At 40.8% G+C, this 72,089-nt stretch overlaps 1 protein-coding gene and 3 long non-coding RNA genes across 5 annotated transcripts; 1 reads left to right on the forward strand and 3 right to left on the reverse strand.

The window, feature by feature from the left end:
- Positions 1-20: 20 nt before the first annotated feature.
- On the reverse strand, positions 21-1,566 carry LOC143136594 (uncharacterized). Of its 2 annotated transcripts, none has more exons than XR_012989360.1 (5): positions 1,278-1,566; positions 822-949; positions 614-694; positions 223-363; positions 21-58 (listed from the first exon to the last, which is right to left on the reverse strand). It is a non-coding gene; the product is annotated as an uncharacterized LOC143136594 (long non-coding RNA). The 2 variants fall into 2 exon arrangements; XR_012989359.1 differs by having other exon boundaries at positions 223-330; positions 1,278-1,564.
- Positions 1,567-27,054: 25,488 nt separating this feature from the next.
- Positions 27,055-29,232, forward strand: LOC143136670 (uncharacterized). The gene is made up of 3 exons (XR_012989394.1): positions 27,055-27,142; positions 29,053-29,119; positions 29,203-29,232. It is a non-coding gene; the product is annotated as an uncharacterized LOC143136670 (long non-coding RNA).
- A 4,054-nt stretch (positions 29,233-33,286) lies between these two features.
- Positions 33,287-43,376, reverse strand: LOC143136843 (N-acetyllactosaminide alpha-1,3-galactosyltransferase-like). The gene is made up of 4 exons (XM_076297517.1): positions 43,328-43,376; positions 42,349-42,441; positions 40,851-40,988; positions 33,287-33,983 (listed from the first exon to the last, which is right to left on the reverse strand). Exons 2-4 carry the CDS (start codon positions 42,417-42,419, stop codon positions 33,287-33,289), a joined length of 906 nt encoding a protein of 301 aa, XP_076153632.1. The 5' UTR covers positions 42,420-42,441; positions 43,328-43,376.
- Positions 43,377-66,561: 23,185 nt separating this feature from the next.
- On the reverse strand, positions 66,562-68,517 carry LOC143136054 (uncharacterized). The gene is made up of 4 exons (XR_012989258.1): positions 68,263-68,517; positions 67,178-67,248; positions 66,964-67,047; positions 66,562-66,647 (listed from the first exon to the last, which is right to left on the reverse strand). It is a non-coding gene; the product is annotated as an uncharacterized LOC143136054 (long non-coding RNA).
- Positions 68,518-72,089: the final 3,572 nt, after the last annotated feature.

The raw sequence follows: 72,089 nt of genomic DNA on the forward strand, positions 1-72,089 counted from the left end.
CGCACACACACACACACGATACCTGAACTACAGTGTTTGCATCCTGGGTAGCAGGTATCTGTGTGAATAGAAAAAAAAAATAAGTGTGGTTTCCCTCACATTGGATTGAGTTTTGTCCTGGAATCAAAGTAAACCTCAACAAGGATCACAGTGAAGTGTAATTCTGAAAGCTTCTGCTTGAGATACAGATGCATTTTGCTTTGTGATGAAAAGGTGACTTGCCTGTGATGAATTTTGCCTTTTCCCATGCTTTGCTCGATGGTATCCAATTTCAGGAAGGCTCAGTGGGATTCTCTCCTTCTTGAATTTGTTTTTAGCATTCCCAACCAACTATAATATGAAAGGTTATATAAACCAATTAGCCTAAAGTAAAATTCAAATGCAACGGCCTGGTTTATACAGGTGTTAAGCAACATACCAACAGAAGTGAAGAGTGTCATAGTAGGCATACATGATTCAATTGCATCTGTAAGTGAGCAGACTACAACAACCTGAATACCCCTGACAGGAATATCCCATCCCATTATCCCTACTTGTTAGGTGCACTAAAAAAGGACCCTCACTACAGCCAGTAGGCCTAACTGTATGTTTATTACTTTAATAATCTACTTACATGCATATCCTGGTCCTGTGCGATCCCGGAGGAAAGGGTGCTTAGATACAGCAGCAGCACAAATGTCATGATACTGGATACCTTTGAAATTAAACATAGAGATGGAGTAGCCTATATTTTAAATGACTGGTTGTTGTTTTGCATGAATGCAAATGAAGAATAGTAAGTAGCAGCTAAAGCTGTAGGCTACCTCATGCTATACACTTACCACATAGAAATTGAATCAAATAGGACCTGTATAATCTGTGTGCAGCAGTATGAACGTCAGGACTTCCTCCATTAATGTTAGCTTTCATTTCAGGAGAGTTGGAAACACGGGAAGTTGAAAAGTCTGTGCTTAAGGAGTAAAATAGACAGAATATTTGGCTAACATTCAGTTTAAGCATAGCATACAAGCCAAGGCATAATGCTAACGGTATCTTATAACTTAACAAACTAACGGTAGGCTAAATAAGGCTAAGCTCTAACGTTATGTTAAACAAAAAGTTAGCTCTAAGGTTAACGTTCACGAACGATGACACGTTGACCTTACCTTTAGTTGTATGCTGGTTAAAACGTCTCGTTTCCATTTAATATGTAGAATATGTATCATTTAAGGTATAGTTTCTGACAAACGTCAACATTAAAAAAGCTTGAGATAGGGCTGTCAAAATGTTGCACTCACCTCCTGTAGTAACGTTGACTCAACTGTCAAATTCTGTTGCCATTTTTAAAGAAGATTCCACACGCGCGTCATCGCCTCGAGCAACACCTGTGCGCCCATCGAGTTATCCGACCGTGTTCTGCTGCTATTTTGGCATAGGCAGTAGGCCTAGCCTATGCTCGTCTAGTTTTTCAAAATAGTTAATTACACACAATTAACAAAACACCACACAAGTAGCTGAATGCTTCAGATCTTTTGCGCAATGAAACACTAGTCAAACTATAGGCGATTACTATTCAAAACTGTTATTTTGTTGTCATAGCCTATCACAGGCCTAGCCATCATATTATCTGATTAGGTTATGTTTTGAATCAGTTAGGCCTAGGCTACACAGCAATATAGGCCTGTAAAAGATAAATTCAAGAAAATTATTCTTTCTCAGCTGGAGATCCTCCAGGAACCTTGATTAAATTTGGTTCTTTGAGGAACCTCCTTTCATACTGAAAAATTGTTAAGGTTCTTGCAGAGACCTCTAATATCTCTTTTCCACCAAGGCAGTTCTGGTGCTGGTTCGGAGTCAGTGCCAAATATCGAACCGGTTCTTTGCTTTTCCACACAAATAAACCTGGTTCTGGGCCAACAAAACAGGTTCCAGCTCAGCACCAACTCTGAACTGGTCTAGAGATAAGAACCGCTTACGTCAGGTGCTGGGGGAGATCGTGACGTACCTAAAACAAAAACTTTGCGACGCCATTTTTTTTAAACACCGGTCAGCTGTTAACGTTTGATCAGCTGTTAACGTACTTTGGGTAGAACTAATGGACGGAAAACAGAAACAACCGTGGTCTGTGGAGGAAACAACTGTCTGCTGGCTTTGTGGTCCTCCACAGAAATTCAAAGTAAATTGGAAGGAGCTGTGCGGACAAAACCAATCTTTGAAAAGCTAGAAAATGAAATGTCTATAGCGGGTTACCAGAGGAGTGTAGACCAGTTGATAAACAAAATTAAAAAATTAAAAAAAGATTATCGGGACCAAAAAAGGGAGCTTGGGCGGTCGTCAACGAAAATCCCCACATTTCGACGTCCTGGACTCCATACTTGGTGACCGGCCGGCATGCCAAACCACCGGGGCACTGAACTCTGCCACAGCCACAGCCTTGTTAGAGGCTATGGTGAATGGAGAGGCAGAAAATTCCAATGCTTCAGGTGGGTCTTATATTTCATATGTTTCAATGTCACTCATGTTTTTTTTTTAAACTGTGTAGCTATGTATTGTTACAATGTTATAGTTAGGTGACAACAAGCAAAATGTAGCAAGCTACCGCTAGCAAACTTAGCCTAGAAGCTACCAAGGTTACCTTGGTTACAGTTGCTAAACGTTAACGTTTTCATAAGGCATTTACTAACGTTATGACTGCATTACAAAAAGCAGAAATTTGAATAAGTGTGTTGGACTTATTTCAGTCTGTGCTTTCAAACTCTGTTCCCTGTTTTGGTTGTTTAGAGTTGTCTGTCACTGGTGAGGAAGGGGATGTTGACGACACGGAGCTACCACCACCACCACCACCACAGGACTGCAGCTCACCGCGTCCGGTACCATCTGCCTCCGTGTCATCACGGCAAGCCAAACGAGGTAAAATATTTTGTGCTATGTATTCCGTGTTTCCTTAATGTTTAGACCTACATTTTATACATTACCTCATTGCGTATATTGTCCAACAAGCATTTAACCTTTACTTACTTACTTAGGCCTACTGCCCTTTATGCCTCCTACCTCCAAGCATTTAACCTAGTTTCTTAAAATGAAGGGTCAGTATGTCCTACTGAAACGGTAGATTATGGTCAACATGCAGGTGCATTGTTTGCAGATTTTGTTAGAAATTGTTCAATTATGGTGGCAGGCAATGTAAAACAAACTGTAGCTTATCTGCAGTAATGTGTGGACTTGTACTAGTAGTGCACAGTACAGTACAAGATGTATTTATATTACAGCAACTATGCTCTGGTGGTAGATAGTTTGACATTGTCATCTAATCACACATTTTGGTTTGGTTTGTTTGTTTTCTACACAGCAAAAAGAAAGCGTGACAATGAGGAGCTGTTGGACTACATGGAGAAGGCTGACGATAAATTATTGCAGCTCAACAAGGACATGGCAGCAAAGATTGAGGCAGACACAAGCGCTCTGCTTGGGCTCATGGGGCGCATGGTGGCAGTGATGGAGGCGCAAGCAAACAAATAGAGAATACTGTTTTTAATTTAATAAATATGTTATGTTATTTATTTATTTGATTGTTAATGCCAATAAACACATGTTTATATATTTACCAACATTCTCACCCTTCCCTATTCCAAAAAACAGTTTTGAATATGTGAATGTGCCGTGCAAACAAACCTCATTTGGCACAACACACACAGGCACAACCGGTTAAAATAATTTCATGAATGTATTCCACATTAACTACCTATCCAAAATTACAGGGATAAATCAACAGATACTGTACATGTACCACAACACAAAACAGGTAACTGGCAGTAATAATGTATGAAAACAATCACTCCTCTATACTGAAATAGTTCATTAAGGCTGCTCTAATATCTGCCCCTTCTTGCTCACCATGCTCAGGTAATACCTGATTTGGAGGTTGAATGTCTAACTGCCTGTCTCTGCGATCCTCAATGTATCTGTCACCATGCTCTTCACAAATATTATGAAGCACACAGCAGGTCAAGGTCATTTTCTTGCTGAGCTCCAGCTTGCAGTCATTTCTCTTGAGGAGACATCTCCAACGTCCCTTTAACCTTCCAAAAGCCATCTCTACAGCCGAACGCGCACTGCTCAATCTGTAATTGTAGGTGCGTTGTTCAGGTGACAGTCTTCCAGTGTCTGAGAAGGGCTTCATAAGCCAATTTTGCAGTGGGTAAGCGGGGTCACCGATGAGGTAGTGTCCAACATTAATGCCAGAGATTATCTTTTTGTTTTGTCCAAGTAATTCCCCATCACTTAGTTGCCCCCACAAATGTGATTGTCTTAGCACTCTTGCATCATGCACACTCCCTGCATAGCCCACACACACATCCCAAAACAGTCCTTTGCCGTCCACAACTCCTTGCAATATAATCGAGTGCCACCCTTTCCTGTTAAAATAGTCACGGGGATACTCCTCGGGTGCAATGATTGGGATGTGGCTTCCATCTATTGCACCAACACACTGTGGCATTCTCCAGCGGTTATTGAAGAAGGTGGCCATTTCAACCAGCTTAGCAGCATCTGGAGTGGTGATGTGTTTAGAGAGCAAGACCCTTATAGCCGAGTCACAGAAATCCTGAACACAGTTAAACACTATGCTTATACCTACCCCAAAAAGGTGGCCAATGGTCCTATACTCGATGCCGGCGGTAGCCAGCTTCCAGAGAGCAATTGCTACACGTTTTCTAACTGGAACAGCCATACGGTAATTGGTGTTCATTTTGACCATGAGATGCCTGACCTTATGGCATATGTATTCAAATGACTCCCGGGACACTCTAAAGTTTCGAATAAACTGTGTAGGGGTGAAAGCCGGCACAACTGTGTCCCACCAGGTTTGTGATAGGGGGTATGCCCAAACAGCATGTGTCCTCCTCCTCGTTGCCCTCAGCCTTAATACAATCTGCAAAGGCAAAATCCTGTATCATTTGGTTTGTTTACAGATAGGTTATGGTATTGTGATGAGAAACGAAAATTGTACAGTATAGTACAGTAACGTTATTACATCCACGACACGACCCCCCCCCCCCACACACACCCACACACCAAGAACATACACACACCCCAAACACTCATACGCATACATTTAATTATTTATAATTCCCTTTATGAGTACATGACAATACACTACTTGAACTAACAGTAAGCTTGACGCTAACGTTAGAGCATTGATATGCTATAGATCTTGCCATCGCATGCCTGCAAAAATGTAATAATAACAGTCAAAACATGCAAAATAAATTACCTTTCTTCTTGAACGTATCCGGTGTCCATAGCGGTCACGAAGAGTTGTCAAAGCGCGTCTCCGAATTCCAGTGTGAATTTGTAAAGCCAGGAGCAAAAGCATTGGTATGTAGTCCTCCATTGTTTATTATGATTGATGACTTCATGACGCGTTGCTAGGACAACGGAGGTGCAAGCAGTGACTTAAAGACGTAGCCCTACGCTGGCTCGCAGTCTGTGGAAAATAAGCCTATTTCACAGTGTCCAGGTGTCCGGCCTCATTGATGTTAATGATGCCTTAATTGGCAGGGTAAAACGTCTTCCTGCTTTTGTCTTTCCTGTGGACTTTTCTTTTGCTGTCTATGGGACTGTGCTGTTCCACAGGAAGTTGATTTACACAGTGGCCCCATCTTGTGAAATGGGCTAATCGACTGGTTCTTAGATAATCTGGCGAGTGGAACCAGCACCGAACTGGTATAAGCACCAGCCCAGAACCAGCACCTGGTTCATATTGGTGGAAAAGAGATATAAGAGCATCAAGGCACGTTTGAGCTCTCAGAAGAGCCCCTGGGTTCTTGGAGTAACATTGAGGTTCTTCAAGGAACTATCCAATTTTTACAGTGTACTTAGTAAGTCCCTTCATGATACTTGCAGTACACTGCCCCCTCCCTCTCCCCTACATACACAGCACATTATTTCATCAGGAAGCTTCTCCAGCACACATCCCCAACATACTTACAGCACACTGACCCCTTCACTGCCTTCAGTAGAATGACCACTCTTGAAACCAGACTGCTTATGGTCTAGCACAGCGGTTCCCAAACTTTTCCCCCCGCGTACCACCGCCTACATTCCGACTCGGCTCGCGTACCCCCACCATCCGACACATAAACACATTAAAACGTAACGCATTCTATAACCACCCCCCCCACCCCCCCCCGGTTTTAGGTGCGTGCATTTGGTCAGTTAAAAAGTTATGAAAATTAGCCTGCATAGTAGCCTAACTACATCCACATACAATATCTTATAATAGGCCTACAACAACGCATGACAAGGATGTATTCGTTTGGACAACATTAGGCTATACAGCCTAGAACTTAGGCTACCTTTAGTTTGTTAAATGTAAAGCCTAGCTTAATGTTACCTTTCTTGCCCATCTGAAATAACTCCTAGCTTTGCTCCTTCCCTCCTTTCTGTTTTTGTTGTTTTAAAAAACCTGTTATATCCGCGAAACTTTCCCCCCACGGACCATCCAACGCATTCAAAAGTAACGCATTCTATTAGCTATTCCAGGCGTCATGTTTAATAAGCTGCCCTTTTTTGATGAACACATACAGAGTTTATAAATTCTATCCTTTAATTTCATGTTTCCATATCGTTATGACCTGATTCGAAATTATGTATTTATTAACGAATTAATAACAAAAGATTTAACATTTTCATTTTATACCTGTCCGCCATAGCCCTTTTCCTCTCGCGTACCCCCTAGAAGCAGCTCGCGTACCACCGGGGGTACGCGTACCACAGTTTGGGAATCCCTGGTCTAGCAGGTTGTTCTGATACAGGAAGTCATAGACTTGCTTGAAGAACACTTCCTCCAAAGCCAACAAGAAAGGAAGAAGGGAGACAGGTCTGTAGTTCTTCATCAATTGTATGAAGTGTACTTTTTTTTTAGCAAAGACACAACCCTTGCCTGTTTAAAAGAAGGAACTATTCCAGAACTGAGTGAAGTATTAAACACATGCATGACTGCTGGCAGATCAGCAGGTGTGATAGACTGCAGAAGAATAGATGGGACAGGATCCAAAGGGCATGTTGTTGGATGACTTTGCTGAAGCAGTAGAGAAACCTCTTCTTCATCAAGAGGAGAGAAAGAGTCCAACAATTCACAGGGCAAAGCTCTCCTAATGGGCTCATCAAACTTTCAGTGAAAATGTTGCAAAGTCATCTGCTGACAGTGAAGTAGCTGATGGCAGTGTTGGAGGATTGAGAAGAGACTTGAAAGTCGAAAAAAGTTTTCTACTGTCAGTTGCGCTCTCAATCTTGCTCTGATAAAATGTCTTTTTTGGGGCAACTGTGGCCTACTGGTTAGCACTTCGGACCTGTAACCGGAGGGTTGCCGGTTCGAACCCCAACCAGTAGGCACGGCTGAAGTGCCCTTGAGCAAGGCACCTAACCCCTCACTGCTCCCCGAGCGCCACTGTTGTTGCAGGCAGCTCACTGTGCCGGGATTATTGTGTGCTTCACCTCACTGTGTGCTGAGTGTGTTTCACTAATTTACGGATTGGGATAAATGCAGAGACCAAATTTCCCTCACGGGATCAAAAGAGTATATATACATACATACATACATACAAGTGTAACAGTGAATGAAAAAGATGATAGCAAAGACTGGTAGTTACTAAGATCATTTCCATCTCTGGATTTATGTCATTTTCTCTCAGCAGCTCTAAGTATTACGATTATTAAAGGATAATTCCGGTATTTAGCACTTTGAGTCCCTTTTCTGGTTTGTTTTGGATGAACTAGAGTGGTGGACACCGAAATTTTGACGATGGGTCCTGTCTCGACTTTCTGACTCGTTTTGAATCGCCTTTGACTGCTTCAGAGTGGCTGGCTATGCACTATGGCTATCCACTAGGTGAGTTGCACAGTTTTGAAAATGAATGAAGTGTTGTTTTAAGGACATGTTTGTGCATGCCCATAGCCAGCCACTCTGAAGCAGTCAAAGGCGATTCAAAACGAGTCAAAAAGTCGAGAGGAAGAATGCATAACTATAAAAGCATATCCTCCTTGAACTACTGCAATGTTGATCATGTCCCTTCCCGGCACAGTCTGTTTACCAACGATCTTACAACGCAGCTGGGAACCTGTTGGTAGCTCTGGGAACCTGTTGGTAGCCTGCTGTTTAACCTACCATCGGCGTTTAATTACATCCAGTCTGCATAAACATAACAATAACGTTATCTTATAAATGCACTTTATGTCTAGCCTACCGGTATTTTCTTAATCGAATAGTTTAGTAGCCTAACTGTAGTGCGAGTCTTAAAACTGCAACAATGAACCTTTTTTTAGTATCCCTTTTTGCACCTACAATATATGGTCAACAACCATATGAAATGTTATTCATCATGAATTCCTCATAAATCTAATTACTCTCTTGCATCCTTAAAGTGACATGCACTCAATTAGACCATCACCAAAACAATGTAATGACATTAAATAATGTTAATATTTACTGAAGCTAAGCAGGCTTAGTTAGTACTTGGATAAGAGACCTCCTTGGAAGAGTACTTTCCTGCTGGAAGTGGTGTTGGTGACTGGCCAGTAGGTGGCACTCTTCTCTGTGGCCAAAAGCCACCAAACAAATATAAATCCCAATGCCCTAATGCAGTGACAGGGACACTGTACTGCAGGAGATGTTTTCCTCTGCATGAATGTTAAATTGAGGTCCTGACTCACCATGGTTGTTAAAGATCCCATGGCACTTATCGCAAAGAGTAGGTGGTTCCCTGATTTGCTTTATTTACGTACACATACATAAAGACATACACACACACACAAAGACACGTAAACACACACACTACACATACACACACACATAAATGCACACACACAACATGCACAAACACATAAACACACATATACACACACACACACATAAAAACATACACACACAAAGACACATAAACACACACACTACACATGCACACACACACAACACGCACAAACACGCACACAAACACATAAACACACATATACACACACACACCCTCACACACATGCACCCACACATACAAACACACACACACAAAAAAAAACTATCTTACAGTGTACATGCAGGCACACACACTCAATGAACACACAGAGAAGCACACATATACACAAAAACAACCACACACTCAATTACAAACACAAAAGTAGAAAATGAACACAATTTGACAAGCGTGACTTATTTTTGTGGAAAAAATGTGCTGGACTGGGCGGCGGTCATATTTTGTACCACTTTGCGGTACATCTAGTTTCCCAACTATTAGCCGCGGTTTAAACATTGATAGTGAGAGTGGTAGTTAGTAGAGGGTAAGTAAGTAGGCTATAGCCAGTTGTGCCACAGCGTCCCCCTGAAAGAATGTTTTAATAGCCATTGTCCTAAGTTGAATGACAAGTGATTTGTGCCTCTGTGTTTTTTTGTTTTTTTCCATATTGTATGAGGACTCTACTAGGGGTGTAACGGTACACAGAAGTCACGGTTCGGTTCATACCTCGGTTCGGACATCACGGTTCGGTACGAGTTCGGTACAATGGAGGGAAAAGCAAACAAAAATGCAGAAAGCATTTTTTTTGTACATGTCTCAGCCTGTACCACCTAGTGTCATACAGTCTCTTCCCTGAGCTATCTGCAACAGCCAAGTGTGTAAGATGTAGACTAAACAGTACAATAAGTACCCAGACTCCATCTGTAACTTGTAAACAAAATAAGACAATCAGCTATAAAAATGAAAATAGGCCTACAGCATCTCTTATTTCTGAAAGTGCAAATTACATAGAAAAATGATTTTTAAAAATCCATTTAAGCAAGACCTTCAACATCTGTGTTTAGTTGTATATGGAAGAGTCTACAATTTGCCTCAATATTTTTAATTGTGTGTAAAGTAATAATCTAGCCTACTAACTGTGAAAATATCACAGTATTTTACCTTTTTTTTTAAAACGAAATTGCTCCTTTCATTTCATAAACAGACTAGCCTACAACTAGGTTAACTCACCGTAGCATGGTTTGTTTATTAGCCTGGTTAGCGTTGTCACTTTATTTTACTGTCTATGCACTTAACACTACCAGCTCCTCATGTGAGAAGTTGCAAGTTACCCCAACATAAAGGTAATTACCACGCGATTTACATAGCTTTCTGTCATTACGAAATGATTTGATTTAAGCCATAGGTTTTGGCCCTATTTGTATGTGTATCCAAACCCAGATAGCAAGCACACGTTGTCACAACGTTGCCATTGGTTGGCAGTGTCGGAGGTGGAATTTCAACGTTGAAACAATGTCACAACAACCGCAGCGCCTCAAGCAATTGTATATAGAATGTTGGTTTATAGAATGTTGGATTGTTCTGCGACAAGCTGCGTCAAACAAAAATATTTAGAGGATCGATCTACAACGTTGAAACACAGTCACGCCAACGGCAGTCCACCGACTGGCTGCAACTGCAGCGAATGTCAACAACGCAAGATTTCGGGTTTTATTATTTATTATTATTATTTATTGCATTTGTGAGATAATTTTAGAAGTTTGTAAGACCTCTTAAAGGCCTCTTAAAACAAGAGGATTTACAACGTTGAAACACAGTCACGCCAACGGCAGTCCACCGACCGGCTGTTTGCAACTGCAGTGATTATCTTAAACGTGCTAATTACGTGATAAATTATAAAACAATCTTTTTTAATACTACAAAATAACATTTGCTAAATGAACCTTAACTTTTTCAGCCATAGGTTTGTAGATTATACATACCTGCTTCTGTTTGTAAGACTAGGATATTTGTTTTCCCACATGCAATCAAGAAAAGCAGTAGCCAACTTATTCCTATGACCAATAAGTAACTAAGTATACCCACAGAAGTCACTGAAAAAGAGTGCATTTCCCAAATAGGTCAAGCTATCGCAACTCCAACAAAAAGCATACTATAGCTCACCCATTAGAAGTTCCACTCTAATGGGTATAACTGTTAAGCAGTTAGGCTATTCATGGTGGAACTGATGTCCAACTTTCTGGTTATAGGCTAGATGAGATCCAAGCACTAATCATGTAACATCAGATATTTCAGTTGGAGTTGCCCGTGACCTCACCATAAAATATGACTGCCATGGTCCAATAAAGTTTTTCTGATAGAAAATTCCTTATGTCTGACTGGGCATTATTTAAATGTGTATCATAATGTGCCACTGCAATTACACCTAATACAAACAAGTAAATCTTTGTATTAGACAAAGTTAATTTGTCAAATGATTTCAGCCTTCCCCCTAATAACTCACAATTTAAGTGAATGTCATCTTACAGTTTCATGTAAAGTATGTTTGTTGCTGAAAACCATGACACAAACCCAATGTTTACAAGCCCATCATTTATTTAATACTGGCATTTCACAGTATACGAGATCACTATTTCACTCATGAGTGAGTAATCACTTTCCCAGTAGCGTGCCATTAAGTCCCAGCCAATCTCATTCTGAGCTGCAGAGAGCACCTGAATGGACCAGATAGAAACAAAAAAATATACATTAGACAGAGAAATAGATAGCATGGATTTTAAAAACAAACAAAAAAGTTGCATTACATGTTTGTCACACTCATTTTACAATGTACAGTGGTGCTATTTAGTCAATCACCCTCTAACACACACACACAGCAACACAGCTGAAGGTGTGTGTATTTGCAAGCATGGATCAAATAGGCCAAAGGCACATTTACAGTGGTTTCTGTACTTACTTGGTGTACTTAAATAAAAATATTCAATGGAAATAACAATTGACCAATTTCAATATATGAATTTATCTTGTCTAGGTTCTTATTGAATTGAATTTCCCCTTGGGGATCAATAAAGTATCTATCTGTGGATCTATATTGAAAACTATATTTTGAACTTTTTTCACTGTTGTGTAATGATTGATTGGAAGCATACTCTGACTTCACCACAAGTTGTGTTGTTTGAAAGAAATATTCATGCTTTTCATGTTTTTAATGTTTATCACTGTTATAAAAAATGCCCAGCAAGAAACAAGTCAGTGATTGGTCAGTGTACATGTGGATAATGCAGAGCGACATACATGGCATGGTGCTGGTAACAACAGGAAATGGATGCTTCTGAAACAGAGAAATGATATTAGATTAGTAAACAGAGTGTGCTTTTAGAACATTGGATAAATGGTTGCTGATAATGGGCAATGTAGATATTGCATTAAAAATAAGCCATTTCTTTCTACAACAGTAGAGAACAGTTTTGCAATTATGTAAGTGCATACTGTGTGTGTAAGGCGGTCATACTGGTTTACTAGAATGACCAACATAACCTGGCATGGCCAGATAAATCAGCAATGTAGACCGGCAACACCAGCTAAAATGACTTGAGATGATACGACAAGCAAAACCAGCTGAATTACCATCGCAAGCTGGGTAAACCAGCCGAAGCTATGTTGTCGCATGAGTTTTGCTGGTCTAGCAGGTCAACCATCATAGGGTGGTCAAACAAGCTGGTCAACCAGCAAACCACCTTAAGCTGGTCAGGCTGTTTTTTTTCAGCAGGGTAGCCCTGACTGTAGCCTATAGCCCTGGTCCCTTGTCGGACCTCATAGTTCAGCAGTTAGCCTACACATCAGATGTATGGAATAATGAACACAGTATGCCAGGCTGTGACAAGTAAATACAAACGTTGTTGACATGTCACGCAGTTTCTAAGCTAAAACATCGCCTCACTATCCGCTAGCTGCCTGTGCCCTGAATACACGGCAGAAAAACAGTCTGTGTTGTGTTACGCTGGTAACAGGAAACAGATGCTACTGAAACAGAGAAATTATATATTAGTAAACAGAATGTGCCTTTGGAACATTGGATGAATGGTTGCTGATAATGGGCAATGTAAATATTGCATTAGAGATAAGACATTTCTTTCTACAATAGTAGAGAACACTTTTGCAATTATGTAAGCGCATACTGTGTAACCTGAAAACTGTTGCACTGATTAAAAAAACAAAAAAACAATGTAATTGATCTCAGCTGGTATTTTGTCTATAATGGAGTGGAATGGAAATTTCTAAGTGATCCCAAACTTTGGTAGCCTAGAAATCTAGACGCACCCTAGCGGCCAAGGTGATGTAATTTGCTGCCAGGGTAGTCTAGCAACTCTCCGTTGGCTTGCGAGTTGGAAAAATTCAACTTCAGTCAGGCCAATCACATCGTGTATAGAATCAGTAAGCGGACTTAACATAATGATGGCATAGTTGCGACTGTTCTGCGTGAATTCCCTGCTACTTGAAAACAAAGAAGATGGATGCTGCTGCTGGCGAACAGCGTGACACGAGTTAAGCTTTGTTTAAATTGGCAAAAGTTTGAACAACTAGCTCCGCTGGTGGGAAAATGCATGGTTGTAGCACTATCCTATTGCGTGCAGAGGGAATTTGAAAGACAACCGTTTATCCCGCCCCTTGGACTGAGCACTGCGAATGGTCCTACATCAAGATGTGAGGTCTGGCTCATCAGGCTAAAACTTTGGTAGTGCATGTTTACAAGAATTCCCCTCACAACTCCAAGCATACAGACAGTGTCTTCATCATCCTCAGCCTCCATTGAAGAACATAAGACAGGTGAGTGTGCCTCCAGTGTCAACACACACAATCTGACATCTCATAGCTCATAGGACTACTGATGTGTGTGTGTCTGGGGGTGTAATATAGTTACCTTCAAGGAAATAAAGCCCTCATAAGTACATTTTTCCAGAGTCTGAAAGCACACACACACACACACACACACAGAGAGAGTAGGAGAAAAAAACTGTAGGCTACACTACACATTACAGGTTAAAAGGTCCACTGTGTTCATCAACAATATAGAACATATAGGTTGCTCTCGTGCTTATGATGTAACACACACACCTGCGCGCGTATGAATAAAAGTTAACTGAAATCAACTGATTTTCAATTCACCTGGGATCGCCAACGACAGACTTTGGTCTAACATTAGACACTGTGGTGTTTTGGTCAACATTCAGGTAAAGTAGTGGTTATAAGGTCACTTTCAAGACCGCAACACCATAAACCAAGAACGATAACTGTGTAAATTAGCGTTAGTCGGATTCGCTCGCTAAAGTTAGCTGAAAACGGTTACGTTAACGTTAGCTATATCGCTAGCTGCTATAGCTTGCTTGATGCTAACAGTTATCTAGTAAACTTTACGCTATTGTCTGTCACAATAATGGCAGAGAGCAACAAATTGCTATCAAAAAGGTCTTTAAGACGGCATACAAAAAAAAATACAGAGGCCATTGTCTCTATGCTACAATCACTTAATGTGGAAAAAGTTAGCGTTACTCACGACTCCGACTGCTCCGACCATGGCTCCGACTCCTACATGTCAGGGACGGAAACGTTAGACAGCTGTGATGGAGGAGACTGGTGTAACGTTAGTACTAGCTCTAGTTTAGAGGACATAAGCGCCACCTGTGGTCTGGAGGAAATCCAAAATATCGATTACTGTATGCAAGACGAGGACTTTGACATTGACATTGACAGTCCTGATGAGGAATATGACAACATTAAATTACGTGACGATTTAAAGGCGTGGGCAGTGGAAACAAACACACCAATCAGCCATCTTTCAAGTCTTCTTGCTGTCCTTAACAAACACCTGCCCGATGCAGATCTCCCAAAAGATGGTCGGACACTTTTGTCAACTCCTAAAAGCATAGAGGTGGAAGAAAAAGCAGGGGGCTCCATGCACTTGTAACAGGTTAGACCTTATACTTACTGTATGAATCACATAATTGCACAATAGATCTAGGTTATCTAGTTACAGTTTAAATCTATTCAATTTATTACACAGTGGTATTGAGGGTCTCTAGTAGCCCCTCCTCTCCCCCTGTCTCCCCCCTTCCTCTTTCCTGTCTAATATCTTTATGGAGAGAGGTAGGTTGACTGATTGCAGCCTCATAAGCAATCTTATAAATATTTCTATTAAATATTGTCATCCATAAGATTGCTTCACTTTATATTGTTTGTATTCAGTTAATGTATATTATTTGTGAGTTATTTTTGTGAATTTACTTTTTAAATGCATTGTTTACATGTATACCTCCGTCTAGCCACATGCCAAAAATAGCCCTACAGTGATGTACAGTAGTTTAGCTAGGTAGTTGGGATAGCACATTAGCACCTGCAATATAGTTATACGTGTGAACTTTTTCAGGAGCTATTGGCGAACTCACCCTGTACTGTATGCTTTGCTGTGCGTGTGTGCAGGTATGTTTTGTTATTATTCTTCACTTTACATGCATTTTTGTTTTTGGCCTGTCTAATATCTTTATGGAGAGAGGAGCTATTGGCGAACTCACCCTGTACTGTATGCTTTGCTGTGCGTGTGTGCAGAATAAAACTCCAGCAGTATCCCGTGCTCGTTTTGGGTCATCTTTATTAATAATCAACACAACGCAGAAGTCTACCCAGTTACAATGGTGCCGTGACCCTTGGTTCATCTGATCTGCGCTCGCTAGATCACCGTGGGCTGCTGCTGTTGAAGTTACTACTACTAGCGACAGCCGCTAGCTACCTTCTGCATGGAAGCCTCCTCCGACGCGACTCCTGTTCAGTGACGTGTGTAGCCGAATTTATACGCTGGTCTGCGTAAGTCATTGACGTAAGATTAGATTAGTATTGTGCTTTCTAGACATTGCTCAGCCTGCACTAGTATTTTCTTTTTGAGAAATTACTTATATTTTACTATTGAAATTAACTAACTGATTTTATTTTGCCTGGTTTTCTACTGCATTTTCATTTGAAATAATAGGCCAATGCTTCTCAGTTAGTGATATTACATCACAAGTTACATGTGGTTTTGAAATTATTCAGCAGTATTTGGTATTATTTGATATATTGGTATAGTCACTACTGTTGAAATGTCATTTTCAAAATTGAATGGTGTTTACGTATCTAATGGGCTTGGGAGGGGTTACTCTATGGAATCAGATGGAGAGGCCAGTTATCAGAGAGTAGGCCAGTCAGTTCTGAATCCAGTAGCATGTTCCACCCCCATTACCCGCGTCATTAGAAGCTCACCGGAACGGGTGGTAAATGCAGTTGGCTATCCTACCAATAGACATGCAGAGCAAGCACATGACATTAATAATACAATGCATCACTCTACACCTAACACTCATTCAGACCCAGCACATACTCCACAAACCTGTTCAGGGGGCTGCCTGGATGCTTCAAGGCTGAACGTGGTTGTCCAATCAGATATTAAACCACCCCCATTCTTCAGAGGTGACCGTACTGACACATGCACTGTCCATGAATGGGAAGATTTGATGCAGGCTTACATTCGCCGACGCAAATATGGTACTGCTGAAATGTATGATGTGATAGCAAGCAGACTGATGGGAAAAGCCAGGGACATTGTGAAGGTTTCACTACGTAGCAACCCAGAAATTAACCCCTGTAGTCATCCTGCAGCTGTTTTTGATATACTGAAGCAGAACTTTAGTGAACTCCCATACTCTGGCATGCCCATGGCGGATTTTTATAGCACACTTCCAAAAAAAGGTGAGAGTGCACTAGACTACTGGGTGCGTCTGAACAAGGCTATAGATGTTGCCGATGAATGTCTCCGCAGGCGGGGTAGATGTGTTGAGGACGTGAGTGCTGAAGTTGTGATGATGTTTGTCACTCACTGCCCAGACCCTCACCTGGCTATGTCTTTCAAATATAAACCAGCTGGGAGATGGACAGCCCCTGAAGTGCAGGAGCGCTTAGATGATCATCAGCGAGATCTGAGACGCGGAGCTTCAATGAGTCAGCACTCTCCTCCTGTTCACAGTCCGGGCCCTGTGGCAGTCACTCAGTCCACTGCACAGTTCAACCGCTCATTCAGCAGCACGCAGGTAGAGATGAGCCATCCTGTACAGTCACCCGCAACTGTGCCGTTGACTGCAGTCCGTTCAGAGGAAGAGCCAGGTATGCGTGAGGTGGTAAGCATGCTGAATAAAGTCATCACACTGTGCTCTGCTCCCCAGTCACTCTCACGTCATGTTCAGCCTCAACAGCGCCAACGGTCCCCTCAGCCTTTAATGTCTTCTGCATGCAGAGTATGCAGCAGCACTGACCATTCCACCTTTAGCCATTGCAGGCTACTGAAACTCTGTCGTCACTGCTTTCAACCTGGCCATTTCAAACATGATTGCCCGAGTGCCTCTCATCCAGCGGCAGCATCTGCACAGGCCAGCCGCACTCCGTTAAACTAGATGCCCCACGCTGTGAGAGGGCAAGCGTGGGTGGTGGTACAGAAGCCCTCATGAGAGAACCAGATCGGCTTTCCATCTACAGTAACAACAGTCGACTTTTGCAAGCGGGACAGGTGCAGATTCTCATTGGCTCGCAGAGACTTGAAGGGTCAAGTGAGCTGTTTTATGCACCTGTGTTGGTGAGTGGCAAGGTCACTTTGAGAGGAATGTTAGATTCTGGCTCCATGTCTTGTACACTTAGTGAAGAGGCAGAGAAGAGACTTCAGGCTGCTGGTGTGCTGCCCAATGCTCAGTTAATCCCTGGGAATGTGGTGATTGTGGGTTGTGGTGGCTTAAAAACGTATCCGAAGTGCTTCTATGAAATTGAAGTGTATGAGACTAAGTTTATTGTACCCACTCTAGTTGTTGCTGGCCAGAGAGATGATTTCATAATTGGTACTAATGTGATCAAGTCTGTTTTACAAAACATGAGACATAAGAAAGAGTACTGGGAGCTAATTTCCTCCAAAAGCAGTGACCCTGAATGTGAGCGCTTCCTGGAGCTACTGAGCTGTGTGTCACGGTGGGAGGGCCCAGGTGAGCAAGACAAAGTTGGAACAGTGAAGCTGGTGCATAGTGTTACACTTCTCCCAAAGCAAGAACACCTGGTGTGGGGTAGGCTACCCAGTGATGTCCATGTGTGCCCTGGTAGCACCATTATTGTTGAGCCTACTTCTGCCCGCTCAGCTCCAAAGCACATTCTTTTGGGTTACAGCTATGTGGGGAGATCGCTGGGTCCCAATGAAGGTTCTTAATCCAACACTGGATCCTATCACTCTGCGGCGCAATGCTAAGATAGCTGATGTGTTCCCGTGTCTGGCAATGGAGGACTTGAACATTGCACAAGGACTGTGTCAAACCCAGGATGTTGCCACTAACCCAGTATTGTCCAGTAGTGTGCACACTGATCTAGTTCAGGCAATGAAGGATGCTGGTTTGACTGATATTGACTTAGAGGGCTGTGGTTTCCCCTGCTGACAAAGCCAAGCTAGCCACCCTGCTCTTGGAGTACAGTGACATCTTCTCAAAGAACTCGCTTGACTGTGGGATGGTTAAAGACTTTGTTCACAAGATCCACCTTTCAGATGACCGTCCTTTCCGGCTTCCCTATCGGAGAGTCCCACCAGCACACTACCACAAACTGAGGCAGGTGCTGAACGAGATGGAGGAGCGGGAGATCATCAAGAAGTCTGTGAGTGACTATGCCTCCCCTTTAGTCATGGTCTGGAAGAAAAATGGGGACCTACGTATCTGCACAGACTTCAGGTGGTTGAACGCTAGGACCATCAAAGATGCCCACCCTCTGCCCCATCAGTCTGACTGCCTAGCTGCGCTTGGGGGCAATGCTGTTTTCAGCACTATGGACTTGACGTCTGGATTTTACAATGTCCCCCTATGTGAAGCTGATAGGAAATTCACAGCTTTTACCACTCCGCTAGGGTTGTACGAATATAACCGTTTGCCACAAGGCCTATGCAACAGTCCTGGATCCTTTATGAGGATGATGCTCAGCATCTTTGGTGACTTGAATTTTTCCACACTTTTATGTTACCTTGATGATTTGCTATCTTTTGCTCCATCTGTCAGTGAGGGATTAGAGCGTCTGAGAACTGTATTCGACCGGCTGAGAGCCAACAACCTCAAGCTTTCTCAAAAGAAGTGCCACTTCCTGAGACAGTCAGTTAAGTTTTTGGGCCACATAGTGGACAGTAATGGGGTTTCAGTAGATCAGGATAAAGTTGCGGTGATTTCATCCTTTGAGAAGACTGACCTGATGGAGTCAGATGGCTGCACCCCGTCCCAGAAAAGGATACGGTCGTTCTTGGGCATGGTCCTATACTACCAGCATTTCATTCCAAACTGTTCCTCCATTGCAAAGCCTCTGTTTTGTTTGACTGCAGGCTCTAAGCGTAGAGGCAGAACAGCGAAAGGTGGGAGAGGTGGCACTTTTCGCCAGTTGACTCCGCAAGACTGGACGGCAGGTTGTGATAGGGGTTTTGCAGAGCTGAAGGCTGCTTTGGTCAACTGTGTGGTCCTTGCCCATCCAGACTTTAATAAGCCTTTCATTCTCTCCACTGATGCGTCTCTTGATGGCCTGGGAGCTGTTCTCTCACAAGTCCAGGATGGTGATGACAGAGCGAGGCCAGTGGCGTTTGCAAGTAAGTCACTCAGCCGAAGCCAAGCCAACTACCCAGCACACAGACTAGAGTTTTTGGCGCTTAAGTGGGCGGTGTGTGATAAGTTCAGCCATTGGCTGAAGGGCAGCCAGTTCACGGTGTGGACTGATAACAATCCACTCACATACATCATGACAAAGCCCAAGCTGGACGCCTGTGAACAGCGCTGGGTTGCCAAGTTGGCTCCATATAACTTCAAGATCAAGCATATTCCGGGAAAGTTGAACATTGTTGCCGATGCTCTGAGCAGAGACCCCTTTGTCAAGCCTTTGAGCCAGCGGCTGCTTTCAGAACCATACAGAGACCTGCTTGGGTGTGTGAAGGATGTTGGAGATGTTCTCGTCCAGGATGTTTTCCGCTTCATCAGCCAGCCACAAGCACTTACCTGTATGAATGGGTCTTCAGCCAGCTCCCATGCATCTCTCTCGGAAGATGAGGTTTCAACGCTGCTTGACAGCCACAGTGACTGGGAGTCTGCCTCACAGCTCAGAGCGATGTCAGTAGTGGAACACCTGTCTGATGTGGTTCCTGTTGGCCAGCCTGCTTTGCCTGCTATGTCTTTGCAGGACCTGCAGTCCCACCAGCGTCGAGACACTTCCATCGCAGCCGTTATACCTTATGTGGAAAGGAAACGAAGACCATCTTTCCGTGAGCGTTGCCGTGAAAGCCAGACTACTCTACAGCTGCTGAGGCACTGGGACAAACTGGTCCTCCAGAATAGTGTCCTGTATAGAGTCTGTAAGGACCCTCTGACAAACCACAAAAGATTTCAGTATGTCTTACCTGCAGCGCTGAAGTCTGAAGCTCTGACGGGGGTCCATGACCTCGCTGGCCATCAGGGTCAGGCGCGCACACTCCACCTGGCCCGCCAAAGGTTCTTCTGGCATGACATGGAGAGGGAGGTCCGTGACTATGTTAAGAAGTGTGGGAGGTGTGTGTTGAGTAAGACACCTGAGCCAGCTGCCAGAGCTCCATTGGAGAGCATAAAGACCACTGCTCCACTGGAACTTGTCTGCATTGACTTCTGGTCTGCAGAGGATCACAACAACAAGTCTGTGGATGTTCTTGTAATTACAGACCATTTCACAAAGCTCGCCCAAGCGTTTCCCTGTCGAGACCAGACAGCAAGAAAAGTGGCAAAGACACTGTGGGACAAGTTTTTTTGTGTCTACGGTTTCCCTGAGCGTATCCATTCTGATCAGGGAACAAGCTTTGAAAGCGAGCTGATTGCGGAGCTTCTTCGCCTTGCTGGTGTTTCAAAGTCTCACACCACTCCCTATCATCCTATGGGGAATGGTGGGACTGAAAGGTTCAACAGGACTCTGGGTGGCATGCTCCGCTCCTTGCCTCCTAGACAGAAGCACAAGTGGCATCAGATGGTCCAGACGATGACGTTTGTTTACAACTGCACGGCTCATGAGACTACTGGTTTTCCTCCTTTTTATCTCATGTTTGGCCGTGTTCCAAGGCTGCCGGTGGACTTGATGTTCCGTAGTGTTTTGTTGGACAACACAGTGTGTGACTATGACTCCTTTGTGGACTCTCTACTAAAAGATCTCAAGTCTGCCATGTCAGTTGCCCAGAAACACACAGAGTCAGAACAGAAACACCAGGCAAGTCAGTACAACAAGAAGGCCAAAGGTCAGCCATTGTCGATAGGAGACCGAGTGCTGGTGGCGAACAAGGGCTGCCGCGGAAAGCGTAAGCTAGCAGACAGGTGGGGAGACACCATGTACACAGTCATTGCTGCCAAGCCAGTGCTCCACGTTTACAGGATTCGTGATGACCTTGGAAATGAGAAAGTGGTGCATCGTAACCTGCTGCTGGAGGTCAATTTTCTCCCTCTGAGTGAGAGGCTAGATGGAAGCTCCACGGAAGGTGGCGAGGCGGATGCTGATTCTGTTGAGAATGAGCCTCACTCTGTGCCTGCAGTTCTCAGTGATACAGTGTCTGTCCATGCCTTGGATGAAGCTATCTCTTCTCTGGATGCAGATAGTGGAGCCCGTACTTCATCGTGGGTCTCACAGCATCACTCAGATGTCACTGCAGGGTCTACAGAAGACCTGACTGATGATCCTGGCTTGGTCCAGTCTCCCTCTGACTCCCCTCCTGAGCATGGTCTGACTGATGCTTCTAGTCACATTCACATTAGTTCATCTACACAGCCACACATTCCTATTTCACACACCACACATGCACCACACTCACCTCACACTTCTAGATTTGGTCGGGTTATAAGACCTGTGTGTAGGTTGATTGAATCTATGGTTCAGCTTCAATCTGTTCTTAGCGATGTTGTCCCTGAGAGACATGTCATCCATGTTTGAGTATTGTTTTCTAACCCTGTTTATTGACCTGGTTTAATGGGTTGTTATGGGTTTCACTAGAGTGTGCTTTACTTTTGTCCTCCGTTATGGTATAGTCTGTAGGCCTTAGTCTAAGGGGTGTAAACGGCATCCCTGTTTCCTATACAGAATTCTGAGACTTGATCAACCTCTGTATTCTTTTAGCCTGATGGGGTAGGCAGCTTTTTATGCTGGGAGGTTTTAATTCTAATGGCCTGTATACCTGATGTTTGCAGATCTTTGTGCAATTCTGAAGGGGTGAGTGTAACAGGTTAGACCTTATACTTACTGTATGAATCACATAATTGCACAATAGATCTAGGTTATCTAGTTACAGTTTAAATCTATTCAATTTATTACACAGTGGTATTGAGGGTCTCTAGTAGCCCCTCCTCTCCCCCTGTCTCCCCCCTTCCTCTTTCCTGTCTAATATCTTTATGGAGAGAGGTAGGTTGACTGATTGCAGCCTCATAAGCAATCTTATAAATATTTCTATTAAATATTGTCATCCATAAGATTGCTTCACTTTATATTGTTTGTATTCAGTTAATGTATATTATTTGTGAGTTATTTTTGTGAATTTACTTTTTAAATGCATTGTTTACATGTATACCTCCGTCTAGCCACATGCCAAAAATAGCCCTACAGTGATGTACAGTAGTTTAGCTAGGTAGTTGGGATAGCACATTAGCACCTGCAATATAGTTATACGTGTGAACTTTTTCAGGAGCTATTGGCGAACTCACCCTGTACTGTATGCTTTGCTGTGCGTGTGTGCAGGTATGTTTTGTTATTATTCTTCACTTTACATGCATTTTTGTTTTTGGCCTGTCTAATATCTTTATGGAGAGAGGAGCTATTGGCGAACTCACCCTGTACTGTATGCTTTGCTGTGCGTGTGTGCAGAATAAAACTCCAGCAGTATCCCGTGCTCGTTTTGGGTCATCTTTATTAATAATCAACACAACGCAGAAGTCTACCCAGTTACACACTATTTTGGATTAGCTAAAGGTGTATTGGTGAGGATGCAGGACAGTCCCACCCTAACAATCGCTCAAACACTCCACCTGCAAATCAATATTGATGGCATGCCACTTTTTAAAAGTAGCAATAACCAATTATGGCCAATATTGGCATTAATTGAAGAAGACCCAGACCAAATTCCCTTCGTTGTGGCATTATACTCTGGGTTTAAAAAACCATCAAATTTGGCAGAGTATCTCTCCGATTTTGTGGAGGAGATGTCAGTCATCTCCTCAAGTGGTGTTATGTACCAACAAAATCACAAAATAATCATTTCGGCCTTTGTATGCGATGCACCAGCAAGAGCATTCCTCAAAAACATAAAATATCATAATTCGTATTACGGCTGCGAGAGGTGTGTTCAGGAGGGTGTTTGGTGCAATAACAGATTAAACTTCCCTGAGACAATGGCGGCACCACGTACAGACGAGAGCTTTAAGGCCAAATTACAAAGTGATCACCACAAGGATGGTGAAAGTCCCCTCACTGACATCAACATTGGCATGGTCTCCCAATTTGTGCTCGATTACATGCACTTAGTGTGTTTGGGAGTAGTGAGAAAGCTCATTTGGTTGTGGATGCGAGGCCCACTACCCACAAGAATTGGCAACCGAACAATAACATCAATATCACAAAAAATAGTGGAACTTGGAAAAAGCTTGCCAAAAGAGTTCAATAGAAGAGGGAGATCCCTAACAGAGGTGGACCGTTGGAAAGCAACTGAATTTCGGACATTTCTTTTGTATACGGGTCCCATTGCTCTCAAAAACGAACTGCCTGATGTTATGTACGATCACTTCCTCCTTCTGCATGTGGGCATAACCATTCTATGCAGCCCACAGCTGTCAAAAACATACTGTGATTACGCCGAGAAGGTGATCAGAGTCTTTGTCCAAAACTTCTCTGTGATTTATGGCGATTTCATTGTGTACAATGTCCATAGCTTAATCCACCTGGCAGACGATGTCAGAAAATTTGGCCCCTTGCAGAGAATTTCTGCCTTTCCTTTCGAAAACTTTCTGCATCAACTGAAAAGAAAGATCAGAAAGCCAAACCAACCTTTGCAGCAAATTGTAAAACGCATCGCTGAACAAAAACTAAACAGCAGTGTCAGTCAGTCAGTCAATGTCAGTCCAGTGTTGCACAGTCTACTCTCTCACTACACCTGTCCCAAATTCTTTTTATCAGTCCATGCGCCTAACAACATAGTTTTGAGTGGGCACAGCATATTCAGAATTGAAAAAATGTTCAATGCTGATGGCTGCACACAGTTTTTGGGACGGAAATTTTTAAACAGACAGTCGTTTTTCACATCCCCAGTTGACTCCCTCAATTTGAATATTGCTTTTGTTCAAGGACTGTCTGTAGAGGTGGTGGCTTTGTCAGAGAAAACCATTGATGCCAAAATGGTTGCAATGCCTGTCAAACATGGCTTTGCAATATACCGACTGAACCATACATAATAAATAAATAAATAAATAAATAAATGAGTTAGTTAGTAATAAATAAATAAATAAATAAATAAATAAATAATTTAGTTAGTAATAAATAAATAAATGAATAAATAAGTTAGTTAGTTAGTAATAAATAAATAAATAAATAAATAAATAAATAAGTTAGTTAGTTAAAGCTAAGTTCATCTGTTCATCATTTCAGTTTACAGATCATGTTCGCAATTGTACTATTTACGGAAAAGAATGAGGTTGAAGTGGTGCCCACAAGCTGGCTGAGTGTCGACCAAAAAGTGTCGTTCTGGCCACCATACAAAAGTATGCAACGGGGTAAGGTGGCTGTCCAGAATCAGGAGGATCCTGATGAGACATGGGGGGAGTTCTTTGTCAGGGTACTGAAGAAATATGGTGAGACCCTCCTGTAAACAAACACAGAGAGAAAGAAAGAGAGAGAGAGAGAGAGAGAGAGAGAGAGAGATAACATGATTCATCATAATGCAACTTCATTTCATTTCTATACATGCTGCAATATGGTTCCTTGTTTAACAAATGTTTCCCTCAAATACAGATTCTTATGAAGCGGCCAGGAAGAAACTGGTGAGGGCCACCAAGAAAGACTCCCTCACTTCTGAGGATGAAAGTTTCAGAAGGCCTAGAATGTAAGAACCGTACAGTACACAAATTAACAAAAGTCTAAGATTCACTGATGTTTTAATACCTGTGGTGTTGTCCTGTTGTCATACTGCAGGCCCTCTGCCAAAGTGGTGGAGCAGTTTGAAGCTCTACCTCAGCCACGCCATTCCATCGCCAACCAGCAACCAGCAAAACAACCAGCGAAACAACCAGTGAAACCACCTGCGAAACCAGGCTCCTCCAAACAGCTACCTGTACTCCAGCCTGTACTCCAGCCACCACCGGTGTTTTCATCGGTCTTGAGTGCTCCCACTACCTCCTACTCACAGCCTGTGACAAACACATTCGGTACAAAACATTTTGCTGGTCTGCAACATGACTGATGATATCATTTGTGTAACATAATCATTTAAGTCACAACACTTTCTAAAGCAATGTGAAATGTTTCTGTTTTTCTATTAAACCTTTCTTACCTATAGAGCGTGACCAGCTAATTTTCAGGGCCTTGGAGGAGATAAAGGCGCAAGTGCGCCAGAACACCCTCCTTCTCCAGGCCCTGGCTAAGAAGCAGCCAGCACAAGCAGCGCCCTCTCTACCAGAGGAATTCACATTCCCAATTCAGACACAAGAACATCTGAGGAGAGTGGAGAATGTGTTATTAGAGAAAGCACAGGAGAAAGCTATGGTATGTATTTGACTACATTGATGACCACAACATGGTGAAAAATTTCACGTTGGTTGAATACTTTGGAACCAACTGCATTATGTTTTGTCAACAGTACACATTCTATACAGTTAAGAACAAAAGTATTCATACCCCTGGCAAATATTGATTTAATGTTAATTTTCTCTTGACCAATATGTTTGAAAATGACACTTCTACATGGCTAAATGTTGTAAGATAATGTGGTAGAATCAGTTTTCATATTTTTTGAACATTTTTATGAAAAATGGCATGTCCAAAATTATTCATACCCTTTTTAAATAATCACTGGAAGCATGTTTATTTGTCATCACAGCTCTCAAAATGGTTCTCATAATACATACCAAGCCTCTCAATGTCTTCACAATGATTCTAGACAGCTAGCCTAGCCCCGCCCACCTAGATCTTATTTCAGGGAGATCTAGTCTGGAAACCTAGTTCATAACCATTTAAAAATCAAGCAAAAGCTATATTCTTTGTTCAGGTGTGTCCTTATAAAAGGTTAAGCCGAGTTGTGCATTTTAAGAAGAGTGATCCATGATCAGCATCCATGATGACCAAGTGGTCCATTTTGGGATGTGCTGCAAATGTCAACCATCAAAACACCATATCCACAGTGCAGAATAGCTATTATAGAAATGTATTAGCTTGGGGTGTTTTTTTCCAGACAATGGGACCTGGTGACCTTCTCAAAGTAAATGGTAACACTAAAACAAGGGGCTACAGTAAGATTTTTGGAGGAAAAAAAATCAGGCAGTCTGCCGAGAAACCCGTCCCAATAGGCGGCATCGGGCCATTAAACCACACAATGATCCAAAACATACAGCCAAACAAGGCTTTCCAGTCATTATCTAAAAAAAAGGTATGAATAATTTTGGACACAAAATTCATACATATGTAAAAAAAAAGATGAAAATGCTTCTATTTCCATGTTTCTACCACATTGTCAAGCAACCTTTTGACATGTGGCAGTTTCATTTTCAGTCAGAACAAACATATTGGTCGAGAGAAAATCAACATTAAATTAATATTTGCCAGGGGTATGAATAATTTTGTTCTTAACTGTATAAAATCTATATACATCTGTACATTTCTGTTCTTATCTGTAGACAACACACCTTACAGCACTTGGTGGGATGAATGCTGGGGACGCGGTCAGGAGAATAATGCGTCACCTCATCACAGACACACTGGCAACCCAATACAATTGGCTTGGCCGAGGAGGCCAAAAGAAGGCTTTTGCAGCTTTAAAAATCACTGCAGCTATAAGAGGTGTCTGAATGCCACTGCATTGCTGTCATTGTAAAAGAAAAATTAAATACAGTGTGCTTAATAGACACTTTTTGATTCTCCTGGAAATAGTGCATTGTATTTTCAATGATCAAGAACTGTTACCTGTTCAGGTGCTGCGGCAGCGCAAAATATCACTGCCAGCGAGTGCGACAGCCACATTAAGAACTGGCTTAAGTATAGCAGTGACCGCAGTGGAGGAAGGAAGAGGAGAGCTGAAGAACCGCAGAGCCCTGTAATCGGTATGTTACAGACCTGAATAAGAAGAGGGAAATCCAAAGACATAGTGGCAGACATTTAAGTATATGCAATGGGTCATTCCAGGTTAAATCATCTAAGGTTCTTGCTGCACCATCTCATATTTTGTTAAAACATTGTCTTAATCAAGAATGGGTCCCAAAACCAAAAGCCTGTAAAATATTTCTGTTCAAATCCTGTCTTTATCACATTCATATAATTGTCAGTCCTTAGAATTACTTCAGTTTTGTAGCTTGGAATTCACATTATCTAGGAAGCAATGTTTGAGCATTTATGATAAGTATTATTCATGGGCACTACTATTTCGATATATGATGGCGTCAAAATAGCTATTTAGAATCATCAGTGTCTCTACACATGAACTCGAGCATTGAGAACATTGTTCGTGTACACAGTTTACTAAAAAGAAAGGTTTTGGACAACTCACTCCTTGGCTGGCATGATGGCGGCGAGCAGAAAAACTAAGTTTTTAAAAACCTTTCTTTTAGTAAACTCTGTGTACACAAACAATGCTCAAGTTCATGTGTAGAGACACAGATGACTTCGATCAAAGTTTCATGTTGTGTCGAGCCTTCTTGGTGTTTTAAAAATAGCTATTTTGATGCCATCATGTATCAAAATAGTAGTGCCCCTACGATTTCCATTAAAAAAGCCATTTGACCCGAAAACGACGACAAGCTAAAAGTGGCGCTTCGGACGTAGGCTATAATTATGCTTTTAAACTAAAGTTTGACTAGGGTACATTCACAAAAACACCCTAGGATGCATTCTGGCCAGTTACGCTTTAACAGCCCCACTGATTTTCGTGTTCCTAGCCTAGGCTACTCCACCAATTACCAAAAAATGCAACCTCGTTTAATCTTAATGCGCATTTGTTGCAGAGACACCGTGATTTTATATCATCCAAAGCCCAGCTACATTTCTTTGAAAGACAACGATCTTTAAACAAAGCAGGCTACCTACAGTACATAGATGGCAATATCAGTTGTGCTTTAGACTGACAGAAAATACTGAGGCAAAAAGTCCTACCCAAAATAGAAATCTCTCCGATTTTCTATTAGCCTATACATGGCGGTACTCGGGACTTTCAACAACAGTTGCTTATATTTCTGTATTATACCAAAAACATAAATATCTATGTATTTTAATTATTCCAAAGTAGCATAGGCTACAAAATATGTCGAGCTATGTGCTACATTTGAAGAGTTTCAAAACGCCACCATTTTAATGAATTTTCATAAATATTTTTTTTTACATTTTGTTTTCCAAATAATTTCAGTTGAACTGTAACTGGGTGTTGTTATTTGATATATCTTTACTCAATCAAAACAACACAATACACATTAAATAACCTGAATGTTTTAAAAAAAGGAGATAGCGTTTTGGAACCAAACTCTTCATTTCTTCACACAAAAGTAACCAAGTTTAGCTTAGTCTTCTAACCTTATTTTAAGACAATAATTAAAAATCTTACCTTATCACATGTCAAACAGTCACCAAGTGTCCAGTGCCCTAGCTATGGCTAATCCTAGGCCAAACTGACCTAATGTCGCGTGGTTCATGCAAACATCACGTGCATTCATTCTCAGGTAACATTTTGTCGCGTGGCTTTAGTAGGCCTGTGCATGCTGTGCATTTCACGATTGATTGCAATATGAAAATGCTATTTGCAAATGGAGATGCATTTTCAACTAAAAATATAGCCTAGCATGCCTCAATACAACGCAATTCAGATCGTTACAACGTTAAGCGCATTTTCATATAATAGATGGGGACAGTAAACATTTTTTAAAAAATAATAAAAAAAAAACATTCTTACCTCCTAGGCCTAGTTTCAGTGATAACCTCCTAAATGGGCAATCTGTCACTGATGGTTGTCTCCTTTTCTCCACAGCTACTCAGCGCCAGCGTCTGCGTCAATTGGAATTCAGTGATTCGGATTCCAGCGATTCTGACTCCGAGTAAGTAGCACATATGGCAAACCCCACATACTTTGCATTGTTTTGATAAATGGATCGATGAGCAAACTCTTTTGTTTTTCCAGAATAGTTCCATGATCTGGAGGAACCGGAGCAGCCCACCCCCCAATTCCTTGTTGGTGTTTTTTTTTTAACATTTTTTATTAATTTATTTCTTTGTTATTTTTGTTATTGTCAATAAATATTATAAATAATATTAACATTTATAACATATTGCCTGCCTGTCTTGAATTAAGCAACAAGCCCCGAGAGGCCACTGGTTTTAGAACAGCTGTTAGGCATGATGCGCAATTGCGGAAGCAATCATTTCCATATAGGCTTGTAGGCTACTGGAGAACAAGTCATTGCTCATGATAATAAAAGTATAATGTTCATTCATTTTCACGGTATGGACTAGCAATGGAAAATAAAAACAAAATGTTGGCAATTGGTTATAAGCCAACGTTTTGCAATAAACGGATTTTTGTAGGCCTATTGTGACGCACGACGATTTTCTCCGTGCCAACGTCAAAACAACGTTACCCCACCGGACAAAATGAAGTTGGCACAACGTCAGTAAACAACGTCATGCCAACGGATGATATGCCGTTGTGCCAACGTTGTGCCAACGTATGCTTGCTATCTGGGAAGGCTGCTGAAGCGCAGGGGAAGTTTTTTTCCCCCTCGTTTCAGTGATTGGTAGCCTACATCATCTGGGTGATGACTTCGAATATGTGTAGCATTTTTTCCACTCACATACCCAACAACTGCTGAACAACGCCGACACACAGTTTCATCTTATCCACCACTCTTTCGCCTGTACTAACGTTACTGTAACTGAAGTTCAACTTCTCAAACTTGCGATCTTAAAGAGACCAGCGGATCCTCTAACTCTTGTGGGTCTAACCTCAGTGCTGCTAATGACTGACGGACTCGACCGACGACCTGACAAAAAAACACATAGGCGCCAATCAGAGCTTCAGAGCTAAGGCGAGGCTACAGATTAGCGTTAGGTGTCGCTAAAGAACTCCCGTAACTCTCGCTACTTAACAGTAATTGCGCATGGCATTAATTAATCCGCACACGAGTTTTATGTATTTTTATACCGTGTATTCTGCGTGTAAATTCATGCACCGAACCGTGACGCCCGTACCGTTTCGGTTCAATACGAATACATGAACCGTTACACCCCTAGACTCTACTGTAAACAAAATGTACCTCTGGGTATTAATAAAGTAACTTGAACTTGAACTTCAGTTCTATTGAGAACAATGGAACTTCTAAATGAAATGTCAAGAATGAAGTGTGCCACACTCATGTCGGCACCGGTGTGCTTAGCCCTAAACACTCCTGTTACATCTAGTGCCACTCTGAAGAGCTCCACTAAGCGTTGGCATTGAGGCCCACCTTGCAGCCATGCAGAAGACAGAGCAAGCAACCAGGCTGAAAGTAAGTTTCTCACCCATAATAGTGTCTGTAGATTAAAATGGCCCCTTCACTGTACCCAACCTCAATGCGTATTAGGGTGACCATACTCTATTCCATTGCCCAAAGACTTATTATTGATGTTGTCTTTGTTTGTGTCTATGTGAAGCGCTTTGAGTACCCACTGCGCTTTTCCTCCGCCTTCTTCTGACCTCCTTTTTGACAGGTGTTGCATGCAACAGCAACCAGGGCCTGTAAGCCACAACATTGAATGCCTTGTGGCTCTTACCTTGTAGTCTAGCACCCTCCAACACCCAACTCCCCCTGACCAGATATTTTTCTGTTTTGACATGACAGGGTTTTTTGTTGATGTATGTCCTACTTTTTCTCCTTTCACCCTCAATTTTTACAAAAAAAAATGCTGAGGTGTTGGTGTTTTCTTGCCGAGGTGTTGCAGATGGTGCCAAGGCCAACGTGAGAAAAAAAATGAAATTGACATGAAAGTGGATCTACCCCTGTGAATTGAATCTACAGTATTTCAAATGTTTGTTGAATCTGTTGTTGATCTACCTCTGTGAATTGAATCTATTTCAAATGTTGGTGGATCTGCTGTGGATCTACCCCTGTAAATCTGCTTCAAGTATGTTTATTCTTGGACCTTGCTTCACAACTTGAGCAAATTTCATGAAAATCAACCAGATATTTGAAAGAGCTCTTACCAGATACACATGAGAAGTTCCATTATACCACTTGTTCGGCCAATGTGCATCAACAGGTTTTAAACCATGACATGAATGAAAATAAAAGTTGCATGTGCCCACATGAAAAGGTTTTGTGTGAGCACCTAAAACTAAACTTGATTTGTTTCTACTTATGTAAGGGCCTTAAGGGCTTATTACCACTCCAAGATATTATATCAATACAATTTGACTGTGGGCAGAAAATTAGACCACACTAGGATATTCTGCAATATGTTGTCAAATGTAATGGAAATGGCTGTTATTTAAAAATATTGTCCCATTTTTTGTCAAATATAACTTCAGAAATAGAGCTGGAATGCACCACAACACTACATTTCCTTCTATCCGATGTCGGCTGGGCTATTGGTACATCTTCATTAGCATACAGAAATATAAGTGACAGCCTGAAACTAACTTTATTTGAAAAGGTAACATGAAGTCATGCAAAAAGAAAGAGAAGTGGGCTAAGAAACTATATTTAAGGGAATGCCACATAGGCTATTTTTTTTTACTAAAGGCATACTGTACATCAGCTAGATATCGAGTCGAGTTATTCACTGTGTGTATGCACTTTCAATTCTCAATTCAAGAAATCTCACCCCAAGCTTAACTAAAAAGTTGTCTGAGGTGAACAATATGAAGCGAAGGCTGTGGTAGTAGTAGGCCTACTGGCAAACTACTTTCACCCCTGGGTGTAGAATGGAACAATAATATGGTAATTTCAGAGTTTGAACATTTAACAGCATATTCAACTGTACACGGTATCGCAACCTGGTCTTTGTTCACAGTCCTTGCTCCATGAACTGGAAACAAATAAAGTGGAGCAAGCCTTTTCCCCAAACAAAATAAAACTGTTCCAGCCAATCACTGGAAGGGTAGGGTGGGAGTTTGGACAGTTGGTGAGTTTTGTTGATGTTTGGTTTAAATACTGTATCAATCGATGTGACGACATCAAGTAGGCCTATCATTGTACAGTATTGCATAGCCTAGTTGGTATATATGGTACATTTAATTTTCCTTAATCAATTACTGATTTTGCTGGTAGTTTTATGATGACACTGAGATACTGTTTATGAAACTTTTTTCTATGCAGATTTTATTTTTAATGAAGTATTTCATTCCATTTAGTCATGGTTTTTATCAGTTCAGCAACTTGTTCAATATAATAGGCTACACACAGACACCTGAGTCATACATATGAGAGGACAAAGAAACATTGCCCTTGTGGGAGGACATCATTAAGACAATACAGTTGTTACTAAAATAAAATCACATGGCAAAAATGAAAGGATGGCTGAATATTTTAATCGCTAAAACTGTCTTGTTTGTAGTACTTTCTTCCGACACATATCAACTAATTTCTCAACTTGCAGGACAAACTGCCGTTACTATTTCTAAATGGATGGTTGCTACGGCCAAAGGCCAGTCGTTAGTTCTAACGCTATCGCTATTTTACCTAGCCTGCTGTCATCCATCTAGCTAAAAGCCACCTCCGTCATATGCTACAATGTTACTATGTTCTGAACGTTTGCATTTTACAGCTCGGATGCAACGTGACGGTTAATTTAAACTTTACAACGAGTTCGGTGAATTAATATACAAGTGTGATACGGCCAAAAAATGGATCTACTTCATAGGTGTGCAAATAACATACGGTTAATGGTCGTTCTAAATTACGTAGGACAATGGGAAATTCAACCAAGCAGTGGAATAAATTATAATAGAGTGCTAATGTTCACTGGCTGTTTGACTAGGATCACTATCACTGAGTTAAGTTGTTGGCTGTGTTCCTGTAATTTGTTGTTTTGTCTTTGTCTTTTGTCATTTAATCATTCTATGTTTTTTATGTCTCTTAATTATTACTTATTACTTAAGCCTTAACCCTGAGTTGCTTTAGGGAGACTGGCCCTTGTAATAAGGGACATATGTAAGTTGCTTTGGATAAAAGCATCAGGCAAATAAATTAAGCATCAGTATACTGCTGCTTGCATAGGCAGCTCCACCATCAGCTTCCTGTGCCCCTAAGCCGGCCATATTGCTTCTCTTGCCAGAGGAGTCGTGCAATATGGATATCACTGCGATACCCAATGGAGGTATCCCAGCAGTACTCGGGAGACAGCACCTTGCTGGGCTTGTGCTTCCAGAAGTATTTGTTCAGGTGGCTCTCATCGTGCCACACAGCCTCCACCCGATTCTTTTTGTCCTCCATGATGGCGCGGTAGCATGTGTCCGTAATCTGCTTCACGCTCTGCCAGGACCCACCGAACACTGCTGCGTGGTAGTAGAAGTCGCCCTGAGAGTCCGCCATGTAGGCCTGAGACTTGGGGTTTCGGTCGTAGGTCCACATTCTCCTGAAGCGATGGTAGTAGTGCGCGTGGAGGAGGGCCACAGAGTCCCCCAAAGCCTCGGTGCCAAAGCGGCCCCTGAAGACCTGGTCCACGTCCATGCAGAAGACATACTGATGATTATGCTGGATATAGCTGTCGATGGCGTCCCTGATGGATTTCATGCGCATCATTGAGATGTCCTGCCACCGAGAGTGGCGTTTCACAGGCATGAATTTCAGCTCTCGCCCTGATGCCAGTTTTAGGGCCGGAATCTTTCCTGGGACATCTGTAAAGACATAGTAAGTCACAGGAAAACCCACCATAAAGTGGAGCTCCGCCGAGATCAAGAAGTCCTTCAAGTACACATCAAGGTACCTGCCATTTGTCAAAAAGAAAATGATGCAGTTAGAAATCAGGATTAAATTAGTATATGAGTAGCCTACACTCTCACAACTTCTGTTGTTTTTAACACATCTCTTTGTCCAGATAGGGACAACAGTCGTGGGTTACGGGTGGGTCGGGTCAAATTCGCTATAGCAACGTTCTGGGTTAACATTCATGTGCATGCGCGGTAGGCTAAAGTGAGATTTACCCCTTCTGTTCCTCTCTCCTTCACCGTCTCTGTCTCAAATGCACATGAACACCAGAGTTGATTGGATAAAAAAAAAAAAGTGTGTGTGTGGTAGACAGGTGATATTTTTGAGATATGTGCTTCCTAGAGGCATTTTTTAGTAAAAGTTGGGAACAGGACTTTTTAACATAATTAAGGTGTGCTGAATCCAACTAGCCCTGTTCCCAAGCTGAATTTTGAGTTTATGACCATCGAATTAGCATAAACAAAATGGTTGCCAAAATGGCGATTTTGGGCACTTTCATTGGGCGGATGTCATTATACCATGTAAATTAATTCATATTGTTCACAGAAATCTTCCTTGGCCAATAGATCAAGGATACAGGCTGTGAAAAAAAAATCTAGTATTATGCCCATGTTCAGGCCCGGGGTGGGTAATCGGGAGAATCGGGAGAATCCCCGGTGGGCAGCTTCACTTTTGGGCCGGTCGAGGGAAAAAAATATTGACATTTGTCACGTTAGTCTATCTTCTCTTAAAGTAGGCTATACACGTTCCGCATTCTGTGCATGACACCGTTGCCTCTGTATGGGTTGTAGCCTACCATGTGAGGGAGTTCTCCCCTCCCAAAAAGAGTTGGTTGGGTCCATATCGCCCGTCTTTTCCAAAACGTTTTCTCTGATAGCCTACGGATAGCCGGGCCGGCCCTACAGTAGCCATAAGCGTCAGGAAGGATGGATGTAGAAAGAGGCCAGGAGGGATGAAACGGCCAGGTAGAATGCTGCTAAATGTGCCAAGCTTCCAGATTACAGACAAAAGTGGCAACTGGTAAAGAGAGATAGCCTATAGGCAATGATTAGCCTAATGACAATATAATTATTGGGCTAATATTGGACGTTTGTCAAGCTATTCGCAAGCAACATATTAAATTACTTTAAAATTAGCCTTTTGTATCCGATTCATAGACTTTGCAGTATGCAAATATTGATAACAAAACTGAAGCATGATCTGTGTAGGCCTATGCACTAAAAATTGTAGCCTCTGAGCAGCAGATCAACCAGTCGACCACTGAAAATGATGAGCCCGAAATTAGTGATGAGGCCATGACTACAGGGACAAGTATAGAGGATAATTTATAGTTATTTAATGTAAGAGCAATTATGCTACATGATAAACATATATGCATTGTTTGCTCAGAAGAGGGTGTAGTAAAGTAGGCTAAATCACCTAACAACATTATAGCCTACCCATGCAAAAACATAGCCTAAACATTAGTTCAATATGCCTCTTTGTGGGAAGCGTGGGATAGGCTACATTTCAAAGGCTTTCTTTCTTTCTTTCTTTCTGTTTTTGTTAACTTGTGGAATAGTGGAATATTTTTTGTTAACTTCTCAGTTGAAGTGAATTATAACCTTTACACATTTGTTGAACCATGGTAGTAATAAAAACTACAGGATAGTAAAAGCTGAAATGTTGCTTAATTTATCCAATTTCCACCATGGAAAACATGGGCCGGTCTTGGGCCTGAAACTCCCGGGCTGAAAAGTGGCCCCACTCCGGCCCTGCCCATGTTAATTACCTGAAAAAACCTTTGAAAAATGTAATTGTTAAATTTTTATAACTGAGCAGGTATTTGACAAATGAGACTTATGTTTTTTGAGGGTCAAGAAAGATGTGTAGTGATGAAATGTAAAGTTTAAAATTGTGGCCTGGTTAGGTCTTCGGGCTTGAAACCAAAGGATTGCCGGTTCGATCCCCGACCAGTAGAAAAAATGTGGGTGGTGGAAAGGTTGAGCACTAGTCTCCCATGCCCACATCCACGGCTGAAGTGCCCTTGAGCAAGGCACCTAACCCCTCACTGCTCCCCGAGCATCACTGTAGCAAGGCAGCTCACTGCTCCAGGTTAATGTGTGCTTCAGTTTGTGACCTGTGTGTTCACTAATTCACGGATGGGATACATGCAGAGACTAAATTCCTTGTATACCCAAGTATACTTGGCCATAAAACCTGATTTACATTACATTTACATTACATTTACATAATACGAATTGGGTTGGTAATGTATGTAGTCTCGGAGTAAGTTACACGGGCCTTTACCCATTTCGGGAACACTTTACGGTAAGGGTACTTTAATTAATTCATGATTTATGTATTATTTCATTCATTAATATCTAATTAATCATCAGGAATTTATAGGAGTTCATAGTTTGTCATTTGTGACCTCATACATGAACACATTACTAAAGTATTAGATACGGTGGGCACATCATTATGAATTATGATGTATTAACCATGATCATGACTTTATTTTTCTGCCAAAAATGTGGTCATCACTGCTCAAATTCTGATTTGAACATAACTTTGGAGTTTACTACTTTATTTGAGGGGCCACAGACATGATGAATGCATGAGCAATTATCCTAAAATTCATGTAATCATGATGATCATGCTTAAATCATAAATCATAATGATATACCCATCACACCTAATGCTTTAGTTGATGTGTTGTTCATACATGAGGTCATCATGAATGAGAGTATATGAATTCATGTCAAGTACTGATGATTCATAGGCAGTATAGAATGCTTCAAGAGAATTTGCCAGAACAGGAGCACAGAGGATGCCATCTTTACGGCAATTCACTCTGCCCTGTCCCTCCTTGACAATAGCAACACCTATGTGAGAATGCTGTTCATTGACTTCAGTTCAGCATTCAACACCATTATCCCCTCCAAACTGATCACCAAACTCAGTGAACTGGACATCAATACCTCCCCCTGAAACTAGATTCTGGACTTCCTAGCCAAAAGACCGCAGTCTGTTAGATTAGATAACCTCACCCACTCAACCCTCACCCTGAACACTGGTGTGTGCTGAGCTCTCCTTTACTCCCTCTTCACCTACAACTGCATACCTGTACATGGCTCTAACACCATTGTCAAGTTTGCAAACAACACTACTGTGATTGCTCTCATCAGCAACACTAATGAAACAGCCTGCAGGGAGGAGGTCCAGCACCTAACATCGCGGAGCACCGACAACAACCTGGCTCTCAACACCAAGAGGACCAAAGACCTCATTGTGGACTTCAGGAAGTCAAAGGTTAGCACACAAAGCCCCATCCTCATCAACAGGACTGAGGTGGAGCATGTCACCAGTTCATGTTTCTGGGTGTCCACATCTCTGTGGACCTCTCTTGGACCCTCAACACCTCGACCTTGATCAAGAAGGCTCACCAGCATCTCTTCTTCCTGAGGAGACTAAAGAACACAACCTCTCTCCTCAGATCCTGGTGAACTTCTAAACCTCTACCGCTGCACCATTGAGAGCATCCTCACCAACTGTGTCACAGTATGGTATGGCAACTGCTCTGCCTCCGACTGGAAAGGATGGCAGAGGATGGTGAAAACTGCTCAGCGCATCACTGGTTCCTCACACCCCTCCATCAACGCCCCCCCCGGTGCCTCCTTGCCTGTGCCTGTTGAGGTGTCCATGTCGATGGCAACCTTCACAGGGACAACAAGGAGGCGAACATTTTGCCCCGATCCCACCCATAGTATTCTATTTATATTTATAAATGTACACACTTTATTACACTTAAACATAGCAATATTCTACTGATATTTCTACGGTTGTTAGTGATTAGTTCAAAGGAACTCCAATGATTTTAAACTCCAAACATGTGTCCACCCACCACGAAGAAGATGTTTAGTCAGGCCACACTCTTTGTCAAAGAGGACCGTAAACATAGTCAAGAGTATAATAAGGTGATGATAAGGCTAATTAGCATAATACTAGTTTTTTTTGCATTTTTATATTTTTCATAGCCTTTACTTTTTATTTATTGCCCACGGAAGATTTCTGAGATGCACAGATGTGAACAATATTAATTTATTTACATGGTATAATAATGCCCGTCCGAAGAAAGTGCCCAAAATCGCCATTTTGGCAGCCATTTTGTTTATGCTAATTAGATGGTCAAAAACTCAAAATTCTGCTTGGGAACAGGGCTAGTTGGATTCAGCACATGTTAATTATGATAAAAAGTCCTGTTCCCAACTTTTACTAAGAAATGCCTCTACGGTGTTCATTTTAGGACATCCTCAGACTCAGGTGTCAGACTCAGAAAAACATTGGTCATCTTCAGACAAAACTGCCTCAGCGTCAGAAAAACCAGACTCAGGTGTCAGCCTCAGAAAAACATCGGTCATTTTCAGACAAAACTGCCTCAGCTTCAGAAAAACTTCTGTCATCTTCAGACAAAACTGCCTCAGCGTAAGAAAAACCTCTGTCATCCTCAGATAAAACTGCTTCAAACCAAACTGCCTCAGAAAAAGTGGAGTCAGGTCTCAGAAAAAACGCTGTCAGAAAAAGTGGAGTCAGGTCTCAGAAAATCAGGTCTCAGAAAAGTATTAAGTATTAAATAAAGACAAATGTGCTATGCCATGATGTAATACCATATAATACCATTATAAAACGTTAGCAGTTGTCATTGTCATTGCACAACAATAATAGACAGACATAAAGATAGACAGGTACTTGAAATGTAATCCCCAGGGGACAATAACTGCAGCGTTGTTGAATTCATTTGATATGAGATGTTATCTTAACTTATTTAGAGAAATGTGCCTTGTTGTTGGTACCTGCTATTTCATGTATTATCATAATGGTATTATATGGTATTACATAATGACATAGCACATTTGTCTTTATGGGGGTTTGGGAATAATGATGTGATGATAATGATGCAGGTTTCTTACTGGTAGGTAGTGTACAACTGGGAAACGGTTAGCAAAAGTAAGAAATAATGGTCCAGGTGTCGTTCTGGACTTTCGTGGTGGAAAAATGTTTAACCCACTTTTCCCTAGCTCATTGAATGTACCGTAATCCTACGAAAAACAAATTATTTTGCTGTATGTAGTACGTAGCTTACTCCGGTATGTGCCTTACAGCAGCTGCTAATGTTACTAGCGAAGTGAGGTTAGCTAAGTTACATCCATGGATTTCCTGCAATGTGTATACCATTGGATCACTTTCTACCTTTACTTATAATTTCTACATCTAACCAAGCACCAAATATAACATACCAGTGACCAGGCTTGGAATTTCACCATTCTGGGGGCAAGGCCACTTGGCCTTCAGTTGGGCATATTTGGTGGGGGCCACATGGGCACCAAGGCCAAAGTTAAGCACAGCTCATCTTTAAGAAACTCAAATAGCCTAGATGCATGCTTAGCATTTTGTGATCAGGCTACTTTCACAAACTCTTAGTCAGCTGTCCTCTGATTTACCAATATCTAGGCGATATTTGTAACATTTATTTTTTATTTGGCCCGTTATGAAATCATGTGGAACAATTTAAACACATTGTAAAACTTAAAGCCCAAATTTGGAGACATCAATGCATGTCGAAATTGACTGCAAATTCAAAACTGGATTACTCTGGAACGGCTAACTGTACAGGGGACTGCTTTACACCTTTATGTTCGGTAAGGTCTGCTGTTTATTCTGATATGTGGTTTGTCATGTGTTAAAAGAAGGGTTCGTAAAGTATTCCACCGAGATGAATGGGTAGGGAGATCATGGACGCAAAACCTTCAGTAGAATGTATGATTAAATTGAATTATATTATTTACTTTTCTCGCGAAACGTTCAACACAGCAACAGCGTTTTTTCTGAGACCTGATTTTCTGAGACCTGACTCCACTTTTTCTGACAGCGTTTTTTCTGAGACCTGACTCCACTTTTTCTGAGGCAGTTTGGTTTGAAGCAGTTTTATCTGAGGATGACAGAGGTTTTTCTTACGCTGAGGCAGTTTTGTCTGAAAATGACAGATGTTTTTCTGAGTCTGACACCTGAGTCTGGTTTTTCTAACGCTGAGGCAGTTTTGTCTGAAGATGACAGAGGTTTTTCTGACGCTGAGGCAGTTTTGTCTGAAGATGACCGATGTTTTTCTGAGTCTGACACCTGAGTCTGAGGATGTCCTAAAATGAACACCGTACTCTAGACCCTTATACAAGGACTTTTTCTTGAAATAGCACTTGTCTATGGGGGGGGTGTTGTTAGGCTACTTTGTTTTAGACAAGGCTACATTGTCTGCATTTATTTATTTTTTAGCCTACATGCATGTCTTGTAAAATAAACTAACATTATCACATGATATTGATGCAACCACGTTACTTATCGTTAAAATTATGAATATGCGGGTCGGGTCAGGTTCGGGTAGATGTTAAACGCATATATTGTCGGGTCGGGTCTGGCGGGCCAGATTGGACCTCCAAAATGGGTCGAGCAGGCACGGGTTATAAAAAAAACCTAACCCGCGCATCACTACTATGTACACTCTTAATATAAATGTGATGAAAATAACACAACTTGTTTTCTTGTTTTTTTTTTTTTTTTTAACATATCTCTATGTCCAGATTTTTAACACATTAATTTAAATAGTGTACTAAATTCAACTACACCCTGTTTACACATCCTGTGAACTCTGCGCATGTTATAGTGTGTGCAGGATGCATTGCACATTTGTTTTGTTAGCATATTATTTACCAACATTGTCATGTCAAACAAACAGGGTGAATTTATAAGAACAACTCACACCATATGATAAAAAAAAACAAATGAAGAAGTAGCAAAAACACACACGCACAGCTTAAATTGTATCATTTACCTGCCCACAGCAAATACAGTCAAGGCCACCGAGGTATGGTCTTTTGTATGGGTCCGATCATAAACTTCTGGGTTGAACATCCCATCCCAGATGATGGGTGCACCCCAGTAAGTGCAGGTCTGAACGTCAGTTCTAGACCTAGGAAAAGACAGAGATGTCTTTTGAGGCAGGGTTTTCTAGAAGAGTTTGTCTTACACACATTGTGTTTTTCAAAGAATTAGAAAGATTAGAATGACTTATTTGGCTTATTTGATTTACACACAGAGAAATGTCACCCTGTCTCTGAGCAGTAGCACTAGGCTATGACCAGTGAGCAAGGAGAACACACACACACACACACACACAGACACACACTACGAACAGTGAGCAGGCGCACACACACAGACAGACAACCACCACAAACAGTGCCAGGTTAGTGGTTGAGTGCAATGTTTCATTTTGCAGGGCATTTTTGCATTTTTTGGTGTGGTGAATTTTGTGTGTGCATGTTTGTGAACTGTTTTGAGTTGTAAAAAAATGAGACCTACTTTCAGATAGTGTGTTCTTGTAAAAAAACGAATGTTAACAATGTACAATAACATGTTTAAGAGGTAATCTGTACTCTGCTGTGCAAAGGCACTTCCACAAAATTGTTTAAAGAGGCCTTTTGAATTCTGCTCATTTTCACTATTCATATTCTACTGAAATACATTTATGTGCTTAAAAGTTCCAAACACACAAGAACAGTAAGAGCGGCAGCAGTAGCATCAAACAATTTGAGTTGGTTTAACTTTGAAAGCGTAATGTGAGTGTAGACTGTTCGTGTTACTTGGGAGTGAGATATAACTTCTTTTGAATTATTATGAGCGTTGTGTTACGCTGTACCACTGCTGCTTCATTATTTCCAATGTGATCCCCATCTCACTCGCTCAGGCTTATCCCTGTGAGCTTTGTAACTCTGCAGACCATTTACATCAATACACAGGAGTAAGATAATATAAGATAGACTTTGACCCGGGGAAATTATCTTGGAATGGGAAAACTAAAAAATGATATGGCCTGAAAAATTTAACTTTCCATGGCCCAGCTTCAGAGAGTAAAAGTCAGACCACATATTTGTTCCAACCATTCAGTTAAGCGGCTGATTCTAATTAATTAGCACAACTCCTAAGCCAGATAAGTAATTAGTGAAATCACCTGTGTTAAGTGCACAGGTAGAAGAACCAATGCATGGTAGAACTTCTATTTCTGTCAGACTTTTAACGTTACACCTCTGCTTCATTGCACATGTAATCCTAATAAGTGCTTTAGTGTATCTCTGTTTAACATGTACAGTGTCTGATTCACGTAAAATGTACATTTTCACATACACAGGAACAGTGTTAACTTCCTTGTGCTGTAGTTAAGGGATTTTACTCTGGCCAATCAGCAACCAAACTTATTTAACATTACACAACATGATGTAGGACACAACATGTTTATGATATCTCATGTATTGGCTGAACCATCATCCACCTACCCAAAGTTAAGATCTTTGTCCCCAGCATTGTCCAGCTTCATGTCTGCATGGGATAACTCACATTTACCCATAGGAATCAAGCCCTCAAGGAACCTAAATCCAAACACAGATTATCATAAAAAGCAAATTAAACATGTTGGTAAAATATGGCATATCAAAGTGAGACACAAGATCCAGTCATGGAGAAGTACAATCAAGATGCAGAGTTTAATTTGGCTGTAGGAGAGAGGCACACACACACAATGCACTCCAGAATATGTGTATCTGGCTTGACACAGAATTATCCAGGGTTACAGTAACAGCAAAGGATATATAATCATAATAGTAGTAACAGTGGCAGAGTCTGTAGACATTCAGGCTACCCTAATCATTGATGCCAAAGACATTTGACGCAAACCAAATAACAAGAAGTGATGTCAACCCTTGCGTCTTACATTATGGTTGGGACAGACAGGGTCATGAAGTAGGAGTTTAGTGTCAAAGTGACTTACTAATGAGAAATGCAGAACATTAAACCACATATTGGAATATTGGACCTAATGAATATGGAAGTTTTTGTCTGAACTCACAAAGGAAACACATTTCATTGTTTTATCACTAAGTATTTTCAATAAGTAATTTTATTTGTATAGCAGGTGTAAAATTAGAAACATGCCATTCCCTGTATCTTAGAAACATGCCATTTCCTGTAGACCCACCAAAAGAAAGCCAAACCTTTGCATGTGCAATAAGTTAACAATATAATATAAGATAATAAGTGAAATAATATTTTTGCTGTTTATAACATGTTGTTTTCATTTAAGGCTATGGACTGGATTATCTTGTTTGTGACTGATTCGGTCTATATCTCTATTGCTCCCTGTAATGTACATCTAAAAACACATGTAATGGAACAGTCATTATGAAACTGAGAGTGAGACATGGTGTTTCACTCTCATACAGACAGGGTGTTTCAGCTGATAGAAAATTGACAGCTTACCTTATAGAGTATGGTATGTGGTAGACAAAGAAAAGTGTAGGTAGGCTTAGCACCAAGACTTTTTTATGAGAGCAGATGTTCCTGAGGGGTATAAAAAGGAGTGATGAACAAATGCATCTTACTGTATTGCCTACACAAAATTTAAAAAATAATGAATCAAAATCCTTTTACTGTATGTGAGAGAATAAAGTATTGTACACTGAGTTTCTCAGTCCCTTCTTTGGTCAATTTTGTAAATCATCCTTATTAATTCTTAAAAAAGGATGCAAATGAAAACAAAAAAAGAGCTAGTTATTAGACCAGCCAAAATGATACACTTGCTTTAGAGTCTGACTGGGTCTACTGTAAGTTTGACAATCTTTTCTGAATGAAAAATGAATAGCCTTTATAAAATACTGGATACAACTAAGTTGAAACACGTAGGCAATCAGTATTTAATAAAGGCTCTTAATTTTTTTTTATAACGGAGTGCCTCAGTTCTTTAGTGTTTTCATTGATGACCTAGATGGCCATTTTGATAAGCACCCTGTAGCTCCATTTTCCACTCGCAGATCAATGTGGCTTCTTGCGATGGAGAAAAAGCATTGGTTTTTAGACGGGCTTGTGGTTATATTTTCGTCAACGCTCTGTTAGTACGTCATAAGCAGAACTGTGCTTTGTGCACCTATATTAATATTAATTTGTTTTTATTAATTAATTAATATTAATTAATATAACAATTTGATGTTGTTTAAGTAATTTATAAATGGTGCACTGCCACTTTAAGAGCATTGTCTACACGGTATTCATAATATTTTGCCAGCTCCATTCAAACTATGGCTATAGTCCACAACTCTAACATTGTTTGTGCCACATTTATAGCACAATATTAATAACCTCCACATTGACCCCATCAATGTGGACTGGTAGCAGAGTGGGCTTAGACCTGCGGAAATCCACCACCATCTCCTTGGTCTTTGAAGTGTTGAGTTGAAGATGATTGAGTTTGCACCATTGCACAAAGTCCTCCACCAGGCTCCTGTACTCCTCCTCCTGCCCGTTCCTGATACACCCAACAATTGCAGTATCATCAGAAAACATCTGCATGTGGCATGACTCGGTGTTGTAGCAGAAGTCAGATGTGTACAGGGTGAACAGGACTGGAGAGAGCACAGTTCCCTGTGGTGCTCCGGTGCTGCTGATCACAGTGTCAGAGAGACAGTTCTTCCGTCTGACGAACTGTGGTCGCTCGGTCAGGTAATCTGTAATCCAGGTTACCAGGTGAGCATCCACACCCATCTGCAAGAGCTTGTCTCCCAATCTGAGGGGTTGGATGGTGTTAAAAGCACTTGAGAAATCAAAGAACATGATTCTCACAGCACTTTTCCCCTTGTCTAGGTGGGAATGTGTCCTGTATAGAAGATAAGTGATGGCATCGTCCACGCCCACTTTCTCCTGGTATGCAAACTGTAACGGGTCTATTGCATGGCGTACCTGGGGTCTGAGCATACCTAAGACCAATCGCTCCATTGTCTTCATCACATGTGATGTAAGAGCTACAGGTCTGTAGTCATTAAGCTCACTAGGGTGTGGCTTCTTAGGGACAGGGGTGAGACATGATGTCTTCCACAGTGTTGGAACTTGTCCAAGGCGTAGGCTCAAATTGAAGATGTGCTTCAGAGGCTCCCCCAGTTCAGCAGCACAGGCCTTGAGTAGCCTTGGACACAGTCTGTCAGGACCCGCTGCTTTATTGCTGCGCAGTTTCTTTAGTTGGGCTGTCACTTGATCTGTTGTAATGGTGAGGGGTGTAAGGGGAGAGGAGGGGGAGGGGTGCATCTGGGATCTGTGTGTCTGAAGGCTGTTGACTGAAGTCATTGTCACCTCATTGTTCGTGATTGCCATGTGGGGGAGGGGTGCAAAATCCAGTGATGGTGTGGGTACGATAGCCTGTGATAATGGAGGTGAGTGTTGCACTGGTATTGAGGGGGTGTGGGGGTGGGGGCTGGGGGATGGTGGACAGACCACCGCCATTGGAGCTGGAGCAGGGCAGTCAAACCTGTTGTAGAAGTGGTTCAACTGGTTCACCCTGTCCAGGTCCCCCTCCACAGAGCTGCTGTTCTTCTTCAGGCCAGTGATAACCTTCATGCAGTGTGTCCTGTGTTCATATGACCCATCACTAGCCGGAGGCCTTTTATAGCTGTGGATCTCTAGTGCCAGAGCCATCAAGGTCCCTGGCCAGTACTGTATTTTGTGTTAACCTGTTTAGTTGTGTGTGTGTGTCTGTGTGTGTGTGTATGTGTGGTCCCCTTAACCCTGTGTAACTTTCCTCTATTTTCCAGGAGCTGAGGCCCAAGGTTGAGGTGTAGCGTCCCTTTTGGTGGCATGAGTTGCCTGTGTCTTTGTGTGCTGTGCCTTCTTTTCACTTGTTGTGACCACAACTCTCATGCCCCTCCCCCACTACCACCAAGCACCCTCTCATCAAGTTTGTGCTCGTCAGTGCGCACCATACTGTACCAGACTGTGATTGACAGTCAGATTTCACACAGCCCAGCTCTGATTGGACCAGAAGAATCGGGAGCTGTGGATTTTTGCAAAACAAATAACAAGCTCTAGGTGGAGGTAGAAGTGCGGGTTTTTTTCTAAAACCGGCTGATTTATGTTCTGTTGGAGCATAGTGTCAGTTTCAGTGGATATGATCAAAACAATCTTGCCAACTGCAGCTTTAAGGTTACTGATGTGTGAATTATATCTTTGGGTGCAAGTCCCATTGTGGCGTAGTCAGCAAATATATCCGGGCCCAAAGCCCCTAACAACTATACCACTTGCCACATTTAGTTGGCTAATGCTCAAAGTTCTTCTGTCTGCAGAAAGCGAAAGCTGTGCCTTGTCATAGGCTACCGGGAATCTACTACGTTTTCACTTCACCAGGTAAACAACCTGTGACAACATTAATATGAATAACAAGTTTAGCGATCATGAAAAAGGCCTAATGCAATACATGATAAGAAGATGTCAACAAGTAGAGATATAGGCTAATGCAGTAGGCCTAGATATAATCCACTTGAAAAAATACTTTGTGCATGCAGTGTTGTGCCAGTTCATAGCTTTTCTGAACTAGTTCAAGTTCAGTTCATTTTACTTTTTTCGTGAGATATTCAAATAAATACTTTTTTTCACACTACGAGCTAGAAATCACTATACGTTCTTTGAAGCTGCTCATTGTAGACATTTGCTCATGACACTGCAATTGTGGGTTTCTTACCAGGTGATGAAACTTGCAGCAGTACAGACAAGGTAGACCAGTTCTATACTTAGTGCAATGAAATCCACTCTCGTCGTTGCCTGCTACGCGGTGTTGCTATGCCTACCCCGCTCTGCTGCAATTCATCACGGGTAACGTTGTGCAGAAGCCAGTATGCTATTCAACTATTCTCAGCCGGACACTACGTTGCCCGCAATGCATTGCGCACACAATGTCAAAACCATTTCTGTCTGGTGATACATGATTTAAGCGGCACCCGCGAGAATAGAGGGAGGAACTTTCTCTCGTTGCGTTTCAAAAGAGAAAACAGATGTCACTCAGTTTTCAATGGAAAACAAATTCCAATGTTCATTTACAGTGATGTCTGCCGTTCATGACACATAATGTGAACTAATTCACGTTCAAGTTCTTTATTAAAAAATGTGTTGCGTTCAGTTCAACGTTCACAAAAAAATGAGCATGTTCAATGAACGCGTTCTTTTGAACTCGTTCACGCACAACACTTTGTGCATGTAGCTTATTCGCTTTAAATTACGGGAAAGTAAGACATTAAAAGGCAAACAAAAGTTAAGGTTGCTTTTGACATAGGCCTGGTACAACGGAAGGAAACTGGTGCCCTACTGATTCTGTTGTCTCTGAAAGTTTGCCTAATTGACAGATAACCGCGATTCGGATTAGGCTTCACCTGTTTTTAACCCTCCTGTTGTGTTGGGGGTCAAATGTGACCGATTGACAATTATTTTCTCTAAAAAATATTGTTAACTTATTTTGACTACAACGAGGCTCCATGACTTTGTTAACACAGGGCATCTGAGGGCAAAACTGGTTATAGGCTATTTAATAGACAAGTTGATATAAAGGTCTATCACAACATTAGAGGATAATGTGTTACTATGGATGTCTAACAAGTTACAATGCAGAAGGAACACAAAACTAGTAGGCTAAACATAAAAGGGCCGGATTATCCATAAGGGCCAGTGCCCGGGGCACCAACCATTCACAGCCAGTGGGGTGGCACCACATGACACAAGCTTTACAAATATTTTTCGTAAATTGTTATATTATTCACTTGAAGTTGTTGAAAGACCATACATACTTGTTTATGAACACTAATTTCACATTAATATTAATAACCATAAATTATAAACAAATCAAATTACGTGACCATCACTCCCCCTCCTCAGTCTGTCAGAGTTGAGTTGGTCCACAAGTAGGCGCACAAATGTATCTTTAAATGTATCTTTTTTTTACGATACAAAATGAATCCAAAATGGACAGTCTAGATTTAGCGACAGAAAAATGTCATCTCGCGACTAGTGACAAATTTGGCGACTTCTTGCAACGATGGTAAAGACTCGTTGTTGAAACCTCTGAAATCTCCCCTCTCATGCCTGTTTCGTTAGTGAATTACATTGCGAAGCGTTGACCCATGACCATGAAAGTAGCCTAATGACTGGCCTATGTAATTAGCCCATGTCACTTCAAGGAAGTAGATGTTTTAACAGCTTTAACAACGTCATTGGAAGGTGCAGCAGCAACATCGGGTGAGATTACAACCAGAGAGTCAACGAGAGAGCAATGACATGGTGACAGGGACACGCATGCCAGCATCGTTCAACAAGCATTGAACAAAGGAAAGTAGGCTACAACTTCATTCACAAGCAAAGCAGATAGTTTAAAATCGAGCATAGGCTACAAGTTAGAAAAACCTATATTACCATTCGTTTAGGCTAGCTTTTGAAGGGAATATTTTGTATTCATATTTTATGTGAATGGTTTAATGATTCAAGTCTTTATGACTTGAAGACTGTATAGTTCTTATGGTCATTTGTGATTGTGTACCCATGTGTACCCTGTGTGTGTGTCTTTGGTCTGTATGCAGTGTATCCATTGTTTATGCCTTTTGCCCATCACCAAGGTGTGAATGTTTGTAGAACAGCATGTGTCCAAGCCTCTGAAGGACTTCCCAGGAAAGGGGGTAGTTTTAATTAAAAGATAATAGAAGCTGACCAGACCTGATGAAGGCCTAATCCTCATCCTCCCTTTCTATTGCATATTCAAACTGGGTTGGACCTAGAGGTCACTCCTTCTTTGTGTGTAACTTTAAATATGGTCTCTGTTAGTCAGAGAAGTTAGAAGAGAATATTGAGAATCTGGTGAAACCCATGATGGGGTGACACAAACATGTACTTTTCTCCCTTGAGGGGCACTAGGCCCCTCATTGAAAAGAATAAAGCCTGGATACTGACCTGCATCGTCCTGATTGAGTCTCAAGAGAAATATGGTAGTAAAAAAATATACTATCAGTTATGGAGGTTCCAACCGTGAGATAAAAACTTTGGATTTAAATTGGATACGTTTTGCTGAAAGAGATCTTCAACATCGTGTTTTGACGGCACACTCTTAAGGTAAGGCAATTGATATTTTCTGGTGGTGAGATTGGGGAGTTGAGTCTTATATAGTTTTTGTCAGACTATCGGGTTCCAGTAGGGAGCTCTGTTGGGCGTTAGTAACAAGCTTGTTTTGTTCCTGTAAATGGCCCGTAAGTATTATTGAAAATACTTTCGTCTCTATGAGACTGGCGTTAGAACAATAGTTCTGGAAATAGCCATGTATGTTTTAGACAGAAACATATTCGGTCCTATGGACACAATCTGGAGTTTATCGGATTAGCTGTTAAGCTTTTCAGGGGTAGCCGGGGTTCTTGGCCAGTCCCCATTTTTACGGCTACATTGGGGGACTGCTTGCCTAGACTCTCACCTGAAAATGAAATTGCATAAGAGTGTTGCTGGTCATAACAGATGTATGAAACCATCTTTAGATTGTGTAACTAAGATCACAGTTTGAAGTAGCCGTACGAAGATGTTGAACTGAAAGCGTAATGTAATAGTTGGGGCATCGAATGACGCTTTCCACCGTTTAAAGTAAAAACATTGGAGTGGATATGATACTGTGTTCTTCAAATTGATAAAATACAACTAATTTGAAATTGGATTGATAATAATAACTTTTTAAATTATGGAGACTTATGATGGATGATCAAACCAGGATTCATGTCGTAAGCTAATAACCTTTTTCAAGTGTGCAAACAGCATAAGCTCAAACAGCATAAGCTCAAGAGAGCATGGTTAGGCCTCTTTTAAGTGCGCCTGAGCTAACTAGCTGCCGCTAGAGGCGCCTCGATGTCTTTGTCTAGAGCTAACATGAGAGCACATAATGAAAATGCCTTAAACTTCTTTTGTTCCGTTTTTTTAAGCAGGAAGTTCTTCCTGCAGCCCGTTTAAGTTGTTCCCCAGCTCCATGGAGCTGTGTGTGTCCAGTATGAATGAATGCGCGTGTGGGCCGGCCCTGTGTGTGTGAAATTTGTTTATTTCTTTCTATGTGTCTGTTTCCATTTTTGTTTCAAGTCCTTATGTTTTGAAATGTATGGGTGAGGAATTGTTGCAAGTTTATAATCTTAGCAGGATCAAGGACTTAGTATCAAGTACCTTTTCTTTTCCTGTAACTTTTATTTCCCAGCTGAAATGGATTGCTGTTTATGATGTTTTAGGCCTACTTTATTTTAAGTCTTGAACTGTTGAAATTATGTTCTTTCTTTTGTCTGTTTTCTTGGGTCAAAAGTTTTCACACCTTTTGCTATCTTATCTCACTGCCTTTGTTTTAGCACCACTGTATTCTATAACCAACCCCCCAGCTTCTCCCCCATGGACACAAAGGAACTTCACTGGGGAGATATAAACCATTGTTGATTTCAACCATTTGTCTTTCTTTATTTTGTCTTTTGGGGTTTAACATGTTAAGACAGATTTTTATTTTTGCTTGTATGCCAATGGGAAATGTTTGCTACATGTTTACGCCTTGTTTGATGTGGGCAAATGTTCAATTGAATGGATTCATACCCACAACTTGAGTTTCTTTATGTTTGAAATGACTTTTATTTGGTTATAGTTAAGAAACTATAAAAAGGGGGAGATAGATGGTATTGACTTGAAATACTTTCTTATCTAAGTTTACTGGTTTTATTGCTCAAATTGTCATTTTGTTTTAAATGCCTAATGTTTTGTTTTACTGACCCTCACTTCTAATGCAAAATCTCTTTAAAAGCTGTTTGGAGGTAAATAGCCCTGAAAACATTAGCATACATTAGCATTAGTTGACGTGTGAAACTGCAAGACACTGCTTGACTCTGTAAGACACTGCTTGACTGTAAGTTTCTGTTGCTTTAAAGCACCTAGGCTGTACAGATGCTGGTAGTAACTAATATCATTTCTATACTTGATTTGATTCTCTTTGACTTTGAATTTTATTTTTGTTATTCTATTGCACCTTTTATTTCTTTATGCTACGGTTTATTTCATTTGATTTCCTTTTCAGCTTGTCCTGACTAGGAATACTTGTTGCTCAGATGATATGGTTACAGATTTCCCAATTCCATTATAGGTGCTAAGATAACAGGAGGATCATTTTATATAATCCTCATCCTCCCTTTCTATTGCATATTCAAACTGGGTTGGACCTAGAGGTCACTCCTTCTTTGTGTGTAACTTTAAATATGGTCTCTGTTAGTCAGAGAAGTTAGAAGAGAATATTGAGAATCTGGTGAAACCCATGATGGGGTGACACAAACATGTACTTTTCTCCCTTGAGGGGCACTAGGCCCCTCATTGAAAAGAATAAAGCCTGGATACTGACTTGCATCGTCCTGATTGAGTCTCAAGAGAAATATGGTAGTAAAAAATATACTATCACTTTGTAGCAATGTAAATAAACCAGGGCTCGAATTATCTTTTTGTCTTTAAGGGGATCTCTCTATGTCATAAAAAGTTGGCACATCCCGCGCATAGCCTAAAGGTGATACAATTAAATACCCTAGGCATGAGTGGCGCTTTTGCGCAGTATGCGCACGGTAGGCCTAAGCTATAACTTGACACACGCACACAACAGACTACCCTTTTTGGTAACACTTTCTATGAAGGTTGTATTTATAACGCCCTATGAATGCATTCATAATGTTTTATAAGGTGTCTATAAAGCATCGTAATGCTCATTATTACCATCTATATGTATTCACAAGTCGTCATAACCAACTTCATGATGCATTATGACAGCTAATTATGAATGATTATAATTTTAATCTGAATAATGCATTATAAATATGTCAAGATCTGCCTACTCACTTGTCAGTTTTATGATGCATCATAACTACTTTGCTTTGCTAAATGCGTATAGTGATGCATAAAGAGTTTTGACTACTACTGTAGTCCTATATATATCTATAGCTATAAGTAATAAAGTTATAATAATTTATACATCTCTCCGTACAGCACACAATTATAAACAGCTATGCAATATCATAAGTGTTATTTGTCAGCTCTAAGTAAAGTGACAAGAATATGACCCTATTATTAACAAATATAAGTTCACTGAGTAATTAAAGGGTGCAATGAACTACGTACCGAGTCTAGCATCTTTACCCCATATGCACAATATTATAAATTACTATGTTAATGGCATAGGTTTTATTTGTCAGCTTTAGGTAAAGTAGAGCAAATGAGGTGTTGTTATAAATAGATATAAGGTTATTATAAACAAATATGAGGCACAATGAAATGAGAGCCTGGACAGTAAAGACAAAAGGAATGCATTTAGTTCACTTTATTTTCATTAAAACCAACACACATAATCAGACTGATTATAAACGCTCTGAGCACATTACACAAACACAATGAGACAGGCCAAAAAAGTGGCACGCCATGGTCTTATATTTTGTGGTGGTGGTTATTATTGGAATAAAACTCACAATGCCACTGAAATCTATCTTGGGTCATTTTGAAAGATTGTTCGAATCAAAATAGACCTTTGGTTTAAATGAAAATAAAGTGAACTAAATGCATTCCTTTTGTCTTTACTGTCCAGGCTCTCATTTCATTGTAAGATAATAGGGTCATATTCTTGTCACTTTACTTAGAGCTGACAAATAACACTTATGATATTGCATAGCTGTTTATAATTGTGTGCTGTACGGAGATGTATAAATTATTATAACTTTATTATATATACTTATAGCTATAGGACTACAGTAGAAGTCAAAACTCTTTATGCATCACTATACGCATTTAGCAAAGCAAAGTAGTTATGATGCATCATAAAACTGACAAGTGAGTAGGCAGATCTTGACATATTTATAATGCATTATTCAGATTAAAATTATAATCATTCATAATTAGCTGTCATAATGCATCATGAAGTCGGTTATGACGACTTGTGAATACATATAGATGGTAATAATGAGCATTACAATGCTTTATAGACACCTTATAAAACATTATGAATGCATTCATAGGGCGTTATAAATACAACCTTCATAGAAAGTGTTACCAGATTGTTCATAGAAATTGATTCCTTTTAAATAATCTCAACATATTATTGATTGCAATAGTCCATATTTCATTTCAATTTCACAATACAAAGAAATAGACTAAACGATTTAGTCTGAGTGCCACTCTCAATTTCACAACGTAACTCATTTGAACCAGACCACCGTCTCAGATAAGCTATCCTCACTGTCAAACACCATTGAATATTCCGCCATCAGAGTTTGCTAACAGGTGTTTCAAAATATCTGGGAACTTTCCGGAGATCTGAATGGCAGAGGATGGCTATACAGATCAATTCACACAATCATTGAAGTAGGCTGTATTATGGGCCATACTTTATGGCTTTGTCAATAAACATAGAAGAGCCGGAAACACATTGTTGGAACAAAATGACTGTTCTTTAGTGGTGGGAGGAGATTTCAATGCAGTCCTTAATCCATCTCTTGATAAATCTAATTCAGATGCAATAGCGAATCCTTCATCTACTTTATTGAATATGCTTATCACAGATCTAAATCTTGTTGATATTTGGCGTATGCAGAATACTGCTAGAGATTACACATTTTTCTCCAACAGACATAAATCATTTTCCCGGATAGATTATATTTTTCTTAGCCCAACCCTAATTGCAGGACATACGTCCATTACCATTTTACCAATTCTACTATCTGATCACTCTGCACTATTATGCAATATTGATCTGCCCAACATTAAGACAAAGGCCCCCAGGTGGCGTTTAAACACATCTTTATTAACTAACTCTGGATTTCTTAGTTCACTCAAAGCTCAATTAAAATATTTTCTGGATATTAACACAAGGGAATGCTCTAATCCACAAGTTTTGTGGGAGGCCACAAAGTGTTTTATTCGTGGTTTCTGTATTTCATTCTCTTCAACTTTAGCTAAAACAAAAGCTTCTCAGATCGCTAATCTTGAAAACGAAATAGAATCATTAGAGAACTTACAAAAGCATAGCTTCTCTGATGATCAGTCTAAACTTCTGGCATCTTTGAAAGATGAATACAATACACTGGCCGTATCAAAGGCGGAATTTATTCTGCATAGAACCAGACAAAAGTACTACTTTGAAGCAGAGAGGCCTAGTCACACACAGCTCTTTATTCTATACAAGACTTAAGGACACGCTTTTCTCTTCCTGCGTCCTCTTATTTTGTTTACTTTCAGCTAAGATCAGCCTTAAAAACGTATGGAGTTCCCTGGAATTCTCCTCTCCCCTCACATCCCATGTTACAATGGATAGCACCACTACTGGGCAGATCTTCTGTCTCCTTAATATATAATGCACTTATTCAACACAGTGCCAAGGCTTTACCAATTGAATCCATATGGAACAGGGAGTTGGGGAGTTTAAATATAAACCTAGATTGGGAGAGAATATGGTGCAACTTAAGTATGACTTCTAAGAACCTAGCTCACCAACTAATTCACTTCAAAACCTTACACAGAGCCTACATCACACCTTATAAGAGATTCCAGATGAAATTACAAGATACTAACAACTGTCATATATGTAGCACTACTTCACCGGGAACATTTTTACACATGTTTTGGGATTGTCCAGTTATCTCTAAGTTCTGGTCGCATGTAAATTCAGTTTTAGCAGACATACTTGACATTTTTTATGTTCCTAATCCTGGTTTCTGTCTCCTTAATGACAACTCTGATATAAATCTCAAGCAAATTCAGTTCAAAATGGTATTTGCTGGGTTTACCTCTGCAAAGAAAACAATTTTGAAAAACTGGTTTATTCCGGATGTGTGTATGAAATCATTCTGGATCCATAGCCTTGCCTACATTGTCAACCTTGAATATACGACTGCACGACTCAATAAGGCGAGACCAGCGACTGTACAAGCTTGGAACTCTTTCTCATCTAGGATAATCTCATGGACCAGGGACAACAGCTAGGCAATCATTATTGTGAACTCTACCTGCCGAACTATACCTATTGTGAACTCTACCTGCATGTTTTTGTTGCTTTACGTATTGTCTTACCAATGTGATGTCACATATGATTTTGGATATGTCTGTAACCCCCCCCCCCCCCCCCATTTGAAAAACAATAAAAATGTTGATCACAAAAAAAAAATAAACATAGAAGAGCCGAAGCGCAAGTTCAATAGCAAACAGGACTTTTTCAGCACTTATCAAACCATGTAGGCTATCTCAATGAACGCTTATGTAAATAGACAAAACACTCGCATCAAAGCAGGGTGACTTCTTCGGACTTGCGAGTGCTCTCAAATTGATCGTATGCGGTTTGCGTAGCCTATTTTAATTTAACGTCTTTAATAGTAAGAGATCGCACATGGATGGATAATGAGCGTTGTTTAAGATTAAATTACAATGGCAGACACCTTCAGATATGAGAGACCCCCTCAGATTTTTGACTTTGTTGTTTTCATGGGAGCCAGTCCTCACTCTAAAGGCTCCTAGGCTACACACAGTTGCGTTCCGTCAACGCATGCCAGTGGGTGTTCCCGACGGTAGCTATGCAAATGACTTGAAGTAGGCTAAAACCGTAATGTGATTGGTTGGTGCCGTCCGTAGATTGGCTTGATTGGCCGGTGCCGTATGTCGGTGCAGCAACAGCTGAACTTCTCAACGCGAGCGACGGGAGAAACGCGACGCGACGGACCCACAATTCAGTTTGGCAACGGATGACGTGAGCCCATGTAAAGTGAATGGGATGAGTCTGCAGCAACGCAACGCACGCAGCTGTGTGTAGGACGGTACCGATCCACTTGCACGACACGGAACGCAGCTGCGTGTAGGAGCCGTCGGCTCCCTCTGGCTCCCACGTAATTCGAGCATAATAATAAACAGATGTCGTCGGTCTGTCCAGTCTAGCTTTTTTTTTTTGTGGGGGGGGGGGGGGGGGGGGGGGGCACCACATTCTTGTCTTAATATGGGCCTGAACAGAAGAGTTAAAAGGCGGAACAGTTTCACCGTAAACTCCAAAAAAAAATCCACTCTGCGTCTTTTGATGTGCGCGTCCACATTAAATCCATCCCACTCATTTGGATCCTACGGTAGGCCTATAACAGAAATACCAAACTCCAATTCATGGTAGGGTAAGTTAAGATATAATAAGCTGATAGCCAATTCAATGTTGAACATGATGGAAAAAGTGGACGGGACAGCCGCCACCCCCCATACAAAATTCTAGGTTACAGTAGCCAGGTTTATAACGTTGAGAGAGTCTTCTGCCCAGGGGGTCGTTTCTAGAAAAGTTAGCAACGACGTTGCTCAACCACCATGGAAATGTTCTGTAACGGCCTATGTCGACATGTTTCTAATCTAAACTGAGTAATTAATGCTGGTATTGTCATTGCCATCAGCCAAAATCTAAACCTATTGCAAGCATATAAAACAGTTAACTTAAGCAGACCAATATGAGTCATTATTTGTGTTAAATATCTATATGTTGGAAAAAATATATAGCCTGGACAAATATCTGGGTATCCCATAGGTTATCAACTGTCTCGTGGCTTAACGGCAGCGCGTTGGTGCACTGCGCGCTCGGCCGGAGTTCGCATCCTATCTCTTCTTTTCATCTCTGAGTAAGAGTAGGCCTACGAGACACAACAATAGGTTTTGGCCATACATATTTATGTATATAGTTACTCTACATCGAGAGACCATAGGTACAATACATCAGTCAAAAACAACTGAATCTACGTGTCACACTAGTTCACCTGCAGGTAGCGAGAAGCAAGAGGACAATCTCACATCATAAGAAAATCGAACCTACAACGTTGGGATAATAAGTCATCTGCTTTAGCCACTACACCATTTAACACTTCTGTTGTCAGGGACTGTGAAGATTATAATACTAAAATCAAGGCAATACTTTAATTAACATAAATAGCAAGAATGAGCCAAGTAGGGGAGCGGTGTCTTAATCAAAATTAAGCTACAGGATAGATCAATCATTGAGTCACGAGATAAACATCCACTTCGCAAATTTTGATTAGGCGGTTGTGATTTTTGGTTAGGCGCTCCGGACACCAACAGGAACTACCAAGGAAGGACACAAGTGCGACTGCCTAGGGGCGATTATTAGGGCCGATATTTAGAATTTTTATAATAATCGGCATCGGTCATTTTTTCCACCGATATTGAAATAGATAAAGAACGAAACGCGCTACTTTGTCTGTAAAGCATTTCTCACTCCCTGCATTTGCTACTCTGTGGTCAAGAGCATTGTCCCGCCCACTACACCGTCTGATTTTCACAGTTAGTTAGCACGAATGCAGCAAATCAGGATCGAAGACTAAACACAGAGAAAGTTTAGGATTCTCACTGAGGCAGACTGTAGACTGGGCTTCAGCTGTACGGAGCTACTTTTTGAAGGTAAGGGAGGTAGCCTACATTGCTGAAGTTGCAATGAATCACAATCATCTACACTGAAGTTACAAAAACACCACTTTGTAAGCTATTGTCTCTTTGATCCGGATCAATAAGTAAAGCACCCACTTCCTTCATTTAGCGAATTCCCGATTGATGCACGTTAGTGGTAGGCCTATGCTGTTTACTAGTTAGCCTACAAACTCGGGTGCTGCACGTCGGGAGTCCTCTGCCTCGCCCTCCGCCTCGTCCGTTAATTGTGAATAACGGGACATCTCGGCGGACATAGTACAGACAAGTCCTAAATTATGCGATAGCGAACGTCAAAAAGTGTAATTGCTCCTTTTTGAAACGGACTGTCAGAAAAGACTACATGCACCCAGGGCCAGCCGTAATTTGATCCGACCTGAACTAAATCGCTTCCTGAGCTGGCTATTAACGTGCCTTTTAGGCTCTCAAAAGTGTAGCTTATAGCATATGGACACAAATTGCATGCTTAAATAGCCTAAGAACTATTTTAAAACTGTTTTGTTAAACTATTCAACCGTATCACGCATGCACCTCTCCCTCACACCAGAGAATGTCTAGGCCTAATAAGGGGAGAACCGCCACTCTCGGGAAACTTCCGGTTTCTGAACTGGTTGCAGTTCCTGTTCTGGTTCCACATGAGGGCGCTCACGAATAAGTGCAGAATGAATGGAGGTCTATGGAGCTGTACCCCTCAAATCCACTTTTCTCGGGATATAATTTTTTGGCCAGAAATTGGAATGTTGCATGCGAAAGAGGGGGCAGAGAAAATATACAGCGCTGAGTATTATATTTTCTGAGTCACTTAATTGTTCTAAAAAGCCTTTCAAATGAGTCAATGACGTCATTCATTAGCAGCAAGCTAGTGAGTTGTGGGCAACAACGACCCAACCTGTAAGAAATCGAAAGGACGTAATACTCGTTCATTCAACTTTTGACCTATAATCCATATTGATCTTGCAGAAACCAAAATCCAATCTTCGATTTGTCAACGACAACCAGGTGAAAGAGACACATTTAGCCGTCTAGCTCCATAGACCCCCATTGTTTTTGCACTTATTCGTGATCGCCCCTAGCGGAACTGCAGCAGATTGCAGGTACAATGGAGTTAATAGGGAGTGATCCGGCTCTCCGTAAACGGGCTCTGCTCACACTCACGATGGTAAAGCATCCTCTTTGTGACAGGTCCCTTAACAAGCACATAGCCCATTGTGTAGGCCTACTCTATGAAAATAATTGCTATCACTCAGCTCTTGAATTAACATGATAGGCCTACACAGGATACTTGCAAGTGATGCAAGTTGATAGACAATTGTGTATCAAAAGAAGAAAGAAAAGTTAAAGTTAATGCATAATTAAATGCTTTTGAATAAAATTTTTGCAGCATATCGCCTTTACTAACTACCCCCCTTTTTGACAACTGACATATCGGTTTTACATATCGGTTATCGGCCTCCTGTTTTGGTAATAATTGATATCGGTATCGGCCCTGAAAAAAACATATCGGTCAATCCCTAAGTAGTTCAAACGACCAAACTTTGTGTCCTTTTTTGCGATGGAGAGTTCGAACTACCCTTTAGAAACACCAAATCCAAGAACGATGGAGCGAACTACCAAGGTTGCGACGCAAGTTAGCAAACGATGCTTTCTAGAAACTACTTTCACTTGGGGCTGAAGCCGTTCCATTAACTCAAGTTAGCGGCATCTTGGCCTCGTTTGTTCAAGCGAGGTTTAGTTCAGCTTCATCTCTGCTCGTGCACGAGGTAGAAAATATAGACCAAAACAGTAGATTGACGAAAAGACGATATATGTCGTAAAATTAAGACAATACTAGATGATTTTTGTTCGGCAAGCGCCATCTACAGTATTTTCATCGAAAGTCATCAAATTTAACATCTAGAGAAAAAATAGATTGCCTATAGAAATTGGAGAATAATGAAAGCATCTATCTATAAAGCAAGAAGCGTCTGTGTGTCTGTGTGTGTGTCTGTGTGTGTGTGTGTGTCTGTGGCACGCATATCTCGCTGACCGTTTGTCAGACTGATTACAAACTTGGCAGGTGTCTTGCTACAGGCATGAGTAAGTGCACTGCCGAATTTGACGTTGTTTGAATAAGAAATGCAAAAGATATCGTTAAATAGCCTATATCGGTAAAAGAAGCACGCATTGGCTTTCGCCGCTAGCCACTCCCCCTCCCACACAGCACTGTAGGACTGTAAGCTACCAGTGAGGATAGAAGCAGGGCTTTGGCAGAATTGGATCAGTGTAGGTTACACGGATTTTGCAACAACACGCCAACATGCCAACACACACAGGTAGGCTATATGCAGTGGCTCGTCAAAATGACGTAAAAAATGATGTGCAATAAGCGGACACTGGGCAGAATAGCCCAGGCTACTTTGGACTGTCTTTAGACTTTGAATAAGCACATGACAATTCAAACTGCAAGGTCCTAAATTGAAACGAGCGATAATGGTCCCGAATCAAAGAACGTCCCAGAAAGCCACACATGCAAAGCATAACCAGCGACAAGCAACGAGTGGCAGACAGTGTGATGTCACTTATGAATAGCCCAGGTTACTTTGGACTGTCTTTAGACTTTGAATAAACAAACGACAATTCCAACTGCAAGGTCCTAAATTGAAACGAGCGATAACGGTCCCGAATTAAAGAACGTCTCAGAATGCCACACATGCAAAGCATAACCAGCGACAAGCAACGAGTGGCAGACAGAGTGTGATGTCACTTATAGGCCACCAGAGACTGTTTTTGAGTCACACTGTTGCAAATTCCATATGATGCATCATTCCACAAAATGGTTTGTTTTCTCTATCATCAAGTTATTCAATAGGCTAAGCATATAGCCTTGACTCAAAACAGCTGTTAGGATTATGTCATTTTGATTTGTAAAAAATGTCACATGCAGCCATGCTTAAATTCTGCTCACTTCACATTTATTATATTATTATATTATCTGTAGGCCTATTCAGTACTAACTAATTGGGCTACAGGAATAGCATGTTTGAACGGGCACTGCACTAGTACATTTAAAACAACAATGCTAATGGTTTGAAATCAATTGCGAGTTTGATTGGCTTCACTCTTGAACACATAGACTATACAGTCTATGCTTGAACAAAACGAGTGAATGAATAAATAGTATAAACTCAAAAACAACTTTGCCATATATTCAAAACTATCTATAGCCTACGTTCTTATATTAAAAGAGTTCACTCCAAATTATTGTCTAGGTGTAGGTGGTCATAAAATAAATTAGTATCAACATAATAGCCTATTGTCTCCCATAAGTCCCAAAGTGTTTGAAATAAAATTATCTGAAATGCAATGGCTTTCAATTCAATTTATGCCTAGTTTTTGATCTGTGTAGCACACAGTTGATTTGACATTCATGAACAATCGTCGACACATGAAGCAGTTTTAATTATTAGCTGCCTAGGCTACAGAATAACTATCCTTTGGCTTGCATCAGATATATAGCCTATATATGTCACTGAACAGCCTACCAAATGTGCATGACCCCTAATCAGTAGACATATGTCTTTCATCAAAGATTATAACTAAAAATGCCATTATCAAGGTGATAAACAATGTAGCCTTAATACTTCGTATGGGAAGCGAACTTGCGAACACGCAAGAATGTAATTCCTTTCCTATAGCCTACCGTCTCGCTGCACGTTACCACCACCGAACGTAAGTGACGAGTAGCACGATTCCTAGAACCACACGCATGTGAAGTTAAAATATGTTTAATCGTATAATCTTCATACATTCTTTGGAGGTAGTGAATGTGTAAATCCATGATTGGTGCACTGTCGGAAAAAAACATTTCTATAGGCCTACTTCTATTTTTGAAGTTGTAGGCTACAGGTGACGAGAGCACAGGTTGACGGAACCATCTTTTTGGACTCGTTTTCCGACTGATTGTTTTTTTTTGCAACACAGCTTAATTTAGCTTGAAAGTTAACCTGCTACGGAGCAGGTTAGTTCTGTGCTGCGCATAAATTCCCATGGTTATCAAGCTGGGATTCACGTTAACCTCATTAATGGAACAGAATTCTCACTAAAATCAGCGAGACTTAATATAAGCCAGGTTTGGCCTTTAGCGAGGTTGATGGAATACCCCCCTGCTCAACTAGGTTTGTTGTTGGTAAACGGGAAACCCGTCCATAGGCTTTCCAACAACTTTATTTGGAACAATTATTTTTTTAACTAACTCTACAACTCTCATGAACATAATCTGGTGGAACGCGTCAAAGACTTTCCTATTGATTTTATGGGTGACAACATTTCTGGTTTGGGCTAAGCCCCCGATGTTGAGACATTCTAACGAAGCCCCTGGTAGATACAATCCAACTGCATTGGCCCGACTTTAATTTCTACAAAGCACTCAACAATGTTCGCGCTCAGGAAAAATGACACCCCGTCTTCCATTTTCGACAAAGCAGCACACCACTCTTAAAGCTTCTCACTGTCCAGGTGTCTCTCATTCAATCAACCACTCAATCAATACCTCACCACATGAACAGGTAGGCACTTACGTAGAATCAGTTGTCCAAATCATCATTATGTTGACAAAATCGTGTTCGACCTGCCCCTCCGAAGGTCTCTATACGCGGCCCATATGATATGAATTGTTAATAACAATGATTCACAAATGGGTGGCTAGAATAAATCTCGTTAACGTTGGTCCTATTTTGTAGACTTAATAAAATCTAGGCTACCTTCAATAGGCTTATACACACGGCATTGCTGGAACTTTCGTTGTAAATCACTCTCATTTGACTGGCAAAATAGAAGACACCGACTTTTTTCTCAAACGCGTCGTTTGTTGGTTTTTTTCATCATGTAAGTAATGTTCACATGGTTTTACATATCCAATTTACATTCAATCTTCCATGGTTCGGGATATCATATGACATCTTAATTTTTTGCGCTTCGTTTTCAGTATATTTATGGCAGGCTATTTGGCAGACGCTTTTGTCCAAAAAGACTTCCAGTAGGCTATATTATACCCTAGGCTATAGTAGCCTACAAGCGCAAACAAGTTTGTTCTCGGATGATCCAAGGCATAGACTAACCTACCTCATTATGAAGGAAGGTCTAAAGGTGTTTTTTTCCCCCCAGGATTGCGTTGAAAATGCGTGGATGATGCCTATAACAATTGGGGGACACAATTAAGGAGACCTTTAAGCAAACAAATTTCTGAAAATGCATTAAAATTAATTAGAATTTCGGAAAATTCATTAAATTAAGTTTGGATAGCAGCTTAAAGATTTTTAGATCAGGATAGTAAGAAATAACCTACCTTATACTACACTTCGCCGGCCTTACATTGTACTACGATATTGGTGTGATTTCACAGTCGATGACATTTCCAAAATGGGACAGAAAGCATGTGAGTTGACAGGGCAGGTTCTCCCTATACGCACACTACGCAAGTTAATAAAGGCCCCCTCCCCCGTCTCCCCTTAGGTCAAGCTAGTGACAGACAGGTGTACAGTTATAGCAAGTGTCACATTAAGAAGAGGAACATGAAACCAATTCACCATTCAGTTCAAGAAAAACTGAAGAAACTTCGTGAGAATGAACAGCGGTTGGGTAAACTTGTTAGTTCCATGGTTTGATGTCAACATGCATCTCTTAAATGTGTTGCTGCCTATAGCCTAGACCTAACAGGGTGATCGGTCTGCGGCTTGCTTGCCAGCCTTTACCAGTCACGGTACTTCGCAAAGTTGTGAAATATATTCTGTTTTTTAATATGGGCAACTGGCTACATTTTTGAAAGGAAAAAAAACTGCATCTTTAAATGCGTTCAAATCACTCCACATATCTAGGCCTCCCTATCAACATACTACACTTGCTAATTATGGAAAAGCTGCCTTGGCGTATTTATAATATATTTTTATTGGGGGGCAAAATTCAAGAGATTCACTCTTATTGAGCCTAGTGCTTCCAAAGTCACTCCACATATCTAGGGCCTTCCTATCAACATACACCTGCTAATTATAGAATTATATAATTATAATTCAATTCAATTTAAAATTGAACATTTTCTCAAATACAAATATATTATAAATAGGCTGAGCCACCTTTTCCAAAATTAGCAGGAGTGATTTTGGAAGCAGTGATTCAATAACAGTAAAGCTATTTAAATGTATCTTTGTATCAACTTTCGGGTTTGCACTTTGTAGACGGTCTCTATTGTCGCTCGACTGAATGCGCAGCCTGATCTCAAAACAAGTGTAGGCTAGTACATATGTGTACGAAATGTCAGTGCACGTTAATTCATAAAACCTTGTACTAGTCTAAATAGCGGTGGTTTTGAGGGGGGAGGAGGTTCTGGTCATTACAGTGCATGAAAATGCACTGTACTGTTATTCCAAGGCTTTTTCTTCTGATTACAGTGCATGAAAATGCACTGTACTGTTCTTCCTAACCATTTTATTCTTCCGCTAACGCATTTAATGCAGCTTCAACCGTTTAACGTAGAAACTTCTTTCAAACTATGTTACGTAGGTCTTACTTAGGACATGGGGGCTTTGTATTTTTCATCTTTGTAACTTTTATACTTAAACTATTAATTAAAAACTATTCAAAATTTCCCCATAGACTTAACATGGGCTGATGACATCATAATAGAGCACTTAAGCAATTAGAATCCTAGGCCAGGTGTTCCAGCCACCTGCATCAACTGTCAGTTTCTCAGGCATACAGTCTCATTCTCTTAATATAATAAGACTACACATCTTGTTCAACTGTTTCCTCTGTCCACAACATAATTTAACCATTTAAACTATCCACCTATTTAACTGTTCAGTCATTCCAACTATATTAAACCTCATCTACCTAGTTCAGTCATTCCAACTATATTAAACACCATCTACCTAGTTCAGTCATTTCAACTACATTAAACCTCATCTACCTAGCAAATAATTTAACTATTTAAACTATCCACCTACTGTATTTAACTGTTCAGTCATTCCAACTATATTAAACCTCATCTACCTAGTTCAGTCATTCCAACTATATTATCATCTACCTAGTTCAGTCATTCTAACTACATTAAACCTCATCTACAGCAAATAATTAAACCTTTTAAACTATCCACCTATTAAACTGTTAAGTCATTCCAACTACATTAAACCTCATCTAGGCCTACCTCGCAAATAATTTAACCTTTTAAACTATCTACCTATTTAACTGTTCAGTCATTCCAACTATATTAAACCTCATCTACACTCAAAAAAATATCTTGTTGGATTTAATTAAAAATGTTTTGTCAAGTGGTTCCACGAAACTGTATTAAATAACTCTAAAGATACTATATTCTTTTCAATTGACTCAAATAAATAACATTAACTGAACAAGAGTGAATAAAGTAGATGGTAAGTAATTGAATTCCTTTATTTTTATTTACTATTCTTACATTGAACCAACTTAATATGGCTGTGTTCAACCAACTTAATGCTGTTATGTTCAATTAATTCAGCATTCTTACATTGACTCAACTTAATACTGTCCTGTTCAATCAAAGTAACATTGTTAGGTTCAATTAATTTAAGTTAAAAAGATATCTAGCACACATCCATATTAATTTAAGTTTAAGTGATACAGTTACGTGGAACCACACTTGACAAAACTTTCTTAAGTAAACTCATCCAAAAAACAAAGTTCTTAAGTAAATCCAAAGTAAACAAGTTGAATTTGTTCTGCATAACATTTCTAAATAAAATTGAACAAATGTGTTCAAATAGCAAACAGACACACGGTCTTCAAAACAAATTTGCATTTATTTAGCTCCATTCTCATCAAACCATCAGGGACATTTTTTAGTAAAATAGAAATGCAATGAACAGAAAAATATCTCTGCTAAACACGGCATGTTTAGTTTTGTTACATTGTTAGTGATTCAACTATAATGTCTACATCTTCTAGTGGAGGCATTGGCACCCTCATGTTTGATTGCAAAGATCCCGATGGTGGTTTTCTCCATCTGGCTCTGGGCATCAGTCAGCGTCCTTTACCACAGACCAAAAAAAATACATTTAATTGATGACTTTTCAAACAAAAGTATATGTCTTTAGATATGTTTGAATTCAGTGGATTAACCTCACATCTCCCATCTCCTTTAAATTAAAGCAATGGTTCTGAGTGAATTTCACCCTTGGGTCATTTGCATGATCATTGCGAGTGCCAACCCCCCCCCCCCAAGTAGATTTTTTTCCTTTGGTCGAAAGTTTGTAAGTAGCCTACACCAGGAGTTTATTTAAATAACACTTGCCTGAAAGCTTCTACTCTCTGCTGCTACCGCTACGTCAACATCACTTCCGTGATTTGTGAAAAGCCCGTAAAAGTCCTTTGCGAAATTCACACGTGTAAAGGAAAAGCTAGTGAATTCAACACTCCATAGTCATATATTGATAACTGGATGATATATGAAATTGTATTTTCAGGTCAATAAGTGTTGACCTGAAAATACAAGCATTTATAAAACTTATGCATCGCTTTCTGCCAAGACTTTTACGGGCTTTTCCCAAATCACAAAGTGACGTCGACGTAGCGTTGCAGTAGGTGTTGTTTACAGACCCTTTTTGTACTACTGTAGAAGTTTGGTAATATTCCGGACATTATTAGTGGGGTAATTTACGAGATACACTTCTGGTTTCAAAAGTGCTAATGCTAAGCCATTGGGCTGAAACAGACTGATAGTGTGAACTTGACCAATGTTCGACCAAGGGAAAAAAGCTTCTGGGGGTGTGTTTGGCTCGTGGTCATCGTGCAAATGACCCTAGGGTGAAATTCACTCCGAACCATTGCTTTAGACTCTCTGCTCTCCCAAATCCCTCTAACGTCTATGATTTCTTTTAACTCAAAAGCTAGTTAACCAAAGATTAAAACTTTGGGTGACATTTTACCAACACAGACTAGGAAGCTTTGTCTGTAAAGAGTGTATGCATGGTCAGTGACAAACAGACCAATGGTGACTTGTTCTGCTGTAACATGCATTCTGCTTTAATATGCATATAGACAGACTTAACAAAACATTACAAGCACCGAAACATGAACAAGGAAATGTCCATGGGTACTAAAATAATATAAGAAGCCATATTCATTCATACCCATCTTGCCACTAGACGTACCACTCCTACTCTCGCTGCTGTAATGCTTTACTGTTTTTTTGATATTCATTTACACTTACCAGGTATTCCTTTATGAGTTTCTCCGAGCCTTCGTACACAAGTGCTTTCAGGTTGCAAGTTCTCAACAAGCCAATGGTATGATTCTGCAAAATAGGGAAATGAACATACAACTTACATTTACAAATTAAGTATCTTAATGTTTAACATGCCTTACCATGCAACCCCCAAAGTTAAATGTTAAAAGAGATTTTTGGAACGCACTGATCTTCAATGTAAATCTATTCATGGGGTTGAAACAGGCAGTACACCCCTATGTCAATGTTAACTTTCAAATTCATGTCAGCAAGGTAAGACCTTTCAAAAAAAGTTAGCAGTTGCATGGTAAGGTCCGGTAGCTCATGGCCTAATATTGGATCACAGGTTTTCAAAGTGGGAGGCACAAAACAACTTCTCACTAACCTGGTCAATGGCAGCCATGATCTCCTCCCTTCCTACGCACACACAGCAGACAGCCTGGAGCAGTTGATGTCGAGTTCTGACATTCTGACAACGTTATGAGGGGAGAGGAGATAGGAAGAACAAGTAACAATACAACCCAGCATTTGGAAATACAGAAAGAATTACAATTAGCATATGGCATGGGTGTCTGTGACCAAAGTGACCATGAGCTAACCTGTAATACTTCAATAAATGAGACCTTGATGACACTTCGGTCTTGCGCTCTTTGCACTGCCACATAAAGGCCTGTGGGGAGAAAGAGAAAGTATATCAAACTCAACAAATTTACACTAAAATGTGTAAAACTATAATAATATTAGATCACAGAATCAATTGAGAATTTTAATAAAATTGAACTAGGAAGATAACCTTTAATTAGATTGGCTTGTTTGTGATTTAATTAGTTACTTGTTTGTGATTAACAAATCATTCAAACATTGAAGAGTAGGCAGCTTCTAGCATGACAAATGTGAAATGATTTACCTCCCGAATATAGTGGTTGAGAACAAATGTGTGTGCTTAAAATTGACAAGTTCCCATGCAAGAAACTGCCATTTGCTTTCTTTAACTGATATATAAGCCGGATGAGAGCCAAGTAGCCTATGATAGCAATACAAAAATAATGACAAGTCTGATGTTCCTGCAACTGCTGTACTTGCAGCTACACGTGGCTAATGTTAGCAGCTACAGAGAGACTAGGCAAGATGGCAGTTTGCTACACGAACATTAAAATGATTAAAATGTTTCTTGATGGACTTTAGAGCCTGCATAATTGTTCATGACACACAAGGATCATTTGGTCAAACAGAGTGGGGTGCACCTAACAGTTACGTTTAAACATTAAACTTTTCCGATACTGATCCAACAATTAGTATTCACATAAACCCAGGCAGGGTTTGTATGGGGCTAACGATAGCTGCTATCTTATCTTACCAGTTAAATACATGAAGTTGTATTGACCTTGGCACTTCTATGAACATTCAACTGTGGTTTATATGAAATAACCCCATCAAGGCACCACCCCTGTCTATCTTCAGTAGGGAGTAAAACTAAACTGGGAAACATGATAGAATTCTAGCCTGAGATGACATAGCTCGCCAGCCACCATGACAGATTTAGTAGCTAACATTAGAAGCTAGCTGCTCGAGTTTAGTAACACATGTGCACTATAAAATCTACTAAAATGATTATTTAAGTTGTTGTTACGACAAACTCGCTAAACTCAAAACAAAAACACTATGAACAGCAACAAATACATACCTTGCAATTACAGGATCCAAAAATGTTCCGTGAGTAAGCAAGGAAAAAATGGCGGCGCTTCACTTTCTCAACCGTCTCTGGCGGAGTCCTCACCATGGTCCTCATAAGTTGTGAAATAATGCTACGGCAACTATAGAGGGACAAATTTCCTAATCTAATGCGTTTTGTTCAAGAAAGTTGTGTAGATCCAATGCAAACATGTTAAGTTAATCAGCAAAAACGCATTATTGATTTGAAATAACACAACTAACTCAATTTCACCTTAGAAACCTAATTTTGTTCTGTAAATCCTACGAAAGAGGATTTATTAAGATGAACAATAGTGAGATTTCAATTTTTTGAGTGTACCTAGTTCAGTCATTCCAACTATATTAAACATCATCTACCTAGCAAATAATTTAACCTTTTAAACTATCCACCTATTTAACTGTTCAGTCATTCCAACTATATTAAACCTCATCTACCTAGTTCAGTCATTCCAACTATATTAAACATCATCTACCTAGTTCAGTCATTCCAACTATATTAAACCTCATAGGAAATAATTTAACCTTTTAAACTATCCACCTATTTAACTGTTCAGTCATTCCAACTATATTAAACCTCATCTAGGCCTACCTCGCAAATAATTTAACCTTTTAAACTATCCACCTATTTAACTGTTCAGTCATTCCAACTGTATTAAACGTCATCTACCTAGGAAATAATTAAACCTTTTAAACTATCCCCATATTTAACTGTTTAGTCATTCCAACTATATTAAACCTCATCTACCTAGTTCAGTCATTCCAACTATATTAAACCTAATCATGTTGGTTGCCAGTTAGCACATCATCTGTTTTAACAATATATTTCACACCATATGTTTTGCATTTTAATGCACTGGTAATTCCCTGGAATTGCATTTTCTAGTTCTTATTATTATAGTGCATGAAAATGCACTATAGCTTCAACCGTTTAACATAGAAACTTCATTCAAACTATGTTAGGTAGGTCTTACTTAGGACATGTTGGCTTTGTATTTTTCAGCTTTGTAACTTTTATACTTTTTAAACTATTAATTAAAAACTAATCAAAATTTCCCCATAGACTTAACATGGGCTGATGACATCACAATAGAGCCGTTAAGCAATTAGAATCCTATGGCAGGTGTTCTGGCCACCTGCATCAACTGCCAGTCTCAGGCTTTAAGCATACAAACTGGCCCTATTAAGACTACACATCCTGTTCAACTGCTTCCTCTGCCAAAATACCTCCTTTCAAAATAAAAGTCCTCACTACAATATTTCACTGTTAAACAATTTAACCCTTAAACTTACTGAACTTTTTAACTGTTCAGCCATTGTAACTGTTACTTGTCATCAACTATGACTCCTACCCACTGTAGCTAGTTAGCATGGTTAACATTGTTAACATGGTTGTAACAATCTGCTTGGTAGTTTTTTTTAGATTATTAACAAAATATCACGGGATTCATGGACTGAGTTACAACTAATGAAATTGCTTCTTTTAAATGAATTCAGGAAGACACCGGGATTGCAATAGATCTTAATGTGACATGTATTTCCCAGACACACGATATCACCAATACACCAACACACAGTATTAAATCACACCATATCCAACAAATCGTGCTGCCAGTTTAAATGTCTATGCGCGCAGGCCACGCGTCTTCGCCAGCACGGAAACAGTATCTCAAAGTCTCTCCACACGTACGGGAAAGTACACGACACGATTGAAAAAAACTCCACGGCAACAGTCTTAATAATCCAATGGAAAAGGTGAAAAAGTAATCCACAACGTTATTGCCCAAAAGGAAAAAATAGAAAAACAACTCCAGCGATAGAGAACAAAAAAAAAGATCCTTCTCACCGGTATCGGATGTTTTTATCCACCACGAAGGAGGTTGGATTCTCTCCGAACAGACCCGGGTATGCAATGTCCGATAAACCTTTTTCCTTGTAAGCTTAAGTGTACAGGTCTCTCGTAGGCTCCCTGCGTAAATTTTAAGCTCCTCTCTTAGCGCACTTCCTCGTTTTTTATTCTCTTCAAACTTAGCGCGTCATTCTCCTGACAAAACATTCCCAGTCAGCTGACGGGGTTTGACAGGTCACCCCTAGTCAGCTGATCTAGCCCAACAACATAAACAAACTCACGTTGATCGGTTAAATGACAGACACAGTGGTGCGCTACAGAAATCCAAGTAATGCATATGAATTGTCCTTTTATGCTAGTAAACATTTCATAATGACCATGCATACAAAAGAAAGGTAATCATAAACTTATGTGGTGATGCCACATAGACCCCCCCTCCAGCCGGAGGCTTCTAGGGTGAGACACCATAATATTTTTTGAGATTCACCACATTTATAGTATCCTCTTTATCAGGTGGGATACTCCATCTGACTCTATAATTAATAGGCCCTAATTTTTTAATGACATTAGCTGGCCCTTCCCACCTAGGCGCAAGCTTAGAAGTGAATTTGTCACTGGCTTTGGAGAGTGGATGGGACCTGACCCAGACTAAGTCACCCAGCCGAAATTGCACATCTTTGCGACGGGAATTGTAGTACTTAGCTTGTCTAGCCTGGTGCACTCCTACTCTCTGTCTAACCTCCTCTGTCATCCTCTGTTGTCTCTCCACTAGATTGTATGCTGCATGCTGAGCAGGAGATGGTGGGTGACTGATGAGCCTCTCTAGTGGACCCTTGAGTTTTCTGCCCAAGGCAAGCTCTGCAGGAGTCCGCCCAGTGGTCTCCTGATGGGCTGTATTAAGGGCAAAGCGGAACTCTGTCAGCCACTGGTCCCAGGTGTTGTGATGCTGACCAACAAAGGATGCAATCATGGTCTTTATGGTCCGGTTGAAGCGTTCTGTGAGGTTGTACTACCCCCCAGGTCTTGCAGAGGCCAGATAAAAGGGTGGAGGTAAACTGAGGTCCTCTGTCCGACACCAGGTATTGCGGCACTCCCCAACGCGTGAATATTTCTTCCCTGAGAATCTTGACGAGACGAGGTGTTTTTCCATCTCTCAAGGGAAACATTTCCACCCACTTTGAGTAGTAATCGACTACCACCAGCAGGTAAGAGTTGGCCTTTTTGCTTCTTGGGAAAGGACCCATAAAGTCAACTCCCAACATCTCCCCTGGGGCAATGATTTCGATGCTCTGGAGTAGACCTGATGGTTTGTTGTTATCAGCCTTATATTGCTGACAGGTTTGACAATTATTTGTGTGTTCCCAGACGTCTTTCCGGACACTTGGCCACCAGGCTACCTCTAGGATCCGTAGCAGAGTCTTCAACCGTCCAAGATGTCCACCCAGTGGATTGTCATGGAAGTACCACAGGAACTCTGGGACCAGCGATTGGGGAACAACCAATTGGCACTTCTCCCCTTGGTCCGATAAGGGAATTCTCCGATACAGCACCCCCTGATGCATGACGAAGCTGATGCGGTCCGGGGAAGATACCTGAGAATCGTCCGATCGCCACTCAGTCACCCTTTGGTCCTTCTCCTGTTCCTGGGCAATCTCGGCCAAGGTAGTAGGTAGCTCAGAGTGGTTTCGGGTGGCGACCGCCCAACAGGGTGATGGCTGAATTGAGAGCGGCTCATGGGCCCGGGACAGCGCGTCCGGGGCAGCATTAAGGCATCCCTTGCGATACTGCACCTTGAAGCTGAACTGCTGCAGCCGGAGGATCCACCGGGTCAGCCTGGAGGAGGTCTTCGGGCAGTTGAATGCCCATGACAGAGCAGCGTGATCAGTGAAGACGGTAAACTCCACACCCTCCAGGTAATGTCGCCACTTCTCCACAGCCCAAACCACGGCCAG

The sequence above is a fragment of the Alosa pseudoharengus genome, unplaced genomic scaffold (assembly GCF_046254945.1).
Source record: "Alosa pseudoharengus isolate Yale_2024_CS ecotype anadromous, Long Island Sound unplaced genomic scaffold, YU_APseudo_1.1 YU_APseudo_1.1_scf_20, whole genome shotgun sequence".
In the NCBI taxonomy this organism is placed as follows: Eukaryota; Metazoa; Chordata; class Actinopteri; order Clupeiformes; family Clupeidae; genus Alosa; species Alosa pseudoharengus.

Bases quoted from the DNA above. Each gene is read 5' to 3' on its own strand.
- LOC143136843 (XM_076297517.1), bottom strand. From the start codon at position 42,419: ATGGGTAAATGTGAGTTATCCCATGCAGACATGAAGCTGGACAATGCT. The intron at 40,989-42,348 runs GTAGGTGGATGA...GTCTTTTCCTAG, and splicing joins GACAAAGATCTTAACTTTGG to GTCTAGAACTGACGTTCAGA. The intron at 33,984-40,850 runs GTAAATGATACA...GACAAATGGCAG, and splicing joins ACTGTATTTGCTGTGGGCAG to GTACCTTGATGTGTACTTGA.